This window comes from Triticum aestivum, chromosome 3D (assembly GCF_018294505.1).
Source record: "Triticum aestivum cultivar Chinese Spring chromosome 3D, IWGSC CS RefSeq v2.1, whole genome shotgun sequence".
NCBI lineage: Eukaryota > Viridiplantae > Streptophyta > Magnoliopsida > Poales > Poaceae > Triticum > Triticum aestivum.
Window position 1 is genome coordinate 387,486,171 of NC_057802.1, and position 72,089 is coordinate 387,558,259.

Sequence of the window (72,089 nt, forward strand, 5' to 3'; positions counted from 1 at the left end):
AGAAGCCCAAGTCTGTACCTAGCCTGAGACTAAGTGCTTCTACTGCAAAGGGACTGGTCACTGGAGGCGGAACTGCCCCAAGTATTTGATGGATAAGAAGGATGGCAAAGTGAACAAAGGTATATTGGATATACATGTTATTGATGTGTACTTACTAGTGTTTATAGCAACCCCTCGGTATTTGATACTGGTTTAGTTGCTAAGAGTAGTAACTCGAAACGGGAGTTGCAGAATAAACAGAGACTAGTAAAAGGCGAGGTGACGATGTGTGTTGGAAGTAGTTCCAAGATTGATATGATCATCATCGCACACTCCCTATACTTTCGGGATTGGTGTTGAAACTAAATAAGTGTTATTTGGTGTTTGCGTTGAGCATGAATATGATTTGATCATGTTTATTGCAATACGGTTATTCATTTAAGTTAGAGAACAATTGTTGTTCTGTTTACATGAATAAAAACCTTCTATGGTCATACACACCAACGAAAATGGTTTGTTGGATCTCGATCGTAGTGATACACATAATCATAATATTGAAGCCAAAAGATGCAAAATTAATAATGATAGTGCAACTTATTTGTGGCACTACCGTTTAGGTCATATTGGTGTAAAGCGCATGAAGAAACTCCATACTGATGGGATTTTGGAATCACTTGATTATGAATCACTTGATGCTTGCGAACCGTGCCTCATGGGCAAGATGACTAAAATGTCATTCTCCGGAACTATGGAGAGAGCAACAGATTTGTTGGAAATCATACATACAGATGTATGTGGTCCGATTAATGTTGAGGCTCGTGGCGGATATCGTTATTTTCACACCTTCACAGATGATTTAAGCAGATATGGGTATATCTACTTAATGAAACACAAGTCTGAAACATTTGAAAAGTTCAAAGAATTTCAGAGTGAAGTGGAGAATCATCGTAACAAGAAAATAAAAGTTTCTACGATATGATCGCAGAGGTAAAATATTTGAGTTACGAGTTTGGCCTTCAGTTAAAACAATGTGAAATAATTTCACTACTCACGCCACCTGGAACACCACAGTGTAATGGTGTGTCCGAACATCGTAACCGTACTTTATTAGATATGGTGCGATATATGATGTCTCTTACCGATCTATCACTATCGTTTTTGGGGTTATGCATTAGAGACAGTTACATTCACGTTAAATAGGGCACCATCAAAATCCGATGAGACGACGCCTTATGGTTTGGCAAGAAACCAAAGTTGTCATTTCTTAAAGTTTGGGGTTGCGATGCTTATGTGAAAAAGTTTCATCCTGATAAGTTCATAACCAAATCAGAGAAATGTGTCTTCATAGGATACCCAAAGGAGACTGTTGGGTATACCTTCTATCACAGATCCGAAGGCAAAACTTTTGTTGCTAAATTCGGAAATTTTCTAGAGAAAGAGTTTCTCTCGAAAGAAGTGAGTGGGGGGAAAGTAGAACTTGATGAGGTAACTGTACCTGCTCCCTTATTGGAAAGTAGTTCATCGCAGAAACCAGTTTCTGTGACGCCTATACCAATTAGTGAGGAAGTTAATGATGATGATCATGGAACTTCAGATCAAGTTATTACTAAACCTCGTAGGTCAACCAGAGTAAGATCCGCACCAGAGTGGTACGGTAATCCTGTTCTGGAGGTTATGTTACTAGACCATGACGAACCTACGAACTATGAAGAAGCGATGGTGAGCCCAGATTCCGCAAAATGGCTTGAGGCCATGAAATCTGAAATGGGATCCATGTATGAGAACAAAGTATGGACTTTGGTTGACTTGCCCGATGATCGGCAAGCCATAGAAAATAAATGGATCTTCAAGAGGAAGACGGACGCTGATAGTAGTGTCACTGTCTACAAAGCTAGAATTGTCGCAAAAAGGTTTTCGACAAGTTCAAGGTGTTGACTACGATGATGAGAGTTTCTCACTCGTATCTATGCTTAAGTCTGTCTGAATCATGTTAGCAATTGCCGCATTTTATGAAATATGGCAAATGGATAAACAAAACTGCATTCCTTAATGGATTTATTAAAGAAGAGTTGTATATGATGCAAGTGCAATATGGATGGTAGATATAGGTTTTTGTAATCTGAAAATATAAAAACAGCAAGGTAAGTAATGATAAAAGTGAGCACAAACGATATTGCAATGCGTTGAAACAAGGCCTAGGGTTCATACTTTCACTAGTGCAAGTTCTCTCAACAATAATTGAAGGAAATATGCCCTAGAGGCAATAATAAAGTTATTATTTATTTCCTTATATCATGATAAATGTTTATTATTCATGCTAGAATTGTATTAACCGGAAACATAATACATGTGTGAATACATAGACAAACAGAGTGTCACTAGTATGCCTCTACTTGACTAGCTCGTTAATCAAAGATGGTTATGTTTCCTAGCCATAGACATGAGTTGTCATTTGATTAACGGGATCACCTCATTAGGAGAATGACGTGATTGACTTGACCCATTCCGTTAGCTTAGCACCCGATCGTTTAGTATGTTGCTATTGCTTTCTTCATGACTTATATATGTTCCTATGACTATGAGATTATGCAACTCCCGTTTACCGGAGGAACACTTTGTGTGCTACCAAACGTCACAACGTAAATGGGTGATTATAAAGGTGCTCTACAGGTGTCTCCAAAGGTACTTGTTGGATTGGCGTATTTCGAGATTAGGATTTGTCACTCCAATTGTCGGAGAGGTATCTCTGGGCCCACTCGGTAATACACATCACTATAAGCCTTGCAAGCATTGTGACTAATGAGTTAGTTGCGGGATGATGTGTTACGGAACGAGTAAAGAGACTTGCCGGTAACGAGATTGAACTAGGTATCGAGATACCGACGATCAAATCTCGGGCAAGTAACATACCGGTGACAAACGGAACAATGTATGTTGTTATGCGGTCTGACCGATAAAGATCTTCGTAGAATATGTGGGAGCCAATATGGGCATCCAGGTCCCGCTATTGGTTATTGACCGGAGACGTGTCTCGGTCATGTCTACATAGTTCTCGAACCCGTAGGGTCCGTACGCTTAACGTTACGATGACAATTTTTTGAGTTTTGATGTACCGAAGGAGTTCGGAGTCCCAGATGAGATCGGGGATATGACGAGGAGTCTCAAAATGGTCGAGACGTAAAAATCGATATATTGGACGACTATATTCGGACTTCGGAAAGGTTCCGAGTGATTCGGGTATTTTTCGGAATACCGGAGAGTTACGGGAATTCGTATTGGGCCTTAATGGGCCATACGGGAAAGGAGAGAAATGCCTCAAAAGGTGGCCGCACCCCTCCCCATGGTCTGGTCCGAATTGGACTAGGGAAGGGGGGCGCACCCTTCCTTCTTTCTCCTTCCCCCTTCCCTTCTCCTACTCCCACAAGGAAAGGAGGAGTCCTACTCCCCTCTCCCCTTGGCCGGCTGCCTCCCCCTTGCTCCTTTATATACGGGGGCAGGGGCACCCCAGAGACACAACAAGTGATCCTTGAGATCTCTTAGCCGTGTGCGGTGCTCCCCTCCACCATATTACACCTCGATAATACCGTTGCGGAGCTTAGGCGAAGCCCTGCGTCGGTGGAACATCATCATCGTCACCACGCCGTCGTGCTGACGAAACTCTCCCTCAACACTCGGCTGGATCGGAGTTCGAGGGACGTCATCGAGCTGAACGTGTGTAGAACTCGGAGGTGCCGTACGTTCGGTACTTGATCGGTCGGATCGTGAAGACTTACGACTACATCAACCGCGTTGTGATAACGCTTCCGCTGTCGGTCTACGAGGGTACGTGGACAACACTCTCCCCTCTCGTTGCTATGCATCACCATGATCTTGTGTGTGCATAGGAATTTTTTTGAAATTACTACGTTCCCCAACAATAATAACATAACTGGATCATATAACTATCCCTCAACATGCAACAAAGAGTCACTCCAAAGTCACTAATAGCGGAGAACAAACGAAGAGATTATGGTAGGGTACGAAACCACCTCAAAGTTATTCTTTCTGCTCAATCTATTCAAGAGTCCGTAGTAAAATAACACGAAGCTATTCTTTTCGTTCGATCTATCATAGAGTTTGTACTAGAATAACACCTTAAGACACAAATCAACCAAAACCCTAATGTCACCTAGATACTCCAATGTCACCTCAAGTATCCGTGGGTATGATTATACGATATGCATCACACAATCTCAGATTCATCTATTCAACCAACACAAAAGTACTTCAAAGAGTGCCCCAAAGTTTCTACCGGAGAGTCAAGACGAAAACGTGTGCCAATCCCTATGCATAGGTTCATGGGCGGAACCCGCAAGTTGATCACCAAAACATACATCAAGTGGATCACGTGATATACCATTGTCACTACAGATACGCACATGCAAGACATACATCAAGTGTTCTCAAAATCCTTAAAGACTCAATCCGATAAGATAACTTCAAAGGGAAAACTCAATCCATTACAAGAGAGTAGAGGGGGAGAAACATCATAAGATCCAACTATAATAGCAAAGCTCGCGATACATCAAGATCGTATCACCTCAAGAACACGAGAGAGAGAGAGAGAGAGATCAAACACATAGCTACTGGTACATACCCTCAGCCCCGAGGGTGAACTACTCCCTCCTCGTCATGGAGAGCGCCGGGATGATGTAGATGGCCACCGGTGAGGGTTCCCCCCTCCGGCAGGGTGCCGGAACAGGGTCCCGATTGGTTTTTGGTGGCTACAGAGGCTTGCGGCGGCGGAACTCCCGATCTCTTCTGTTCCCCGATGGTTTTAGGGTATATGGATTTATATAGGCGAAAGAAGTCGGTCAGGGGAGCCACGAGGGGCCCACGAGGGTGGAGGGCGCGCCTAGGGGGGTGGGCGCGCCCCCTGCCTCGTGCCTTCCTCGTTGCTTCTCTTACATACACTCCAAGTCTCCTGGATTGCTTCTGTTCCAAAAATAACTCTCCCGAAGGTTTCATTCCGTTTGGACTCCGTTTGATATTCCTTTTCTTCGAAACACTGAAACAAGGGAAAAACAGGAACTGGCACTGGGCTCTGGGTTAATAGGTTAGTCCCAAAAATAATATAAAAGTGTTAAATAAAGCCCATAAACATCCAAAACAGATAATATAATAGCATGGAACAGTCAAAAATTATAGATACGTTGGAGACGTATCAGCATCCCCAAGCTTAATTCCTGCTCGTCCTCGAGTAGGTAAATGATAAAAACAGAATTTTTGATGTGGAATGCTACCTAACATAATCATCAATATAATCTTCTTTATTGTGGCAAGAATATTCAGATCCATATGATTCAAGACAACAGTTTAATATTGACATGAAAACAATAATACTTCAAGCATACTAACAAAGCAATCATGTCTTCTCAAAATAACATGGCCAAAGCAAGCTATCCCTACAAAATCATATAGTCTGGCTATGCTCTATCTTCACCACACAAAATATTTAAATCATGCACAACCCCGATGACAAGCCAAGCAATTGTTTCATACTTTTGATGTTCTCAAACTTTCAGTCTTCACGCAATACATGAGCGTGAGCCATGGACATAGCACTATAGGTGGAACAGAATGGTGGTTGTGGAGAAGACAAAAAGGGAGAAGATAGTCTCACATCAACTAGGCGTATCAACGGGTTATGGAGATGCCCATCAATAGATATCAATGTGAGTGAGTAGGGATTGCCATGCAACGGATGCACTAGAGCTATAAGTGTATGAAAGCTCAAAAAGAAACTAAGTGGGTGTGCATCCAACTCGCTTGCTCACGAAGACCTAGGGCATTTTGAGGAAGCCCATCATTAGAATATACAAGCCAAGTTCTATAATGAAAGATTGCCACTAGTATATGAAAGTGACAACATAGGAGACTCTCTATCATGAAGATCATGGTGCTACTTTGAAGCACAAGTGTGGTAAAAAGGATAGTAGCATTGTCCCTTCTCTCTTTTTCTCTCATTTTTTGGGCCTTCTCTTTTTTTTGCCTTTCTCTCTTTTTTTTAAGTCCGGAGTCTCATCCCGACTTGTGGGGGAATCATAGTCTCCATCATCCTTTCCTCACTGGGACAATGCTCTAATAATGATGACCATCACACTTTTATTTACTTACAACTCAAGAATTACAACTCAATATTTAGAACAAGATATGACTCTATATGAATGCCTCCGGCGGTGTACCGGGATGTGCAATGACTCATGAGTGACATGTATGAAAGAATTATGAACGGTGGCTTTGCCACAAATACAATGTCAACTACATGATCATGCAAAGCAATATGACAATGATGAAACGTGTCATAATAAACGGAATGGTGAAAAGTTGCATGGCAATATATCTCGGAATGGCTATGGAAATGCCATGATAGGTAGGTATGGTGTCTGTTTTGAGGAAGGTATATGGTGGGTGTATGATACTGGCGAAAGGTGCGTGGTATTAGAGAGGCTAGCAATGGTGGGAGGATGAGAGTGCGTATAATCCATGGACTCAACATTAGTCATAAAGAACTCATATACTTGTTGCAAAAATCTATTAGTTATCGAAACAAAAGTATTACACGCATGCTCCTAGGGGGATAGATTGGTAGGAAAAGACCATCGCTCGTCCCCGACCGCCACTCATAAGGAGGACAATCAATAAATAAATCATGCTCCGACTTCATCACATAACGGTTCACCATACATGCATGCTACGGGAATCACAAACTTTAGAACAAGTATTTCTCAAATTCACAACTACTCAACTAGCATGACTCTAATATCACCATCTTCATATCTCAAAACAACCATAAGGAATCAAACTTCTCATAGTATTCAATGCACTTTATACGATAGTTTTTATTATATCCCTATTGGATGCCCATCATATTAGGACTAAATTCATAACCAAAGCAAATTGCCATGCTGTTTAAGACTCTCAAAATAATATAAGTGAAGCATGAGAGTTCATCTATTTCTTCAAAATAAAACCACCGTCGTGCTCTAAAAGGATATAAGTGAAGCACTAGAGCAAATGACAAACTACTCCGAAAGATATAAGTGAAGATCGATGAGTAGTCGAATAACTATGTAACTATGTGAAGACTCTCTAAAATTTAAGGATTTCAGATCTTGGTATTTTATTCAAACAGCAAGCAAAGCTAAATAAAATAAAACGACGCTCCAAGCAAAACACATATCATGTGGTGAATAAAAATATAGCTCCAAGTAAAGTTACCGATGAACGAAGACGAAAGAGGGGATGCCTTCCGGGGCATCCCCAAGCTTAGGTGCTTGATTATCCTTGAATATTACCTTGGGGTGCCTTGGGCATCCCCAAGATTAGGCTCTTGCCACTCCTTTTTCCATAGTCCATCAAATCTTTACCCAAAACTTGAAAACTTCACAACACAAAACTTAACAGAAAACTCGTAAGCTCCGTTAGTATAAGAAAATAAATCACCACTTAGGTACTATTGTGGACTCATTCTAAATTCATATTGGTGTAATATCTACTGTATTCCAACTTCTCTATGGTTCATACCCTCCGATACTACTCATAGATTCATCAAAATAAGCAAACAACACATAGAAAACAGAATCTGTCAAAAACAGAACAGTCTATAGTAATCTGTATCAAACGTATACTTCTGGAACTCCAAAAATTCTAAAATAAATTGGTGGAGAATTTGTCTAGTAATCATCTGCAAAAAGAATCAACTAAATAGCATGCTCCAGTAAAAAGTTTTAGCTAATCTCGTGAGCGCTAAAGTTTCTGTTTTTTACAGCATGATCATAAAGACTTCACCCAAGTCTTCCCAAAGGTTATACTTGGCACAAACACTAATTAAAACATAAAACCACATCTAACCAGAGGCTAGATGGATTATTTATTCCTAAACAGAACCAAAAAGCAAGAAACTAAAATAAAATTGGGTTGCCTCCCAACAAGCGCTATCGTTTAACGCCCCTAGCTAGGCATGATGATTTCAATGATGCTCACATAAAACATAAGAAATGAAACATAAAGAGAGCATCATGAAGATGAATAGAACATTTAAGTCTAACCCACTTCCTATGCATAGGGATTTTGTGAGCAAACAACTTATGGGAACAATAATCAACTAGCATAGGAAGGCAAAACAAGCATAACTTCAAAACTTTAAGCACATAGAGAGGAAACTTGATATTATTGCAATTCCTACAAGCATATATTCCTCCCTCATAATAATTTTCAGTAGCATCATGAATGAATTCAACAATATAACCAGAACCTAAAGCATTCTTTTCATGATCTACTTGCATAGAAATTTTACTACTCTCCACATAAGCAAAATTCTTCTCATGAATAATAGTGGGAGCAAACTCAACAAAATAATTATCATGTGAGGCATAATCCAATTGAAAATTAAAATCATGATGAAAAGTTTCATGGATATAATTATTCTTTAGAGCATACGTGTCATCACAATAATCATCATAAATAGGACGCATGCCTTCATCATAATAAATTTGCTCATCAAAACTTGGGGGACTAAACATATCATCTTCATCAAACATAGCATCCCCAAGATTGTGGATTTGTATATCATTAGCATCATGGGTATTCAAAGAATTCATACTAACAACGTTGCAATCATGCTCATCATTCACATATTTTATGCCAAGCATTCTATGTAATTCTTCTTCTAGTACTTGAGCACAATTTTCCTTCCCATCATTTCCACGAAAGACATTAAAAAGATGAAGCATATGAGGCACCCTTAATTCCATTTTTTGTAGGTTTCTTTTATAGACTAAACTAGTGCTAAAACAAGAAAAAAAAAGATTCGATTGCAAGATCTAAAGATATACCTTCAAGCACTCACCTCCCCGGCAACAGTGCCAGAAAAGAGCTTAGTTGACGGGGTGTGAGTGCCGCTTACCTAGACTCCCCGGCAACGGCGCCACAAAAGAGCTTGATGTCTACTACGCAACCTTCTTCTTGTAGACGTTGTTGGGCCTCCAAGTGCAGAGGTTTGTAGGACAGTAGCAAATTTCCCTCAAGTGGATGACCTAAGGTTTATCAATCCGTGGGAGGCGTAGGATGAAGATGGTCTCTCTCAAGCAACCCTGCAACCAAATAACAAAGAGTCTCTTGTGTCCCCAACACACCAATACAATGGTAAATTATATAGGTGCACTAGTTCGGCAAAGAGATGGTGATACAAGTGCAATATGGATGGTAGATATAGGTTTTTGTAATCTGAAAAATATAAAAACAGCAAGGTAACTAATGATAAAAGTGAGCACAAACGATATTGCAATGCACTGAAACAAGGCCTAGGGTTCATACTTTCACTAGTGCAAGTTCTCTCAGCAATAATAACATAACTGGATCATATAACTATCCCTCAACATGCAACAAAGAGTCACTCCAAAGTCACTAATAGCGGAGAACAAACGAAGAGATTATGGTAGGGTACGAAACCACCTCAAAGTTATTCTTTCTGCTCAATCTATTCAAGAGTCCGTAGTAAAATAACACGAAGCTATTCTTTCTGCTCGATCTATCATAGAGTTCGTACTAGAATAACACCTTAAGACACAAATCAACCAAAACCCTAATGTCACCTAGATACTCCAATGTCACCTCAAGTATCCGTGGGTATGATTATACGATATGCATCACACAATCTCAGATTCATCTATTCAACCAACACAAAAGTACTTCAAAGAGTGCCCCAAAGTTTCTATCGGAGAGTCAAGACGAAAACGTGTGCCAATCCCTATGCATAGGTTCATGGGCGGAACCCGCAAGTTGATCACCAAAACATACATCAAGTGGATCACGTGATATCCCATTGTCACCATAGATACGCACATGCAAGACATACATCAAGTGTTCTCAAATCCTTAAAGACTCAATCCAATAAGATAACTTCAAAGGGAAAACTCAATCCATTACAAGAGAGTAGAGGGGGAGAAACATCATAAGATCCAACTATAATAGCAAAGCTCGCGATACATCAAGATCGTATCACCTCAAGAACACGAGAGAGAGAGAGAGAGAGAGAGGGATCAAACACATAGCTACTGGTACATACCCTCAGCCCCGAGGGTGAACTACTCCCTTCTTGTCATGGAGAGCGCCGAGATGATGTAGATGGCCACCGGTGAGGGTTCCCCCCTCCGGCAGGGTGCCGGAACAGGGTCCCGATTGGTTTTTGGTGGCTACAGAGGCTTGCGGCGGCGGAACTCCCGATCTCTTCTATTCCCCGATGGTTTTAGGGTATATGGATATATATAGGCGAAAGAAGTCGGTCAGGGGAGCCATGAGGGGCCCACGAGGGTGGAGGGCGCGCCCAGGGGGTGGGCGCGCCCCCTTGGCTCGTGCCTTCCTCGTTGCTTCCCTTACGTATACTCCAAGTCTCCTGGGTTGCTTCCGTTCCAAAATTAACTCTCCCGAAGGTTTCATTGCGTTTGGACTCCGTTTGATTTTCCTTTTCTTCGAAACACTGAAACAAGGGAAAAAACAGGAACTGGCACTGGGCTCTGGGTTAATAGGTTAGTCCCAAAAATAATATAAAAGTGTTAAATAAAGCCCATAAACATCCAAAACAGATAATATAATAGCATGGAACAATAAAAAATTATAGATACGTTGGAGACGTATCAGCCTCGTTCCGCCGGAGCCAGGGGTGGTGAGCTCAGCTATGGCGCGGGAGGACCGCGAGGCGTGGGAGCGTCTCGAGGCCGAGGCCGCCGCCGAGGCCTACATGCAAGAGCTTTGCAGGTAGCACCGGAGCTCATGGAGGCGGAGCGGGCGATCTTTGCCGGCGCGGAGGGCGGCAAGGTTATCGCACTCTCCTCCGATGACGAGGTCGAAGGCGGCGAGGACGGCGGCGTGGAGGGCGGCGAGGTTATCGTGCTCTCTTCCGATGACGAGGTCGAAGGCGGCGGCGACGGCGGCGCGGAGGGCGTCGAGGTGGGCCCCGAGGACGAGGAGATCAACGTCGACGAGTGGAGGACTGCCTTCCCCAACGAACCCGACGACGGCACCGGCCCAAACCTGGCTCGCGGCACACCGTACATGACGAGGAAGGATTGGCTCGACCTCTACTTCGACCGAAAGTAGTTTAGCTTAGTTTAAATTTATGTTTTATGTTCGGTTATGCAAAACTATCTATGTTTATGTTTGAATGCATGCTACTTTCGGTTGAACCTGCTTTGAACTTGATCAAATTGAAGTTTACAACCTTAAGTTTAGGGGATCGACTAGAAAAGGCCAAAAATTGCTGGAGTATATATATAAATATCCACTAAGGGTTTTAGTCCTTTAACTTTTTAAGGATCGGCTAGAGATGGCCTTATGACTTGTTTATTTCAGTTCTTCACAATGTGATGCTCTATATGTGCAACTATTTGCCGTGCAGTTCAATTTCATCAATAACAGTTTCAACAATACCACTATGAATTACGATATTTGGTTGCTGTTAAGGATATTGCAGTTAACATGCCTTTTCGTTTTTTTAACAATAACTAGTGTACTTTAGACCTGCACAATACCAGTTTGAATGACTATTTGCTTGTTTTTAAATGTTATGCCTGATGTTGTTAACACACCTTTCCACTTCTTGTTTTGCTTAACTAGCGTGCTTAAGCCTGCACACTAAAGCTATCATTTGTAGATTATGTTGTCTACCATGGATATATTTGGTTGATGTTTAGCCCGTTGTGCTTAACATGCCTTTATATGTACTCATGCAGGACAATATTGAGAACAATGTTGTTTTCCATCGAGGTTAGTTTCATCGCATTGCTTATATGTGCTCACTGTTTAGGATATCGGTAGCTGGTACCATATAGCCTGGGGCTGATAAGGGATTAATCGTCGAATCAAACATTTCACTGAATATATCTGTAATCCATTTATCAGTAGGTTAACTAGGGCCATATTTAATATATCTGAGGCTACATAGCAACATGTATTGTACTGAATGACTAAATATGCAATCCCAGGCTACATAACAACAAGGAAGAGTGTTACCTTAATGTTCTGATGATGTATAGATATACATGTAATAAAATCTTATATAATGGGATGGAGGGAGTGTTGTACTACATCATTTTTCAATTTTTATTTAGCTTCTAATATTAACTCGGTTCTTTTAGGTACATATATCATTGCCAAAGATCCACACTTCGACCCTTTCTGCGTATGGGGCAATGAGATATTCATGAACCAGCATCAAGTGAGGAAACTGATAAAGATTGTTATTAAAATGGGTCAAAAGATGTCAATCAAACTATTTGTTTACACTTTATGCAAGACAACAGTGAACTGCAGGATGGTAAGTAAGAACCTTGTAGCCTTCTTTTTACTGCCCATAATGAGTTGTGTTAGATGACAATGCCTGAATCTTTTTTCTTTTGCAGTGGATCCTGAAGCAGTTTACTCAAGATTACCTCTCAAAAGATTGGCGGCCGGCCATCACAAGGGGTTGGACTAGAGTCCTGCATGCCTTGTGCATCCAGGAGAGCACAATAGGGCCATTCCGCTTCACCTTGTTCAGCAATCGGAATGTTTGTCGCCTCTTTCTTTACCATCTGTAATAGTACAAGTATAGAACCCTGGTTCATCATTCTTTTCCTTATGTAATTCTTAAACATATGTACCTGTGAATCGAATAATGCATTGGTTGTTTGAACCTGATGGATATGAATAAAGCTATAGCCTACTTTCAACTTTAAATTAGGTACAATTTTAAATAGCAGCAATTAAATTAGGGCGAAATTATGGTGTGCAGGTCATTACGGCGCACACGGTTAATAAAGCACAACGTGTGTGATATAAATCCACTACTAGGGAAAACCCTAGTAGTAGCACGGGTTTAATGCCCACTAGTAGCGCGGGACACCGCGCTACTAGTAAGGCGCTACAGCTATTCCTTAGCAGTAGCGCGTGCAGCACGCGCTACTGCTAAGACATATAGCCGCAGCGTTTGTTCACTCCCGCGCTACTGCTAATATAGCTAGTAGTAGCGTGTTTACTCTCCATCGCTACTAGTATTCTTTTTCTCATTTTTTAAATTTTTAGTGTATTTATATGCCGTTATACAAATTTTGGTATAATACCAATTATGAGGTTGTTATATCAATATGTCCATAACAGTGTGTCAAATGAAGGTGGATTAGGTTCAAGTGGAGGCAACATGTGGTGCATGTCAAAAGTATACTACTAATCCAAACTTGATCTAGTTTGGACTAGTAGTACTTTTGATGTGCACCACATGTTGCCTCCACTTGAATCTAATCCGCCAACACAAGCTATTTAATCATCATCATAGTCATTACCACCAACAGTAGCTATTTAATCATCATAGTCATAGTGTAGCACACATCATCATCTTCAAACTCATTCTAGCTAGCTAATCACCACCAACACTAGCTGCGGTAGCTATCTAATCACCACCAACACTAGCTAATAATAATCATCATAGTCATTACCACCAACACTAGCTATTTGATCATCATAACTCATTTCTAGCTAGCTAATCACTCCTGCTGCTCTCTCACAGGTAAAATAGCATAAACATGTGTAGCACTCCTGCTTCATCAAGTTGGAGCATGCAGATGAACCTGTCTCCTAATCGTGGGCTGCGCTTCTGATTGCTGCCCCCAGTACTTCTCTGCGATCATTCACAATTTTGCTCCAGTCTTTCACTATTAAGCATTCCTCGCTATTAGAAATCCTGAATGCACTAAAGTGCATTGTAGGATATCTTGGCCGTAAGCTAACAATTCTCATGCGACCTTTAGTCTCGATCCAATGAGGCACAACATTCATCGGGAGTCCCTGTTGAAGAACATTGTATAGTAACATACTTAGCAATGAAGTTTAGCTTAAAAAATAATGTATGCAAAAGATGCACTGAGGACAAATAGTAAAAATCTTACCATCTTTCCTAAATAGATGTTACCGTAGTTCAGTACGAACACTATTGGTCGCACGTTTTGAGTACTAAGATTTTTAAGTCCAGGAAAATAATTTGTCTTGACAGTATGAAGATCCTCAAGCCATGAAACATAATGACCTATCTCCTCGCAGTTTAGTTTAGCCCTGGGACAGTGGACGGTCATGTCTACCAACCGTCGGACATGTTTGCTTGAATGGAAATAAGCTATCAATAGAAATTAGTTGTCAACTATTTTTGAATAAACAATATCGAAGACATAAATATGGTTGAGAAACTCACATAATGGTATAACTGGAGGTGTCTGCACATCCACCCAGATGTCTCTATTACCTTCAATATCATCTTCGGGATGAATATCAAAGGTGATAAACATATCAGGCTCAAATGCATAAGCCTTGCATAGTGCTTGCCAAGTTTTGCATTCAAAATAGCTGTAGGTGTCTGCGTTGTATAATTTTGCGTGGAAAGTATAACCATGCTCGGTCTTCAAGTAAACTCTCTTTACCTCCATAGTAGTTTTCATAGGACTGAAACCTATCTTATCCAAGACAAAAACTCTTGCATGGCAGGGGATGCGCTAGTAGAATAGTAAAAGATTTAAATTATAAGTTGAAGCAAATGAAGCAGATGTCATGCTTAATTACAAAAAAAGACTTGTCATTGTGACTTACTGTATCCACTTCGAAGTTCTCGTCCAGCTTGATGCTGAAGCGCCTATCATCATCTAGGAAGATTCTATCGCACAGGCATCGCTCGTCTTCGCAGTATTCACAAATATCGAAATCCTTTTCGTCATCAGACATTTCCTATGTTCATAGTTGAAACATTAATTGAAAATCGATCGAAGGCAACTACCAGGATACTCAACACAAAAATCTGAGGCACTCGATATTTCCTACATGTTCTGGCACAAGTCATGCCAAAATTCACGGTAAATTTCCGGCATGACCTTTGCTAAAATAGGACATATCGAGCGCCTGAAATTTGCCGGAACGGAAATGAATCAACACTCCGGCAAAACATAGGCCACTGGGAGGTATAACCTGCAAACAGGACCGGCCACTTGGGCAAGAACATATCCTATTTGAGCAACACAAGATATACATTTCAAAATATCTTATAGGACTCATATTGACATGAGCATTCAATAAGCAAACCCAAATTGTAAAATAAATAAGTATTCAAATTAGCATGCATTCAATAAGCAAAAGTAAATCATCTCATGCGTCTGTACATCGTCGAATATTATCACTAATACATTCCGAATAGTATCATACATATAACATCACTAATACAACTAAAATCCTAGCGCACGACAGGTATCGGCGCGTGTGGTGGACACCCAAAGAGAAGGAACCATCACAGGATCATAGCTCTAGTGAGATCCCTGGAGAACCTGCCAGGTATTGGATAACCTGTGCTCCAACGCAAACAAGTAGCGACGGACGTGCGCGTCCTCCTCCCTGACACGGTGACGTACCACCTCCGCGGGGTCCTCGAGCCTCTGGACCGTCACTGGCCCACGCGACCGCCACCAAAGAAGGTTCGGGTCAATGACGGGATGACTCCTCACCAAGCTGAGCCCCCGGTAGGTAGCGCCTCCTAGTACCAGCCCGGTGGAGCCCAGTCCCGGACATGGCCCATCTGGTCAAGCAGGTGTCCTCCGCCGAGTCGACGACAACGAGGATGCGGGATAGGCATCGTCGACGTCGATGCGGGAATAATTGCTTTAACTAAAAAATAACAACAAATGTGACATGTTCAACTAGTTCTATTAATTCAACTAGTTCTTACTAAAAATAAACTTATTATAAATAAAAATAAACTAGTAGCTAATTAGTACCTAGTTCTTACTAACTAATTAGTACCTAGGAACTACAGCCCTGATTACCATCTAGATTCGTTTCCACGCCTAGATGAACCCTAACTAATTTGATGCAATTAAAATTTGAAGAACCCTAGGCAGAGGTAGGGGAGAGGGAGGAGCAGGCGTGCTCACCTCGGGTGCCTGTGGCGAGGGAGGGGCAGGCGGCGTCGAGGTCGGGGTCGGGGCTCGGGCGCGCGGCGGAGGGCGGCGTCGAGGTCGGGGTCGGGGGCGGCGTCGAGGTCGGGGTCGGGGGCGGCGTCGAATCCGGGGTCGGGGCGGCGTCGAGGGTGTGCGGAGAGCGACGGGAGAGCGCGCGGCGGCCGACGGGCGACGGCGGCGGCGACAGCGGAGGAGTTTGGATTTGGGGGAAGTGGCCGGGGGAGGAACGAACGGTGCGATTAAGTCAAAAGTAGCAGTAGCGCGTTCCGGGAAGTGCGCTACTACTAAGTTAGCTATAGCGCGTTTCCGGATATGCGCTACTGCTATTCCTTTCTCTTTTTTCCCTTTTTTCATTTATTTTTATTTACATTTTATTCTTTTCCTTTCTCCTTTTTCTATTTCTTTCATTTTCATTTACTTTTCTATTTGCTTTCCATTTAATTTTATTTCCTTTACCAGTAGCGCCTTTCTGCGTAAACACGCTGCTACAAACCAACTAGCAGTAGCGCTGTTCGCAGTAGATCGCTACTACTATGTGTAGCCTATCGGCTTAGCAGTGGGAATTTTAGTAGTAGCACGTTTATCTTCAGGCGCGCTACTGCTACAATTGTATCTATAGCGCGGTTTACGCCAATGCGCTACTGCTACTTAGCACTAGCGTGCTTTTTTAACATGTGCTACTGCTAAAGTTCTGTGTATAAGATTTTCCCTAGTAGTGATCATAATCCGACACGGTTCACGGAGAGGAAACGTGTGTAACAATGCACGTAGTTGCCGTTTGCAAAGCGTGTGTGATGTCAGACAGTATCACATACGGTGCGGAAAAACTAAATGTGTGTGATTGTCTACCTACAGTACACGGTTTATAATCATGAACTATTTGTGATGTGCCAGGCATCGTAAAACTCCCGTGCCTGGAATCTACCTGCAAAGCTCCCGTGCCTAGAATCTGCCTGGTTTTAGGTAAAACCACAAAACTCCTACTGCGATGGCAATGCGAGCACAAACGAGTATCAAGGATGAAGCGTTTGGGATATTCGAGATATCAGAAATGGTTATATAGGGACAACTGTATGCATCAAGGCTCCCTATCCCCGACGGTTTCTGGGTCGTGTGGGAAAGACCCCCTTATCGCCGTCACTCACTAAGCGACGGTTCCAAATGCCGTCATGGAAAGGGGTTAAAAACCGTTTGTATAGCACCGACGTGTACCAGTGATGGCAAAGTGAACAGAGGTATATTTGATATACATGTTATTGATGTGTACCTTACTAATGCTCGTAGTAGCGCCTGGGTATTTGATACTGGTTCGGTTGCTCATATTTGTAACTCGAAACAGGAGCTACGGATTAAACGAAGATTGGCAAAGGATGAGGTGACAATGCGCGTCGGGAATGGTTCCAAGGTCGATGTGATCGCCGTTGGCACGCTACCTCTACATCTACCTTCGGGATTAGTTTTAGACCTGAATAATTGTTATTTGGTGCCAGCGTTGAGCATGAACATTATATCTGGATCTTGTTTAGTGCGAGACGGATATTCATTTAAATCAGAGAATAATGGTTGTCCTATTTATATGAGTAATATCTTTTATGGTCATGCATCCTTAGAGTGGTCTATTTTTGTTCAATCTCGATTGTGGCGATACACATATTCATAATATTGATGCCAAAAGATGCAAAGTTGATAATGATAGTGCAACATATTTGTGGTGCTGCCGTTTAGGTCATATTAGTGTAAAGCGCATGAAGAAACTCCATGCGGATGGACTTTTGGAATCACTTGATTATGAATCATTTGATACTTGCGAACCATGCCTCATGGGCAAGATGACTAAAACTCCGTTCTCCGAAACAATGGAGCGAGCCAATGACTTATCGGAAATAATACATACCGATGTATGCGGTCCGATGAGTGTTGAGGCTCGCGGCGGGTATCGTTATTTTCTGACCTTCACAGATGATTTGAGCAGATATGGGTATATCTACTTAATGAAACACAAGTCTGAAACATTTGAAAAGTTCAACGAATTTCAGAGTGAAGTAGAGAATCATCGTAACAAGAAAATAAAGTTTCCACGATCTGATCGCGGAGGCGAATATTTGAGTTATGAGTTTGGCCTTCATTTAAAACAATGTGGAATAGTTTCACAACTCACGCCACCTGGAACACCAGAACGTAATCGTCATAGCTGCACTTTATTAGATATGGTGCGATATATGATGTCTCTTACCAATTTACCACTATCATTTTGGGGTTATGCATTAGAGATAGCCGCATTCACGTTAAATAAGGCATCGTCTAAATCCGTTGAGACGACACCGTATGAACTATGGTTTGGCAAGAAACCTAAGTTGTCGTTTCTTAAAATTTGGGGTTGCGACACTTATGTCAAAAGGCTTCAGCCTGATAAGCTCGAACCCAAATTGGAGAAGTGCGTCTTCATAGGATACCCTAAGGAAACAATTGGGTACACCTTCTACCACATATCCGAAGGCAAGATATTTTTTGCAAGAATGGAGCATTTCTAGAGAAGGAGTTTCTCTCGAAAGAAGTGAGTGGGAGGAAAGTAGAACTTGATGAGGTAATTGTACCTTCTCTCGAATAGGAAAATAGCTCATCACGGAAAACTATTCCAGTGATGCCTACACCAACTAGAGAGGAAGCTAATGATGATGATTATGAAACTTCAGATCAAGTTACTACTGAACCTCATAGGTCAACCAGAGCACGATCCGCACCAGAGTGGTACGGTAATCCTGTTCTGGAAGTCGTGTTACTAGACCCATGACGAACCTACGAACTATGAAGCTATGATGAGCCCAGATTCTGATAAATGGCTTGGGGGCATGAAATCTGAGATAGGATCCATGTATGAGAACAAAGTGTGGACTTTGGTGGACTTGCCCGATGATCGGCGAGCCATAGAGAATAAATGGATCTTCAAGAAGAAGGCTGACGCTGATGGTAATGTTACCGTCTACAAAGCTCGACTTGTCGCGAAAGGTTTTCAACAAGTTCAAGGAGATGACTACGATGAGACTTTCTCACCCGTAGCGATGCTTAAGTCTGTCCGAATCATGTTAGCAATTGCCGCTTTTTATGACTAAATCTGGCAAATGGACGTCAAACCTGCATTCCTTAATGGATTTCTTAAAGAAGAGTTGTATATGATGCAACCAGAAGGTTTTGTCGATCCTAAAGGTGCTAACAAGGTGTGCAAGCTCCAGCGATCCATCTATAGACTGGTGCAAGCATCTCGGAGTTGGAATATATGCTTTGATGATGTGATCAAAGCATATGGTTTTATACAAACTTTTGGAGAAGCCCGTATTTACAAGAAAGTGAGCGGGAGCTCTATAGCATTTCTAATATTATATGTGGATGACATATTGTTGATTGGAAATGATGTAGAATTTCTGGATAGCATAAAAGGATACTTGAATACGAGTTTTTCAATGAAAGACCTCGGTGAAGCTGCTTATATATTGGGCATCAAGATCTATAGAGATAGAACAAGACGCTTAATAGGACTTTCACAAAGCACCTACCTTGATAAAGTTTTGAAGAAGTTCAAAATGGATCACTCAAAGAAAGGGTTCTTGCCTGTGTTACAAGGTGTGAAATTGAGTCAGACTCAATGCCCGACCACTGCAGAAGATAGAGAGAAAATGGAAGTCATTCCCTATGCCTTAGCCATAGGTTCTATCATGTATGCTATGTTGTGTACCAGATCTGTTGTGTGTCTTTGCCATAAGTCTGGCAGGGAGGTACCAAAGTAATCCAGTAGTGGATCACTGCACAACAGTCAAGAACATCCTAAGTACCTGAAAAGGACCAAGGATATGTTTCTCGTTTATGGAGGTGACAAAGAGCTCGTCGTAAATGGTTACGTCGATGCTAGCTTTGACACTGATCCGGATGACTCAAAGTCACAAACCGGATACGTATTTATTTTGAATGGTGGAGCTGTCAGTTGGTGCAGTTCCAAGTAGAGCGTCGTGGCGGGATCTACGTGTGAAACGGAGTACATAGCTGCTTCGGAAGCAGCAAATGAAGGAGTCTGGATGAAGGAGTTCATATCCGATCTAGGTGTAATACCTAGTGCATCGGGTCCAATGAAAATATTTTGTGACAATGCTGGAGCAATTGCCTTAGCGAAGGAATCCAGATTTCACAAAAGAACCAAACACATCAAGAGACGCTTCAACTCCATCCGTGATCAAGTCAAGGAGGGATACATAGAGATTTGCAAAATACATACGGATCTGATGTAGCAGATCCGTTGACTAAGCCTCTTCCACGAGCAAAACATGATCAGCACCAAGACTCCATGGGTGTTAGAGTCAGTACAATGTAATCTAGATTATTGACTCTGGTGCAAGTGGGAGACTGAAGGAAATATGCCCTAGAGGCAATAATAAAGTTGTTATTTTATATTTCCTTATTCATGATAAATGTTTATTATTCATGCTAGAATTTTATTGATCGGAAACCTAAATACATGTGTGAATACATAGACAAACACTACGTCCCTAGTGAGCCTCTACTTGACTAGCTCGCTGATCAAAGATTGTTAAGGTTTCCTGACCATAGAGATGAGTTGCCATTTGATAATGAGATCACATCATTAGGAGAATGATGTGATGGACGCGACCCATTCGTTAGCTTAGCATTATGATCGTTCAGTTTTATTGCTATTGCTTTCTTCATGTCAAATACATATTCCTTCGACTATGAGATTATGCAACTCCCGGATACCGGAGGAATGCCTTGTGTGCTATCAAACGTCACAACGTAACTGGGTGATTATAAAGATGCTCTATAGGTATCTCCGAAGGTGTTTGTTGGGTTGGCATAGATTGAGATTAGGATTTGTCACTCCGAGTATCGGAGAGGTATCTCCGGGTCCTCTCGGTAATACACATCATAAGAAGCCTTGCAAGCAAAGTGACTAATGAGTTAGTTACAGGATGATGTATTACGAAACAAGTAAAGAGACTTGTCGGTAACGAGATTGAACTAGGTATGAAGAGACCGACGATCGAATCTCGGGCAAGTAACATACCCATAGACAAAGGGAATAACGTATGTTGTCATAACAGTTCGACCGATAAAGATCTTCGTAGAATATGTAGGAGCCAATATGAGCATCCAGGTTCCGCTATTGGTTATTGACCGGAGAGGTGTCTCGGTCATGTCTACATAGTTCTCGAACCCGTAGGGTCCGCACACTTAACGTTCGATGACGCTTTAGTATTATATGAGTTGTGTGATTTGGTGACCGGATGTTGTTCGGAGTCCCGGATGAGATCACGGACATGACGAGGAGTCTCGAAATGGTTGAGAGTAAAGATTGATATATAGGACGATGGTATTCGGACACCGGAAGTGTTCCGGAGGGTACTGGGTACATATCGGGTCACCGGAAGGGGTTCCGGGCACCCCCGGCAAAAGATATGGGCCTTATGGGACAAGAGGGGAAAGACAGGAGCCACCAGGGGCTGCTGCACCCCCCATATAGGCCACACCAGAGGAAAAGGAAAGAGGGGAAGGGAGAAGGAAAGGGGGGATTCGCCCCCCCCTTCCTTCCCTCCTCCCTCCTCTTTCCTTCCCCCTTCCGATAAATAAGGAAGGGGGGGCGCCGGCCATAGGAAGGCCCCAAGTAGGATTCGGCCTACTTGGGCGCCCCTTGGCTGCCCCCCTCTCCCCCCACCTATATATATGTGGGGGGACGCCTCTAGCACACCTCAGCCTATTGCATAGCCGTGTGCGGCGTCCTCCTCCGCCGTTTACTCCCACGATCATATCTTCGTAGTGCTTAGGCGAAGCCCTGCGTGGATCACTTCACCATCACCGTCACCACGCCTTTGTGTTGACGAAACTCATCTACTACCTCGATATCTTGCTGGATTAAGATGATGAGGGACGTCATCGAGCTGAACGTGTGCAGAACTCGGAGGAGTCGTATGTTCGGTACTTGATCGGTCGGAGCTAGAAGAAGTTCGACTACATCAACCGCGTTGTCAAACGCTTCCGCTTACGGTCTACGAGGGTACATAGACACACTCTCCCCTCTCGTTGCTATGCATCTCCTAGATAGATCTTGCGTGAGCGTAGATTTTTTTTAAAATTGCATGCTACATTTCCCAACACATGATGGGGCTATAAATCCTACTGGAGGGCATCCATAGCTCCTTCGATAAGGATCTCGCTAGATTTTTCTGGCAGGCCGCGAACGGCAGCCTGAAGTATCATATGGTCAAATGGGCGGACATATGTTTGCCCAAGGATCGGGGGGACTAGATATTATGGCCTCCAGACGCATGAACGTCCCCATCATGCTGCAATGGGTGTGACGGATCTTGCGAGGCGAGGGCGGCTTGTGGCTGCAACTGCTTCATGCAAAAAACCTAAGGGGTGAGCCTCTCCTAGCTTGCTCTCGCTCGGGGGGTTCCCAGTCTTGGAGATTCATCCAACGGATCAAGGAGGATTTCGTCTAGGGGTCTCCTTCACTAGAGGAAATGGGGAAGGAACCCAATTCTGGCTGGATCCTTGGGTGCGCGGCGAGCCATTTTGGGTGAGCTTCCTTGGTCTCTTCGCTATCTGCGTGGACCCGATGCTCCTGGTCTCCGCGGCATCTCATGATTGGTAGTGGAACATCCCGTTCTGTTGCACATTTGGGCAGGTGGAAACTAAGGGATGGGCTAGATTGCAGGTTGTCCTCCCGCCGATGTTGCTGGATTATCCAGACACTGTTTCATGGAGCCTCACTCCTTCGGGTGAGTTCTCGGTGAGCTCGGCTTACCAGGCACTATGCCGGTCGCCCATCATCCCCTGGCTTTCCCCTATGTGGAAGGCACCACTGCCCTTGAAGATTAAGTTTTTTGTGTGGCGACTACTACGAGACTGCATTCCCTCGGGGACTGAGGTGCTTAAGTGGCATGGCCCGGGTGATGGCTTGTGCCCCCTCTGTGCAGTCCCGAAACGGGGACTCACATCCTATTCTCATGCACGGCAGCATGGGTTCTCTGGACTTTTGTCCGCGAGGCTCTGGGGCCCCACTGGGAGGCCCTGGACTTTGCGGAGTTCCTTCAGGACAGAGCTACATAGCCCGAGCGGCGTCGCCGCTTATTCTGGCTAATCTTTGCAGCGATGTCCTGGACGTCGTGGACGACACGTAATAAAATGGTGATTGAGCGGGTCTTTCTGCGGCAGGCCTCTGACTCCTTGAAATTCCTTGCTTTTTTTTGCAGCACTGGCAGCCAATCTCTAGACATCGTCTCGGGCTCATGCTGGATACGCTTCTGACTACCGCGTGTCGCCTATCCTCTTCGTAGGGCCCCTGTAGGGCGCCACTCGATGTTTTTTTCTTCTTATTTCTCTTTTGCTTTTTTGGGCGTGATTATGTTGTTTGCCCGGTCGTATTTGCTATGACGTTTCGATGTTGGTTGTATGGATGGTTGATTTATTTATAAAGCGGGGTGAAAACCTATTTTGAGAGAGAGGGATACTCAGTCGTTTACTCTAAATTCTGGGGATCAACTAGAAATGCCCTAAGGGATTTTTTTTTTCTGTATATGAATCCTACCCTATAAAATTTCTTCAAATCAAATCAAACCAAATCAAAGGAGGCCACGTTGAGTGGACAGAGGCAAGAAGGTGCGCATAAATTGGACAGGCGCCACGCCAGGCAGGGGGACGCATTACTGCGTTTTTGAGGGGGCGATTGAAGCGGCAGCATATCAGTCGGAGGTTATTTCTCGGGATTTCTCCGACTTTTCGAAAAATCTCGTTTTCCCCTTCGTCTCCTCCTTTCCTGCACCCGCCGCACCGCACTCTCCCCTCGTATGGAATAAAACCCTCCTCCGCCCGTTTTCCACCGCCCGCCCGCCGCCGCCCGGCGGCACCAACCATGCCGAACGGCCCGATAATCATCGACCGGGCCCAAATGCCCCTCGACTCGCCGCCGGCGGAGGTCGAGATCATCGCCTCCTCCTCTCCGCGTGTGACGCCGCAGCCCCCTGCGGCGAGCGATGGCGCTTCCGACGGTGGTGAGGGGGATCCGGATGAGTTCAAGAGATTCACTGATGAAAAACTGGAGGAAAGGATCAAGCACTGGAGCGGTAACCCGACCCTATCCGTACCTGACGGCGGCGAGAAGATGCGTAAGTTCCTCTGCAGGATGAAGAAAGAGCTTGATCGCCGCCGCGCTGCCGGGCCGAGGAAGGTGAGTATAATGTGGGCTCTGCATAATCGTTTCACGGGGATTTTCTCCAAACCGCGTGCTTTTGCCCCAATCTGAATTCGTGTATGTGAGGATTATCGATGGTTGTGTTGCAAAGGTGAAATCGCGGGTGACCAAAGGGGGTGTGTTATCAGCTGATCTGCGTTTCTACCTCTTCGTGACAGGAAGTTTGTTTTGTTTCAGTAATTAAATTCTAAATGCTGGCTAGTAGTTTAGCCTTGGGTGATGTCCAATTTATAATGTTAGGTAGCGATTCAGGTGCCTATTGTCAGTCAAGTAATTTCTTGTCAGAGATAGCTATGTATTCAGTGTGATGAGTGATATTAGGATTGGTAATTTCATAGAAGTCGTCAAATTTGGGTTTGTAGTTTACTACTTGATGCCCCACTTTCAATAGCCTCATTCTCTTGATTAACTGCAGATTTGTGCTCTTCCCTTTTGTATTCAGTTAAGGAAAGTATATGTTTTCTTGTTTGTGAAAGTGGGATGCTGGAAGTTCTAACCCATGGTTGCAGACTTGTGCAATTAAGTTGGCACATAAGCAGCTTCTGCCAAACATTGTTTTTGATGGAAAGAAAAATGAGACCATAGGGGGAAGGACCCCTCGGCCTTTGATTATAGAAGCAAGAATATTGGTTGAAATATTAGCTCCCTGCGCGGGATCGAACCCGGCTGGCTTGGAATGCTTGACAGTGCCCCTACCACTGAGCTAGTGCTCAGTTCACTGTGCCAAACGTCTTCTGTTCCACGATGTATCATTTTTATCTTGAATGTGTTCGAAACATCACTTCTTTGGTGTTATGGGCATGTGAATGAGATATTGTGTCTTCACAATCAGGGCAACTAACAAGGAATTTAATAATATTTCTGAACAATTTACTTTTGCTATGTTCTATGGTGGTATTATTGGGCCGTCCTAATATATTCCTATTTGTGAGCATACTTTTATTGAATGATTTGTCAGCATATTTCATCCATGCCCTTACTTTGTGGTTTTCATTAATTATTGTAGGTTGACACGGGTCGGAGACAGTCAGCGCAGACACCCAGTGGGGATGATCCCTACACCTTCAGTAAGCTTTATTATTTCTGTTTAGTTGTTTATGCAATGCACGTCGGTAGAATATCAGGGAAAAAAGTTGAGTGTACGCCTAGGCGCGCTTAAGCTCTGAGTGGAGGCCTACCGCTTCGCTTTTGGGGTAAGCGCTGAAAAAAGCGCTCGGACGCCTAGGGTTAGATGAAGGAGAACCGAGTGAGACAAACAGAGGAGAGCAAGGCGACATTGCGCCGCCAGATCTGGGGCTTTCTTCCCCGACCTCACCACCCATCTTCCCCAACCTAGTGCCGCTGGACCTTGAGCTCCCCTTCCCCGACCTCGCCACCAGTCCTTCCCCCTCTCCCCCGATCACGGACTCCTCCTCGTCTAGGCTGGAGCCTGGTGGCTTCTCTTCCCCAACCTCGAGTTACTCCTCGTCTCTTCTTTCCCAACATAATTGCTATTTTACATTTATACTCCCTCCGTTCCCAAATATAAGTCTTTCTAGAGATTTCAACAGGTGACTACATACGGAGCAAAATGAGTGAATCTACACACTAAAATATGTCTACATGCATCCGTATATTATATTCCATTTGAAATGTCTACAAAGACTTATATTTAGGAACGGAGGGAGTACATGCCTTGCATGCTTTGAAAAATGATTTTTTTGTGTGCCCTTGTTCCTGTCCATATGACATCCATACAGAACGGTTAAGCACGCCTAGGCGCTGCTTAAGCTGTTATTGCACTATAAGCGGAGGCAAAACGCTCTCTCAGCGCCTAGCGCTTAAAAAACCCTCAAGTAATATCAGATACATATGCTGTTTTGTTTTCTTGTACCCATCTGATGGCCACCTGAAACCCATAGGGATAACTGCCATGTAGAAGAAGGCCAGATGGCATGGTTTGAAGGTGATTTGGGCATTGGAGGGGGGTGTTAAACTATTGGCTAATTCAATATTCTTGTTTTAATGAACACATGCTATCCCAATCTCTCAAACAGAATACATAAACAGTACCGAGACTTGGTTATCGTTCATGGTTTCTGATGCTAGATGTTGTTAAGACTTAAGAGGAAGTAGCTACTAGCTAGCATATAGCTGAATTTAGATTTGGACTTTCTAGGAAGTTCTTATAATGGATAGTGGTGGTCAACTGATTTCATTATGTTGTATACTGCTCGACAAGATATGGATGTTTCCTTACATGGGAGGGAGCATAGATGCTTCAGGCTCTAGACAGTCTGTTTACAAGGTCAACAAACACCTATGGTACCATGTTTCCAGCATAATCATATTTTGTTGATATAAAAAATGCACGTCCCTTTTGGATATTTCAATGGCATAATGCACCTGATCAGTAAGCATTAGGATTCATTTATTAGGTCTTCCTTTTGGTGGTTGGTCGATCTAAGACCTTCCTTTTTCCTGCCTTCAACTGTCTGATGGGTGCCACTTATGTTTTATCAGTCATCAATGTACCTTTGCCATTTCTTTTGCAGAGGAAAGTGACCATATCAACTGCAGCAGGTTTTCTGATAAATGGCATTGCCATGGCAAGGTATGCATTTTAGTGTCCTCACTCCTAGTTTTGTATGTCACGATACTATTGTGGTTAGTATTTACAAACGTTTTGACAGCTTTCCTGGTTATATGTAGGGCGAAGCAGCATTCGCTGATGAGCTAGGCCATTTTAACACAAGCAAACGTGCTTCCCAAGTGAAAGATCGGAAAAGAGCAACGAACACAGTGAATCATCAACCAAAAAGGCGTAGAGTTTCTCAAAATATTGCTGACAAGAAACATTTAGATACAAATGGTAGGAAGTTAGGTATGAAGATCTGTACAGAAGATCAACAGAAAAATAACTCTGTTGAGCCAAAGGGCATGTCCACTAAACTACGCACAGAAGATCGCACTTCTGGGAGTTCGACCAAGAGGTATTCACTCCTGTTTGCTGATCCAATTCATCTGTTCTTTTACCTTTATTAGTTGTATGAGCTATATTATCTCTTCTTTAGTTGTCGTCTATTTTGCTTATGCGTCTGAGACTTTTCACTTTGTTCTTGTTGTACAACATTTATGACTTGTCATTTTGCTTGTGCGTGTCTTCATTTGTTGATTTATTTCTCTTTCTATTGCCACTCTGTCAGCTACACTATCTTGTGTTCCATTTATAAATAAACTTCAATATAAATAATCCTGGTGTCTTTCTGATTTCATAGACACTGGTATCTTTGTTTTGTTTGTGTCTCCGGAGGGCTGTTATCATTATTAGAGACTTTAAAGATTATGTCCTGTCATTGCAGCAATTGGCATGCTAAGCACATCTATCTTCAATGCTATATCTTCTTTGTGTAGTCCATAACGTCACCATTAGCTGTTGGTGGAAGGTAGTGAAATAATGAAACAGTGGTCTTATAACATGCATATACGACTCTGGAGCCCTCATAGCCAGCTATTTGGATTAACCTGATGGAGTCGCCATGTGGGAATAAGTTTGCCTTATCTTTTCTAATTTATAAGAGGAACATAGTTGCATCTGAATAATTCTTATAAGTAACATCCGTCTTTAAAACCACTATATGTGGTATAAACCCCGGATCGTGACTGTAGATTGTAGTTGTGCTGGATGGGAGGCCAGGGTTTGTAGCCATGGTGTACCACAGCTCTTGGGTGAGGGCTTGGGCTCCTGTTGGTATGTGGTACCCCACATAACATTTTGTTTCTCTGATAAATTATTCTGATGTGCAGGTGGGACCATTCCAAGAATCATACCTACCAATACCGGAGGTTAAATAGAAGAAACGAAAAGAAGGTGAGTATGCTGCCAGCTGTTTCACCTTTTTCTTTGACTGTTCTGTGGTATTGTTTTTTCCATTCCCTCCTTATGAAAATGAAATTCATTATCAGAACTAAAATTGCTATCCGCATCTAGCGTTATAGTACTTATCATGGTGTAACATTATGAGTACAAATGCAAAGGTTGTTCCTGTTATTTCATCCAACATGTTTTCTGAATAATAAATCTTTTTTAGCATAAACAGTAGAGAAGGCCACCACTATAAATAATAAATCTATCGAGTTAAAACCTAGATCTGCCAAATACAAATACTGGTCATCAAATCATTTACAGTGTTTGGATTTGATTCACTGAGAAGATCGTCATTGATGCTTGAATACTTCATCATTATCATTAATTTCATTAATCTTAGCTGCAAATGTTTGACATGAATTAAGACTTCTACATATGTATTCCAATCATGCTCTTATCTTTGTCAGGAAGTAGTTCTCTTGGATGACGAGGATACAGAACTCTTGGATGACGAGGATACAGAACCTTCTAAATCAGTTGATGTCGAGATTGTTAATATATGGTAAATTGGTAACACAATAAGTGATAATGTTTCTGCCTGTTAACATTTCATCACTATGACCATTTATATGCTTAATTAATCAAATTGGATTTCTGTAGGGACAAATCACAGATCTACTATCCGTCGAGGTAAGAATCATGTATTGTTAGAGGTATTGACAGAGGGATTCTCCGCCCATACTAATGTCTACTACTGTCTACAGGACTGATCCGGAAACTGTCGAGCTGACATATTCTGACATAAAATGTCTTGACCCCGAAGTTTTTTTAAAATCACCTGTCATAAACTTTTACATCCAGTAAGTAATATATTCATTCTCTTTTCTGCTTGTGACATTATCTTCCTCTTTCTTCTGTTAGTAAGTTCAACGTCCAAGTGCTCACATGCAGCTGTTGGAAAGTTTGCATGGGTATGACTGAACTGCATTTATTTATAGATGTCTTTTTTCTTTTCTTATTATATGCAGTTCTTACCTTAGATGCCACTTAAGGACTATCAAATGTTATGTAGAATTAGAAAAGTACGTTATGTGATGTACTCACTCTATCACTGAGCTACTACAGGGAATTATCAGTACCAACAGACTAGTTAATGAATGCGTGGTTGAAAGACATATTTGATGTGTATAAAGGACTAAAAGTGCAAAAGTGTATCCGGTCAAATGATTCATGACGTGTCAACATCTCACATTTACTGTGATGTGTTCCCTTCAAGATCGAATGTCGGCGTTGTATTTGTTTTTCTAGTTTGGATGGTTTAGCTGAATAAGCATAAAAAATTCGATCATATGCTTTCTAGTCCCTCCGTCCCATAATATAAGAGCGTTTTTGACACTACACGGAGGGAGTAATTTTTAATACATGTTTTCTGTCCATACCGACTATGGCAATGTCAGGTACCTAAGAAAATCCAGGCCTTGTGACGACTTGTACATCTTCAATACATATTTCTATAGCAAACTTGAAGAAGCGTTATCCAGGACGGTATGCTCTTTGATCTTATTGTGTTGTATTTAGTTATTTATGATGTTCAACACTACATGTCCTTGCAAATCGATGGGTTAAAGTTACGTTCTAGGTGGTGCATGAGCTGGCCTGAAGTGGAAGCTTCATTGTTCCCATACAGCGATGCACACATAAACATGACTTTCTGCTGTAGTGCACTGCATTCTCTCATTGCAAAGTTAACACCCTGGTGTCATTCAATTCACATTATTTTTTCATATACTAATTTGTCCATGTTCTATTGATTTTCCAAAGCTTATTTTAAATTATATCACCTTACTGATAAGGTTAGTAAAATATGGGGCTGACATGTGCATATGTAAATATAACAATCATATTACTTTGTACTTTTTCTTGAGACAGTTTTTCGAATTGCGAAGTTTTATTCCCAGTTTACGTTCCAAGAAATTGTATAAAACCATGGCAGTCATTTGAATATTTAATGTGTAAATTGCAATATGCATGGGTTTTTTTGTTTTCAACATGATATGTTCCAGAAAGCCGGTTCATATATGTTTTTCTCTGGAAAATATCGTACTTCCCATTACTTCATTTTGTAAATCTCTGTTTATTTATTTCCTTTTGCATGTTGGGATCACCTCTTCTTCACCCCCTCGAAGCTAGCGTTTTAAAATGCTGACTGACTTGTGCATTTGTTCTAGGGTGAGTGTGGCTCGCAGTTTAGCAAGTTAAGGCGATGGTGGAGAAGTGTAGATATTTTTAAGACACCATACCTCCTTTTGCCAATTCATGGACAGTAAGTTTCTTATTCTCAGGATAATACTGCAAGATGAAACCAGATGTGCTTATCTGCTACTCCCAAGCACATATTATTTGTTTGGTTGATATTTGACATGAGGGTGTGTTTGTTGGTCAATGGATAACATTCTAGTGTATCTAGTTATCATATACTACCTCCATTCCAAAATATAAGACATTTTGGTACCTACCAAAACGTCTTATATTTGTACCTACCAAAACGTCTTATATTTTGGAATGGAGGTAGTACTTATAAGATGGCGATTATCTTATGTTCTGTAAATTAGGGTGCATTGGAGCTTGGTCATTATCTTCATGCCCGCAAAAGAGATAAAATCTGGGCCAAGGGTGTTTCACTTGGACTCTCTAGGACTACATTCCAGTGACAAGGTTTTTGGCGTGATTGAGAGGTATGTTTCATGATACTATGTGAGAAAATGGTCTTGATCCCAACCATTTACTATTCAGGACTGGAGGGTGCTGTAGTGCTGTGTACCCTCCCTATAGGGGAACCTGCCATTCTAAAGATTCCTAATTTTAATGTCTTGTCCATGCTTTTGAAATTGTATGTTTTCACAGCTATCTCATAGAAGAATGGCGCCATCTACAGAAGGATTCTTCTTATGATATTCCTTTTTCAGACACAATATGGAGACATCTTTCAAGAAATATACATAAGGAAAAAATCGAGGTAAGAACCATAGTGTTTTTAATGATGTTCTCAAGGAGCTGATTACTTGAGAATGTGAACTTATGATCGTCGTGAATTGAGTTACAATGAACTTGCTGGCTTTACAGTACCTATTCCTTCACTGTGCTTTTTTGTGCCAGTTTTCTAAAGCTGCCTTTCATTTCCACTTGCAAGGTGCCCCAGCAGCAAAATGACTTTGATTGCGGTGTCTTTATGCTTTACTACATCGATAAGTTTATTCAAGAGGCACCAGATGATTTGACAGGAGTGCGGCCTTGCAAGGTGTAAATTAAACTGCTTCATTATTTGTATTCAGTATAAATATCAGGAGTCCTGACTTTTGTGCTCTTGCTGGTTTTTAGTTTGGACGCAAGTGGTTCAGCCCTGTAGAAGCTTCGGGGCTGCGGAAGCGAATACGAGTTCTGCTGATCGATATATTTCAGAACGCTCCACCTAGTGATAGAAATTTAGTGTCACATGCCGATGATGACTCGGAAGATGAAGAAGATAAGGGCAAGGACACAATCGTGATCGTGTGAATGCAACGACGAATGAATGAAGTCAAGCAATGCAAAGATCATGGTGCAGTTTTGCATGAGAACACCGTCTGGCTGCATATTGGCTGTAGGTGCGATGATACAGCCAAGGTCACAATAGTCGTGACATTTCATATGTGGACCAGTGTATATGTTGTTTTGCGGACAAAGTTCCAAAGATATAACAATACAGCAAAGCAGACACACATATATCATATGCTGCTTCCATTACTAAATACTCCCTTGTCCGAAAATACTTGTCAAAGAAATGGATGTATCTAGACATAATTTAGTTCTAGATACATCCATTTTTATTCATTTCTATGACGAGTATTTCCGGACGGAAGGAGTACAAGTCTTTGTAGAGATTCCACTATGAACCACATACGGATGTATATAGATGCATTTTAGAGTGTAGATTCACTCATTTTGCTCTCTGTGTGTAGTCCATAGTGAAATCTCTACAAAGATTTATATTTAGGAATGAAGGGAGTATTTGGGTATGCACCAAATGTTGCTTTGACCTGCCCATGGAAATTACTCTCTTCATTCTAAAATACTCCCAAGTTGAGTCACTTATTTTGGGACGGAGGAGTAATTGATAACTTTTTCTTAAGTCAACTCAAGTTTGACCAAGTCTCTAGAAAAAACATATCAATATACCAAATATGTTTCAGTGGATTCTTTATAAAACGTATTTCCATACCATATATATTTGATAGTGTAGATCTTGGTACATTTTTCTGTAGACTTGGCAAACTTAAAAAGGTTTGCTTCCGTGGGGAAATATTAATTTGGAACTTGAATTTGTATTTGAGTTATGATGAGTGAGGTAGAGTCGCATTGTTGAAGAAAGCGAAAAAAAAGGATGCTGATGTGGCTTGCTTGTGGCTCTTTCTTCTATTGGCTAGTCTCAGGCATGATTGTTTCAATTTCTTTTGAAAAGCAAGTGCGGCTCAGTCATAAGTGTTAGTAATAGCATGAAGTAAGTTGTCGGTTCCAAGAGAGCATAAAAAGATCCGGTCGCAAGAAAAGTCTCATAATCAAAAACTTTGTATCAAGTACACAAAAAGTTACGGAAATAATAAAAGAGCAAACCCGAATAAGTAAGATAACCTTTTGACTTATACCCATGTTATGATGGAAATAGAAAAACTTGTCTTGGAACTTTAAAATATATGATACCATAAGTTTATCCAGCTTTTGTATACAATTCAAATTGTCCATTAGTTTTATTTTCTGAAGATGTGTCACAAATCAAACTCAGCCTTGTAAACATTGCCACAATTAAAAATGCTATTTTTATAAGTGAAAGAGTAAATTCCCCCTGGTTTTGCGGTATTTCAAGATTTAATTCACCATCAGTTAGACTAAACATATGAGCCATGTGATGTAGACAGTTATATCATTGTGAACTTTTTTTGAATATAAATTCAATGGCATAAATTTTTATGGCATGTAACCCGCATTTCATTGATCTTGAACCCTGAAACGTGTGGGCAGACTAGACACAGATTTCTTAATACAAAAATATTGAATTTGAAATAAAGGCAATCTCTAGCCTATAGTATTCGGCACTGACTGTGATCGGCATATCCACTGAAAATCAAATCAGTCAGTGTACGCTGAAAGAGAGTCCATATTCATGCAAATGATTTGGTGTATCACTTTCCATTGAGCTATGTAACTGCCGTTATGAATTGAGTATGTTTAGGATTCCATGATGCATTCAGGGCGAAGAATCATAAAATGCATCAGATAAACAAAAACTGGTATCATGAAACAAGGTTACTTAAAAGTTGCCATGAATATCATCACAGGGCAATAAGATGACTGGCACACCATGTCATCATAAGTTTTAAGCGGTGAGACTACAGATTCCATCAGCAAAAATCCAATGGTATAGTCCACAAGGCATGTAGCTAGTGTTATTGGAATCTGCCAGGGGAAGGCTAAACTGAAGACTCTTGTATGGTGACTGGAGCACCATTCTTGTTATAGAGGCGTTGCAAAACCTGAAGTTGCAAATGAGTGGGAAAAAAAGGGTCAGAACAAGAACACTACAAAAAAAACAAAGAGAACGTGTGGAAGTACCACTATCACATTACAGAAGGCCAACTACCAAAGTACAGTGGTTAAGGATGGCTTTTAGTGAAAGGCATTGGCAGGTGTACAAGCAACATAAAATTCATGAATCTTTCATCAGCAGAGATAGTATCAAGATGCTCCATACAATATCAAGTATCAATACAATATGACAGGCTTAATTACCAGTGTAGCATATCCATTTTGTAAGTTAAGAAATTCATCAAGTGATCAGGTGAACCAAAATAAGCAAGATGGAGCATTACTGACAGTCTATAACAACTTAATGGTTATTTTGGTATAAGGATTGCATACACCTTGGCTTCAACCTTTGGTTCTACATGCCATTGCCGTCTTTCGGGATGTCAGTTCTTATACAGTATATGCCCTATAACTATGTGCCTTGTCCTGGTATTGTAAAGAACATTAATAGATGATCAAGCTATTTGACCTGATCATTTAAAAAAAGATGAAATCAACCAAGCAAGAGGCATAAATGAGAGAATACATAACATTTTTCCAAAAGGAGAAAGCAGTTAACAAAATGCTTACAAACAGAAAATTGACAGGCCATACGCTAAGAGGAAGTAGCTCGACTAAAGAACATAACAATTACTTCCTCCGTTCCTAAATATAGGCCTTTTAAGAGATTTCATTATGGACTACATATGGATGTATATAGACGTAGTTTAGAGTGTAGATTCACTCATTTTGCTCCGTATGTAGTCCATACTAGAATCTCTAAAGACTTATATTTAGGAATGGAGTAGATAATTTCAAGGTTTGTACTCCCTCTGTAAACAATAAAATTCAGTTGAAGGTACATACTACATAGGGGCATGCATTTGGAGCAAGCCAGCAACAACGATAAAGTAGTGAATGCCATCCATTAACCCCAAAACAAGGACACACCAAGCGATATTAGATTAAAACTCAGGCACACACTGGCCACTCGCTTCCCACAACAACCATTCTACCTCAGGCATTGCTATGTTCATATTTGAAGTGCACCTTATTTCTGCCTGGCCATGAATAGCCGCCATCTCAATCATGGGAATGCAGATATATCAAAAAGTTCAAAACTAACGAAGCACTATTATGTTTAAAAGATACATCAAACTTCAAACCTAATAGTAGAAGGGAGAACAAAATCTAATTCTGACATAATTCGCTAGATGACTGTAGTTCGTTTTCTGAACTTTTAACATTTCCACGCCTCATCCAAGTCAAGGAGATCCAGCAAGACAAATTAAGTCATTTTACCTTCGGAGAGCCAACCCCAAGACCCGGGCTTAAGCCCGAGCATGGAGGTGAGCAGCGCCGATGCTGTCGCGCTGTGCAGCGGCATCAGCCCCTGCGCGCCGCCCAGCGCCGCCACCGGCACCCTGCACAACGAAGTCCGCGCCAAATCTGAGCAAACCATACTGTCCAAGCACGACCAATCCGAGGAAAAGAAACACAGAGGTACCTACCTCGAGATCGCGAGGCGCCGGCGCGGGGCGCGCGGCAGAGCGGAGGCTGCCAGCTCCGGGGACTGGGCAACTGCCGGCCTGGAAAACGTTCTGGACAGAGTAGATGGGGAAGGGGAGCGCAGCCCCGCGAGGGCTCGCCGCGCGCCGCCAGCCGCCGTCGCCATGGCTGGTGTGGATGGGCTCTAAAACCCTCGTCGTTGCCCTCTTTGGGCTTCTTTCACCGTTTGGACGCTGATGGCCTGTGAGACCTGAGTGACACTACAGGTGGACGCGGTCTATACGAGTGAGCTATGCCCAAATGTGGCCAAATGGGCTGGTGCTGGCCCGATAACCCACGTGCCCGTCACATGGTGAGCCTGGCCCGGCACATTATAATCAGGTCGTGCCGGCATGTGGCCCACCTAGGGCCATGCCTGGGCCGCGAGGCTGGGCACAAATGTCGGCACAACACGGTCGCTTACTTTTTATTTATTTCAGATTTTTTTTTCAATATATATTAGCCCCTCAAAACAGCTAGGCCCAAAACTGCCCAAAATTAAGCGGCCTGGTGGGCTAAACGTGCCGATGGGTTGGCCCGTTTCTTGTTGTGATGTGCTTGGGCCAACGAGTACGGCGCGAGTGCCTGCCCGACACGACCTGCGTATTAGGCGTGCCTGGGTGGGTCGCGTCGTGTCTGGCCCGTTTAGGCCAGGCTGGGCCGTGGCGGACCATCTGGCCAGGTCATGTGCCACATTCAGTGGACCAGGTCTATAGAATTATCAAAAGTGTCAGATTTTTTTCTCGACACGGACATCCTAGCAACTGTTGGATGCACTTCGTCAATCTTGACGTGCGATCTCATTGACACGTCAGATGCAACAAAGTGTTCGCTCCCGCGTGGTCAAGCGCAAACGCGTGCATTGCACTGGTTCTACCTTATCCATTCACTCATCTTCTCTCCCCCTTCTGACGAGAGGTAAGCTGCCGATTTCGGTGTCGACGCAGGCCACGGAGGAGACGAGACGAGCGGCGATAGAGACGAGGCTTGAAGCGGTGGAGATGATGTCCAGGCGGGTTGCGGCGGCATCACCGACTAGCACGGGTTGGAGGTGGTCTGGGAGCCACCGAAGGATCTCGATGGTGATGCATACCGCGATGTGTGTGTAGTTCCCTTAGTTCTCGGGGATATGGATGAACCTTGCTGTGTATAGAAGATAAACTGTTAATAAAGATATGCGATTCTCTGTTGAATGTTTGGTAATACCCTTCGTGAATGTCGTGAAGGGGCCCCACTCGGCATGTCCGCCGCAAAACCATGAAGCATATTGTCATAGTTGCAAACGCTAAGATGTTGAGGTAATTCAAGGTGACAGTAAAAACCTCTCTACGTCACATTTGCAATTGATAGGGGAATAACGGAGAACCCTTGGCGATGTTGCGTCCACGGGGAAACCCTTAGATACCATAGTGATAACCGAGCGGGGAAACTACAGTAGTGGCATGCATGGTATGAAGTCTACCCCGAGTAGAACGTATTCTGTACTAGGATCCGCTGTAAGGGCATATTTCTTCCTAAGTGGTTTTGGTGATTGATGACAATGCTTTTGCTGACTAATCGTGTGCATTGAGCATTTCAGATACCTCATGTATAGGCACAAGACGATTCGGTGCCCCTCGGAGCTTCTCGAGGACGGCATTTCTCTATGTTTCTTTTCGGTGGAATTGAGTCGTAGGAAAGCCGTACTATTAAGAGGGGGTCCGCTTCGGAAAGGTTAGGGTGGAAAGGAATCAACACGTACACATCTGTACCTTGCACCACCTTTCCTTACTTCATTAGAGCACCGGTTGTTCCCCTTGTCATTGCGAAGATGATGGCCTCCCAGTGCTATTGGTCTGTGGCTTGCGGTAGTATTGCTCAAGGGAGCAGTAGTACGCAGCTGGCCACGGTACTACTGCCCAGGGCAGCAGTAGTACCGTAAGTGCGGTAGTACCGCTCCTGGATCGCGGTAGTACCGTGGCCTCTGGCCCAGTACTGTGGCATGAGCGGATGTAGGGGCGGAAGTAATTTTTTCCTTCCGCACCCTACGCGGTAGTACCGCTCCCTGTGAGCGGTAGTACCATGCCGGATTTTTGCACTGACCGATACTTAGCGGAAGTAGCCACGGATGTAATTTTATTAGTCCGTACCTTCCCAGCCCAGGATGAGCCCCGCTGTAGGATCGAGAGATTATCTAGAGGGGGGTGATTAGACTACTTGACCAAATAAAAATCTAGCCTTTTCCCAATTTTAGTTCTTGGCAGATTTTAACAACTTAGCACAAGTCAAGCAATCAACCTACACCTGCAATTATAAGAGTGTAGCAGCGGAATGTAAAACAATTGCATATGAAGGTAAAGGGAGGAGTTTGAGGGAGCAAACGCAATGTTGACACGGAGATTTTTTATCCGTGGTTCCGATAGGTGGTGCTATCGTACATCCACGTTGATGGAGACTTCAACCCACAAAGGGTAACGGTTGCGCGAGTCCACGGAGGGCTCCACCCACGAAGGGTCCACGAAGAAGCAACCTTGTCTATCCCACCATGGCTGTCGCCCACGAAGGACTTGCCTCACTCGGGTAGATCTTCACGAAGTAGGCGATCTCCTTGCCCTTACAAACTCCTTGGTTCAACTCCACAATCTTGACGGAGGCTCCCAAGTGACACCTAGCCAATCTAGAAGACACCACTCTCCAAGAAGTAACAAATGGTGTGTTGATGATGAACTCCTTGCTCTTGTGCTTCAAATGATAGTCTCCCCAACACTCAACTCTCTCTCACGGGATTTGGATTTGGTGGAAAGAAGATTTGAGTGGAAAGCAACTTGGGGAAGGCTAGAGATCAAGATTTATGTGGTTGGAATGGGATATCTTGACCTCAACACAAGTGTAGGTGGTTCTCTCTCAGAAAATATGTATTGAAAGTGTAGGCATGTTCTGATGGCTCTCCCCACGAGTGAAGAGTGGGTGGAGGGGTATATATAGCCTCCACACAAAATCTAACCGTTACACACAAATCACCAAACTCGGTGGGACCGAATAGTTAAACTCGGTCAGACCGATTTAGTTCATAATGTGACCGTTAGGATTTTTGGTGGGACCGACATGTCAACTCGGCGAGACCGATTTCATTAGGGTTAGGGCATAACGTAATCTCGGTGAGACCGATTACACAAACTCGGTGAGACCGATTTTGGTAACAGACTAACAGAGAGTTGGTCAGGCAAACTTGGTGGGACCGATTCGCTCATCTCGGTTGGACCGAAACGTTACAAAAGGGAAACAGAGAGTTTGCATTGCAATCTCGGTGGGACCGATCGCTCATCTCGGTTTGACCAAAACGTTACGAAGGGAAATAGAGAGATTACAATCCCATCTCGATGAGACCGAGATCCCTATCGGTGAGACCGAAAAGACTAGGGTTTCTGGCAGTGGCTATGTCAACTGAACTCGGTGGCTCCGGATATGAAATTTCGGTGGGGCCGAGTAGGACTTTTTGGTTTGGGACATATGTGGATATGAGAAAGTAGTGGAGGGTTTATGGAGCATATCACTAAGCATTTTGAGCAAGAACCTCATTAAGCAACACCTCATCCCTTCTTAATAGTATTGGCTTTTCCTATAGACTCAATGTGATCTTGGATCACTAAAATAGAAAATGTAGAGTCTTGTGCTCTGAGCTTGAGCCAATCTTTTGTCCTTAGCATTTTGAAGGGTCCACTTTCTAATCCATGCCATGCCAATCATTGAGCTTTCCTGAAATATTTATCTTGAAATAGCATTAGCTCAATGAGCTATATGTTGTTAGGAATTACCAAAACCACCCAGGGATAGTTGCACTTTCAATCTCCCCCTTTTTGGTAATTGATGACAACATATAGATCAAAGCTTCGACAAATGATGAATAAGATTGAAAAACATCGTCGCTTTGAGAAGTATGTGATAAGCAAGAGCTCCCCCTAAATTTGTGCATTATTTAAGATTTGCTTTTGAATTCAAATGCACAATCGATTAGGATCATGGGTTACTCTTCCATGTCACATACATCTTGGTGGAGCGCTCAAAATGATAGGAATTAAAAACATGCACTCATCACCAAGCAAAGTGAATGATCATAAGAGGATATAAGATACAATATCATCCAACAAGCATTAAGGTTAGCATATGATCAAACACATGATCAACAAGTATCTCACAAGGACATAAAGTATATCACACAAGCACACAAATAAAGAAGTTTCAACCAAAGAAGCAAGAGAGATAAAAAGCAACACTCTCTCTCGAAGCCTATGATCTATACATTTTTCTCCCCCTTTGGCAACAAGTTACCAAAAAGTTCAAAAATGCATAGTGCTAAACGACTCTCAGGCTTGATCTTCGGGAGGCGGTGTAGAGAGAACTCCAAGGACGAAAGCTTCCGATGAAGTAGCTGGAGCTGGTGGAGTAGCTACTGGAGGTGGAACTGGAGCTGTAGCTGCTGGTGCTGATGTTGTAGCTCGAGTATCTGTCACGGGCACTGCAGCAGATCTTTGTCCTCTGGGCACTCTAGCAAAAGCATCTATGGTAGACTTGCCCTTCTTCTCCTCTGCCTCCTCCTGGAGCTGCTCAACTGCAGTTTGGATCTCAGTGACCTTCAGATCAAGATCATAGAACTTTGTCTCAATAATCCTTTCTAGGCTCTCCTGGTTCTGAGTCAGGGTGGCCAAGCCCTTCTCAATCCTCAGTGTGGACTGGATCAGATAAGCAAGTTGATCTTGCTTGCTCTTCATGAACACTTGAGATGCCTCTTCTGTGCTTGGCATCTTGGCAGCTTTCTCAGCTTTAGCTTTCTCTCTCTTCTCATGTGCTTGCACTGATGTGGGGTCTTCCTCATTCATTACCACAGTGTTGTTTTCAAATTCAGGGTATATGGCCAGATGTTCCTTATCCAATAGATAAGTCCCAGTGCCCATTTTAGAATTGATGAGCTCCTGAATTTTTTGGGCATACCCATAGCTTCTCTTCTGGTCAGCAACAGTCCTCTTGATTGTCTCAACAATCAAACTCATGACCTTGAACTTCTGTGGGACATCAAATATATGCAGCAAGTTTATAGCATGTCCTCTGATCATCTTGTGATCACCTGACTTGGGTAGCGGTGTGTGCCTTAGAATCCAGTTTATGGTAGGCAGACCAGACAACAAGAAGCGGACAGATCCAAACCTATGAGTCTCCAAAGCATCATCTGGGATCTCTCTGTACATGTGTGCCATGTTGTTGTGGTCTTTCTTCCTCTCAGCATAAACATCCAAGTCATCCTCATGTTCCCCGGGGGCATTGATAAGCTTGGCCCACTCATCAACTGTAGACTGGTACCCAGTACCCTCAGACATCCATACTATCCTTCCATCTGGATAGAATGAGCAGTGGAGTAAAACTGCATGATCAACTCATCATTCCATTTAGTGAGCTTCTGGGCAACAAAAGTGTCAACTCCACATGCCTTGAAGCTATCATACACACCAGGGAAGTGATCCTCATTCTCCTTGATGAACTCCCAGCCAACCCATCTCATGTCACACACTATGTGCTTCTTATCAAGCAGAATTGTCTCATAGAAGTCCTGCTGTTCCTTAGTGTGAAACCTGTAGTCCACAACAGTTCTTCTCCTGATAGCATATGGATCAGACTATCTCCATACGTCAGTCCTGCATCCCTCCTGATTTTCATGTTTTCTGCAACTGGATGTGCATCATTGTGGTCTGGGATCTTGGGCTTCAGCTTCCTTAGCACTTGAGCTTCATCTTCTTCAACAGCTTCAGGCACTGGGGCCTTGTTCTTCTCTGCAGCTGGAATGTTTCTAGTGCTTCTCTTGGGCTTCTGAGCTGGAGCAGCTGCCTTGGGAGCAGCTTTGGGCTTAAATGGAGCAGCCCCTATTCTAATTGCATCCCCCATAAGCTTTTGTGCTTTGGGTGCTGGTGCAGCATCCTCTTCCTCTTCTTCTTCTGAATCTCTCCTCATTGAGGGCTTGCCAAGAACTTTGGCAGTTGTGGTTCTTGCCCTTTTCTTCTTCTTATCCTCACCAGCTGCTTCTTCTTCAGATTCAATGGTGAACTTCATGGTTTCACCTGTGGCAACTTTTCTTGGCTTTGACATGGGCTGTCTTCTTGCTGGAGCCTTTGTTTTCAGTCCTGGCTTAGTTGCAGCAGCTATGCCATATTCCATTTTCAGTACCTTTTTCTTTGAAGTGGATTCATCTTCAACAGCCACATAATCCTCATCTTCTGAATTAGAAGTTCTCTTCTTCCTTGTCCTGGTAGCAGCCTTTGGCAAGTTGCTTGGTGTGCTCCTGCTGCCCTCATCATAGCTGCTGGAGGGATCTGAACCCTCACTCATCTGCACCTGCTGCTCAGACCTGTTCTGACTATCACTTTGATCAGACATCTCTGCAAATACTCTGACAGCAGACCCTGTGAATAGGTTATAGATGAGGTAGAGTAGATGAGCATCACAAAGTACAGGAGTTTTGCAAAACAGATGACTTAAAAACTTAGTTTTAGTTCTTCACAGAAAGCATTTCGGAGCTACCGATTTGTAAACTCGGTGATACCGAAGCAGCTTTTGGAACCTAAACTAGTGAACTCGGTCAGACCGAGTCACAGTTAGGTGGTACCGAGACTGCTAGGGTTTCACAGACAAATCGAACTCGGTCGCACCGATTTGCAATTTTCGGTAAGACCGAAAACACATGTGCCCTGGCCTAAGCCAAATCGGTGAAACCGATTTCTACAACTCGGTCGGTCCGAGATGAATTCGGCGGAGACCTAACCCTAAATTTTCAAATCAAAACTAATCTACTGGACGTTTTCGCTGGAAAGGATGATTTCAATCGTGGCAAGAATCATGGCAAAGCAATGTGCTAAGAATCAGAGTTATGGATTAGCACAAAGATCAAGTTCGTACCCTAGTTCGGCAGCGAACTTGCTACGGCGACAACGGCGGGGCAGATTGCCGTTGACGGCGGCGGAGGCCAGCGGCGGGAGGTCGCTGGCGACGAGAGGACGATCCGGAGACCCGAGGAGGCAAAGCAGGTTACGCGCGGGTGAAGAGGTTCAGAAAAATTTCCAAAATTTGGCCCGTCAGTATATATAACCTGACACTGTCGGTGTGACCGAGTGGAACGACTCGGTGGCACCGAGATACAAAACTGCAAGCAGTTACTGCAACTCGGTGTGACCGAAAGGTTCTAATCAGTTGCACCGAGATTGAAAACCTAGATCAACTAAGTGATCTCGGTAGGACCGAAAGGGATGAATCGGTCAGACCGAAATGCACAAAGAGGTTTTGTAAGTTTAAGTCTATGACGAATCGGGGACTCCGAGTGCTCCTCACACAGAGTGGTTCGAATCTGACTTGATCAAACTTTGTGATGTAGCATGAATAGAGTTTGAGACGAGGAAAGCATAGATAGCTAGAGGGAGTTCTTAGGCATTCTTGTCCATCCATTTGGCAAAAGAGAAAGAGCCAAACAATCAAAACAACAAATGGATGTCCTCGAATAAGTAAAATATGCAACCAACATGCTCACACAATAAAATGGCAAATGAAATATGTGACAAAGCATGCACAATCACTCTAGCATCTATCAAGCAATTTGGCGATGACTAGGTCATCTATATATGAGTATATTGACTTAGGAGTCAAACGAGAACATTTAATCATAGGTCATACTCATCGTTTAAGCACAAGTGGGGTTACCACTTTTACATAAAGCATTGTTGTGTTCACACCATTAGAGTTGCTTTAGCTCAATTGATTAGAGTAAAGCTCCCCCTAGATGTGATATCCCCCCTAAGAGGGATGAACTAACCTTGGGTTTTGTCGATGATGACTTCATGTAGGTGTTGAAGATGTGGATGCTCAATGTTGATGTAGATCACTCGGAGCAATCCATTGGAGTGAGTTGCACTTTCAATACCTACACAGGTTAGTCCCACAAGGAACAAACAAGGATATCCATAGACATAGAGTGATGTATACACAAGATATTGTCCATGAAAGCATTAGGTTACCTTGTCCCTTGTCTTACCAACAAGAGGGTTTGTGACTCCTTGAACTAGTGCAAGATATGGAAGTTGTTTGCACTTGTCCTCGCCAAAATGATAAGAGTGAAGTATGTTGGCGGAGTCACCCTCAAGAACTCTCTAGTTCTTCTTCTTCGGGATCCACACCATATTGATGGGAATCCTTGGAGTTGTAGTAGTACTTGATGAAGTAGAACTTGATGTAGTCTTGGGAACCCACTTGACCAAGGCCTTAGGTGCTTCTTCAAATGCATCAATTTCCTCTTGAAGCTTATCCTTGCCTTTTTTGCTTGTGGTCTTGTGGTGGAAGATCATCTTGAGCTTCTTCAAATGTATCACTCATCTCGGTTTGACCAAAACGTTACGAAGGGAACCAGAGAGATTACAATCCCATCTCGGTGAGACCGAGATCCCTATCGGTGAGACCGAAAAGACTAGGGTTTCTGGTGGTGGCTATGTCAACTGAACTCGGTGGCTCCGGATATGAAATTTCGGTGGGGCCGAGTTGGACTTTTTGGTTTGGGACATATGTGGATATGAGAAAGTAGTGGAGGGTTTATGGAGCATATCACTAAGCATTTTGAGCAAGAACCTCATTAAGCAACACCTCATCCCTTCTTAATAGTATTGGCTTTTCCTATAGACTCAATGTGATCTTGGATCACTAAAATAGAAAATGTAGAGTCTTGTGCTTTGAGCTTGAGCCAATCTTTTGTCCTTAGCATTTTGAAGGGTCCACTTTCTAATCCATGCCATGCCAATCATTGAGCTTTCCTGAAATATTTATCTTGAAATAGCATTAGCTCAGTGAGCTATATGTTGTTAGGAATTACCAAAACCACCTAGGGATAGTTGCACTTTCACCCGCCTTGCGATAGTACCGCTCCGGCGGTTCTATCGCTCGTTGCCTTGTGCAACAGGGCCTCACCTTGCCCCTGCCGTGCGAGCGGTAGTACCGCACTAACCAGCGGTAGTACCGCAAGCCAGTGCAGTAGTACCGCGGGTCTGTGTGGTAGTACCTCATGTCGCGGCCTGAGTAGGTGGGGAACGGTTGGATTTGTCCTCACCCTATATAAGGGGGGTCTTCTTCCCCAAGTTCACCACCTCTTCTCTCCCCAAGCTCCATTGCTGCTCAAAGCTCCATTTTCGCCCGATCTCTCTCCCTAGCCAATCAAACTTGTTGATTTTCTAGGGATTGGTTGAGAAGGCCCTGATGTACACTTCCACCAAGAGAAATTTGATTCCCCCCACTAATACCTTGCGAATCTTGTTACTCTTGGGTGTTTGAGCACCCTAGACGGTTGAGGTCACTGCGGAGCCATAGTCCATTGTGGTGAAACTTTGTGGTGTCATTGGGAGCCTCCAATTAAGTTGTGGAGATTGCCCCAACCTTGTTTGTAAAGGTTCGGTCGCCGCCTTCAAGGGCACCAATAGTGGAATCACGGCATCTCGCATTTGTGAGGGCGTGAGGATAATACGGTGGCCCTAGTGGCTTCTTGGGGAGCATTGTGCCTCCACATCGCTCCAACGGAGACATACTTCCTCTCAAAGGGAAGGAACTTCGGTAACACATCCTCGTCTCCACCGGCTCCACTCTTGGTTATCTCTTACCTTTACTTGTGCAAGCTTTTATTGTGTTGCATCCCTTTCTTTCTTGTGTGCTCGTTGTTGTTGCATCATATAGGTTGCTCACCTAGTTGCATATCTAGACAAACTACTTTGATGCAAAGTTTAAATTGGTAAAGATAAGCTAAAAATTGTTAGTTGCCTATTCACCCCCCTCTAGTCAACTATATCGATCCTTCAAATTGGTGTCACAACGTCGTCTCTTTATTAAGGACTTTGCCGTCCGTAGAGTATGGTTGACTCCGTAGACAGTGGGGAGGAGCACTCTGGTATGAATCCGTTCTCGTCTACGGCTGATGGGGGAACCTCGGTCTCCCATGCGGAGTTCAATGTGGCTTTGGACACATTGAAAACCTCCATGAAGACCGAGGTTGAAGGCATGTTCAACAAGTTCTTAGAAGGCCTTAAATTATCTACCGCACCAATGAAAGTGGGTGATCCCGCTAACAAGGTGACAGATGCTAACTCCCACAAGGGGGAAGCTACTAGTGAAAAAGTTCCTTTATCTTGTGGTAGAAATGGAAGTGGCATATTTGCCCATGTTGAACCTCCACTTACTTATGGAGGACCGGTTCCCTCCACTCATTTGAATCATGTTGGTCCTCCTCCTAAGATTGTGAAAAATGAGGATTTTGACTCTTGGGTCTATCGCTTTAAACGTCATTTAAATCATGTTAATACTAATCTTTGGAGAATCATTGAGCAAGGTTTCTATCCGCATGACCCAAGCAACTTCACCCTTAGAGAAGCCGCGGATCATCAATTCAACGAGAATGCTCTCTTCATCATCCAAGATGCAACTCCATCCGAAGATATTGCGCATCTCCGACCTTTCACCGTGGCCAAGGAAGCATGGCAACATGTTGTTTCCATTTACAAGGGGAGCGCAAGCATTCAATGCTCCAACTATGAAGTGGTGCAAGATGGAGCCGATGAGTTTGCAATGAATGAAGATGAAGAACCTCGTGAGCTTTACCGGAGATTAACCACTCTCGTAGTCTCACTCCGAGATCATGGGAGCAAGGATACGGATGACAATTGGATCAAGCACAAGTTTCTCAAGGCCATGATGCCTTACCATAAGGCCACGTCCTCCGTCATCCGTCAGGGGCCGGACTTCCACACCTTGTACTCAAGTGAAGTGTTGGATGAGTTTGTGGCGATGAGGTCTTGGACAAGACCGCCAACAATGTGGTGTTGCATTCTCAAAGAGCAAAGAAGCCCAACCTTGCCTTGAAGGCCAAGGCTAGTGTGGAAGAAGAGGATGAAGAGGAAGAAGAGGAGAGTGTAGGATTGAAAGTATGTCTAGAGGGGGGGGGGTGATTAGACTACTTGACCAAATAAAAATCTAGCCTTTTCCTAATTTTAAGTTTTGGCAGATTTTAGCAACTTAGCACAAGTCAAGTAATCAACCTACACATGCAATTCTATGAGTATAGCAGCGGAATGTAAATCATTGCATATGAAGGTAAAGGGGAGGAGTTTGGAGGGAGCAAACGCAATGTGGACACGGAGATTTTTGGCGTGGTTCCGATAGGTGGTGCTATCGCACATCCAGATTGATGGAGACTTCAACCCACGAAGGGTAACGGCTGCGCGAGTCCACGGAGGGCTCCACCCACGAAGGGTCCACAAAGAAGCAACCTTGTCTATCCCACCATGGCCATTGCCCACGAAGGACTTGCCTCACTAGGGTAGATCTTCACGAAGTAGGCGATCTCCTTGCCCGTACAAACTCCTTGGTTCAACTCCACAATCTTGACGGAGGCTCCCAAGTGACACCTAACCAATCTAGGAGACACCACTCTCCAAAAGGTAATAGATGGTGTGTTGATGATGAACTCCTTGCTCTTGTGCTTCAAATGATAGTCTCCCCAACACTCAACTCTCTCTCACAGATTTGGATTTTGTGGAAAGATGATTTGAGTGGAAAGCAACTTGGGGAAGGCTAGAGATCAAGATTCTTCTGTTTGGATTGGAATATATTGGTCTCAACACATGAGTAGGTGGTTCTCTCTCAGAAAATGAATGGTAGAAGTGTAGGCACGTTCTGATCGCTCTCTCCATGAATGAAGAGTGGGTGGAGGGGTATATATAGCCTCCACACAAAATCTAACTGTTACACACAATTTACCAAACTCGGTGGAACCGAATTATAAAACTTGGTCAGACCGATTTAGTTCAAAATGTGAACGTTGGGCTTTTCGGTGGGACCGACATGTCAACTCGGTGGGACCGATTTCATTAGGGTTAGGGCATAACGTAATCTCGGTGAGACCGATCACATAAACTCGGTAAGACCGATTTCTGTAATAGGCAAACAGAGAGTTGGTCAGGCAAACTCAATGGGACCGAATCGCTCATTTCGGTGAGACCAAAATGTTACGAAAAGGAAATAGAGAGTTTGCATTGCAAACTCGGTGGGACCGATTGCTCATCTCGGTTAGACCGAAATGTTACGAAGGGAAACAAAGAGTTTGCAATCCCATCTCGGTGAGACCGAGATCCCTATTGGTGAGACCGAACTGACTAGGGTTTCTCGCAATGGCTATGTCAAATGAACTCGGTGGCGCCAGATAGATCAAATCGGTGGGGCCGAGTTTGACTTTTGGTTTGGGACATATGTGGATATGAGAAAGTGGTTGAGGGCTTTTGGAGCATATCACTAAGCATTTTGAGCAAGCAAGCCATTAAGCAACACCTCATCCCCTTTTAATAGTATTGGCTTTTCCTATGGACTTAATGTGATCTTGGATCACTAAAATGAAAATGTAGAGTCTTGAGCTTGAGCCAATATGTGTCCTTAGCATTTTGAGGGGTCCACATTCCTAGTCCATGCCATGCCAATCATTGAACTTTCTGAAATGATCATCTTGAAAGAGCATTAGTTCAATGGGCTATATGTTGTTAGGAATTACCAAAACCACCCAGGGATAGTTGCACTTTCAATCTCCCCCTTTTGGTAATTGATGACAACATATAGATCAAAGCTTCGACAAATGATAATAAGATTGAAAAGCATCATCTCTTTGAGAAGTATGTGATAAGTACGGGCCCCCCTAAATTTGTGCATTATTAAAAATTTGCTTTTGAATGCAAATGCACAATCGATTAGGATCATGGGTCTTGGCGGAGCGCTCAAAATGATAGAAGGTAAAATATGCACTCATCACCAAGGCAAAGTGAATGATCGTATAGGATAGATAAGAGATAACATCATTCAAGCATAAGCATTAACGTATGATATGATCAACCACATGATCAAACAAGCATCTCACACACATATAAGGTAGCAAGCAAGCACACAAATAAGTATCAACCAAATAGCAAAAGAGACGAAAGAAGCAAAAACACTAGCAAAAGAGAGAAAAGAAGCAAAAACACTCTCTCCCGAAGCCTATGATCTATACATCCCCCCTTTGGCAACAAGTTACCAAAAAGTTTGAAAATGCATAGTGCTATGCCTCTCTCTAGGCTTGATCTTCGGGAGGTGGTGTTGAGAGGACTCCAAGGACGAATGCATCTGTAGAAGTTGTTGGAGCTGGTGGAGTGGCAACTGGAGGTGGCACTGATGCTGTGGCTGCAGGTGCTGATGAAGTTGCTCTTGTGTCAGCCATGGGCACTGCAGCAGATCTCTAACCTCTTGGCACTCTTTGAAAGGCATCTGTGGTAGCCTGCCCTTTCTTCTCCTCAGCTTTTTCCTAGAGCTGCTCAACTGCCGTTTGCATCTCTGGCACTTTTAGATCAAGTTCATAGAACTCAGTCTCAATGATCCTTTCCAGGTTCTCTTGGTTCTGAGTCAGGGTGGCCAATCCTTTCTCAATCCTCAAGGTTGCTTGAATCAGATATGCAAGTTGATCTTGTTTAGTCTTGAGATACACTTGAGATGCCTCTTCAGCACTTGGCATCTTTGCTGCTTTCTCAACTTTAGCTTTCTGTCTTTTCTCTTGTGCCTGTGCAGATGTAGGATCTTCTTCAGTCATGACAACAATGTTGTCCTCAAAATCTGGTCTCAAGGGTAGATGCTCCTTATCTAACAAGTAGGTGCCTGTGCCCATCTTGGAGTTGATGAGCATTTGAATATGTGGAGCATACCCACATGACCTCTACTGATCTGCAGCTATCTCTTGATTATTTCCGCAATCAGGCTCATGACTTTGAATTTTTGGGGCACATCAAACAATTTCAGCAAGTTGATGGAATGGCTTCTGATCATCTTGTGATCTCCAGATTTGGGCAACAAGGTGTGCCTCAAGATGGTGTTAATTGTGGCCAAACCAGATAACAGTTAATGAACAAAGCCTAGCTTATGAGCGTCCAAGGCTTTGTCAGGAATTTCTTTGTACATGTTGGCCATTGAGTTGTGGTCTTTCTTCTTCTTGGCATAGACATCCAAGTCATCCTCATGCTCTTCAGGGGCTTTGATCAATTTGGCCCACTCAGCAACTGTTGATTGGTACATAGTACCTTCAGACATCCAAACAATTCTGCCATCAGGATAGAATGAGATGTAGAATAGAATTGCATAATGAGCTTTCCACCTGGTCAACTTCTGGCCCACAAACTTGTCCACTCCACATAGCCTAAAGCACTCATGCACAACTGGAAAATGATCTTCATTCTCATCAATGTATTTCCAATCTGCCCACTTCATATCACAGACAATGGGCTTCTTATCAAGCAAGATGGTCTCATAGAAATCCTGTTGTTCTTTGGTGTGGAACCTGTAATCCACAATAGTCCTTCTCCTCACAGCATATGGATCAGTTTGTCTCCACAATCTGAGACCTGCATCCTTCCTGATGTTCATGTCTTCTGCCACTGGATGACTATCATCATGGTCAGGGATCTTGGGCTTGAGCTTCCTAAGCACTTGGGCTTCAACATCTTCTTCATCAATCTCAGGCACTGGGGCCTTGTTCTTTTCAGCAGCTAGAATATTTCTTGTGCTCCTCTTTGGTGCAGTCTTTGGAGCTGGAGCAGAAGCTTTGGGGGCAGTCTTGGGCTTTGAAGGGGCAACCCCAGACTTGATGGCATCCCCCATCAGCTTTTGAGACTTGGGTGCTGGTGCAGCATCCTCTTCTTCTTCCTCTTCATCCTCAGTTGGATCTCTCATCATAGAGGATCTCCCAATGACTCTGGCAATGGTCTTCTTGACCCTCTCTTTTCTTTTCTTGCCCTCACCAGCCTCTTTTGGTTCAAGAGTGGACTCAATTGTATCCTGAGTTGAGGCTCTGGCCTTTGACATCGGCACTCTCTTTGCTGGTGTCTTCTTGTGCTGACCTGGCTTAGTTGCAGCAGCATATTACTTTTTCAGCACCTTCTTCTTGGAGATGACCTCCTCCTCAGCAGCAACATAATCCTCATCCTCTGAGTCAGAATTTCTCTTCCTCCTTTGCCTAGTAGCAGCCTTAGGCAAGTTGCTTGGAGTACTCCTACTGCCTTCATCATAACTGCTAGAGGGACTAGTGCCCTCACTCAGGTTGACCTGCTCCTCAGACTTATTCTGGCTGTCACTCTGATCAGACATACTGGCACTGTAAACTGACAGCTAACCCTATGAATTGTTATAGATGAGATAGAGTGGATGAGCATCAAAGTGCAGAGATTTTGCAAAACAAATGCGTCAAAAACTTAGTTTTAGTTTTCCACCGAAAGCTTTTCGGAGCTACCGATTTGTTAAACTCGGTGACACCGAAGCAACTTTTGGAATCTAAACTAGTGAAATCGATCAGACCGAGACATAGTTCGGTGACTCCGAGATTTCTAGGGTTTCACAGAGAGTTGAACTCGGTCACACCGATTTGCAAGTTTCGGTCAGACCGAAAATTACAAGTGCAATGGCCTAAGCCAAATCGGTGAGACCGATTTCCACAACTCGATCGGTCTGAGATGAGTTCGGCGGAAACCTAACCCTAAATTTTCGAATCAAATCTAATCTAAAGGATGTTCTTGTTGGACAGGATGATCTCATACGTGGTAAAGAACATGGCATTTGATTTGTGCTAAGAATCGGAGTAAGGAACATCACAAAGATTCGAACTCATACCCTAGTTCAGTGATGAGCTTGCTACGGCGACAACGGCGGGGTTGAATTCCGTTGACGGCGACGGAGACCAGCGGTGGGAGGTCGCTGGCGACGAGAGGACGATCTGGAGTCCCGAGGCGGCAGAGCAGGACACGCGCGGGCGAAAGGTTTTGGAGAAATTTCCAAATTTTGACCCGTCGGTATATATATCCTGACCCTGTCGGTGTGACCGAGTGGAACAACTCGGTGGCACCGAGATGCAGAATCGCAAGCGGTTACTGCAACTCGGTGTGACCGAAGAGTTCTAATCGGTTGCACCGAGATTGAAAACCTATATCAACTCAGTGAACTCGGTCAGACCGAAAAGGATGAATCAGTCGGACCGAAATGCACAGAGAGGTTTTGGAAGTTTAAGTCTAGGATGAATCGGTGACTCCGAGTGCTCTTCACACAGAGGGTTCGAATCTAACTTGATCAAACTTTGTGATGTAGCATGAATAGAGTTTGAGACGAGAAAAGCATAGATAGCTAGAGGAAGTTCTTAGGCATTCTTGTCCATCCATTTGGCAAAAGAAAAAGAGCCAAGCAATCAAAGCAACAAATGGATGTCCTCGAATGAGTAAAATATGCAACCAACATGCTCACACAATAAGATAGCAAATGAAATATGTGACAAAGCATGCACAAACACTCTAGCATCTATCAAACAAATTGGCGATGACTAGGTCATCTATATATGAGTATATTGACTTAGGAGTCAAATGAGAACATTTGATCATAGGTCATACTCATTGTTTAAGCATAAGTGGGGTTACTGTCGGTGTCAAAACCGGCCGATCTCGGGTAGGGGGTCCCGAACTGTGCGTCTGAGGATCGAAGGTCACAGGAGGTAGGGGACACGATGTTTACCCAGGTTCGGGCCATCTTAATGGAGGTAATACCCTACTTCCTGCTTGATTGACTTTTATGTGTATAGGGGTTACAAGAGTCGATCTACCTCAAGATCGTAATGGCTAAACCCTAGATGTCTAGCCTGTATGATTTGTCTTAGCCTCTATGGACTAAACCCTTCCGGTTTATATAGACACCGGAGGGGCCAAGGGTTATACAGAGTCGGTTTACAGAGAAAGGAAACTTCACATCCGGACGCCAAGCTTGCCATCCACGCAAAGGAGAGTCCCATCCGGACATGGGGGAAGGTCTTCTGTCTCGTATCTTCATGACCCATCAGGCCGGCCCATGTAGTATAGGTTGGCTCCTCGAGGACCCCATAATCCAGGACTCCCTCAGTAGCCCCTGAACCAGGCTTCAATGACGATGTATCAGGCGCACAAATTGTCTTCGGCATTGCAAGGCGGGTTCCTCCTCCGAATACACCAAAGCAGTTGAACAAGGGAACTATATCCGGCTTTGTTAAAATAGTCAAAGCCCTAAACCACAAGGGCAAAAATACTTGAACAAAATAAATCATGTCCACTGACAGCTTTTTCGGCGAGACGTTGCATCCGGCCTTATCATGATATCGAACCGTTTTTGGCCTCCCACCCCGGATTTCGAGGCATGTCCTCTATTGACACGTCTTGTCAAAGCAGAGATCATGTCCCCTTATTGCGGGATTCTCATCAATACGGGCTTGGGTAACCCAACCGTGACATTCGCGCGACCCCTTGGTAACAGGCGAGTTTTAATACTTGAGGGGGGGGGGGGCGCTTGATATTCACGGCCTATATAAACGGATAAAGATCCAACCTTTCACCCCACGCCCTCTTCCTTCTTTTGCCTTCCCATCCTCGAGCTCTAGCGCCCAAGCTTCAACCTTGCCCATCGCCACCAACCCTTCCAGCAATGTCCAGATCCGATGCTCAAGGTAAGTGGATGGCCTCCTCCGTGACGGAGGAGAACGTCAAAGAGCTCAGGGAGGCGAGGTACCTGACTGCGAAGATCAGACAGAAGCTCCCTGCAAAAGGGCAAGTCATCCCCACACCAGAGCCCAGTGAGAGGGTCGTGTTCATCCCTCATTTCCTCCGCAGGCTAAGGTTTAGCCTTCATCCCTTTGTTCGCGGCCTTATGTTTTATTACGGGCTAGATTTTCACGATCTAGCCCCGAACTCCTTCCTTCATATCTCGGCGTTCATCGTTGTGTGCGAGGCATTTCTCCGCATCCCCCCACACTTCGGCCTGTGGCTCAAGGTCTTCAATGTGAAGCCGAAGGTGGTCGAGGGGCAGCACGCGGATTGCGGCAGTGCCATGGTGAGCAAGCTCCCCAAGGTCACCTGGCCTAAAGGGGCCTTCGTGGAGACTGTCAAGACATGGCAGCAGGAGTGGTTCTACATCACCGAACCACGTGGCACCAAGTGGGCGGACGCTCCCGCATTCAGATCTGGACCACCGCTGCGGCTTGCATCATGGACCAACAAAGGTCTGGACTGGGGGTCGTCTGCCGAGGTGCTGATGCTGCAGAAGCGCGTCAAGAGTATCGTAGAAAAGAACACAAGCCTTACTGATGTGATCCAGGTGATGCTAGTCCGCCGAACCCTTCCGTGCCAGCGACGGCCTCTCCGCATGTGGGTGTTTAATCCGGAAGGGCCGCTGACCTTGTAGCATTTATTCGGCACAACGCACAAAGAGATCTGGAAATTGCTCTTCAAGACTCAAAAGTCATGGCCGGAGACGTCCGAGGACATTGGCCTCGACCGCAATCATCCGGCCACCCCGGTAAGTATTAAATTTCCGAACATAGCTTTAGTTCATCAAAAGAAAGAAAAGGGGGGAATGCTGATGAATCCCTCCTCCAAACAGGGTTGGACGAAAAAGGCGGAGCGGATCAGGTGTCTGGCCCCACTCCCCAAAGACCCAGCCACTCCTCTGTTAATGAAGATGCTGGTCCCGCCGCCATACCAGGCGCCGACGAAGAAGAACAAGAAGAAGAAAGGCCAGGAGGCCGAAAGTGGCCTCCGCCGTAAAGGTACTCCGGACGCCGTGTCCGGAGGGACCGAGGATCCCTCCTCCCATGAGGGGGACGAAGACGAGGACGAAGAGGAGGAGGAAGAAGATAACCCTCCTCCCAAAGGGAAAAAGAGGGCGGCCTCCGTAGACCCGAAGGCGGAGGTGTCCAAGAGGGGAAAATATCCTTGTCCGATGACTCGGATACGGACGACGAAGCCGCCCCAAGCATCGCCCCAGGGTCAAGCCCCTAGCCAAGTCGTAAGTATACAAAGATGCTCTACACACATCTGGTTTTTTCCAAATCATGGGAATCATATTAAATCATGTGCTGCAGTCCGGCCCGCGATCTTCCCCAACTATCTTCGTCATCGGGGAATTCTCTGGCATCGGAGATGATGGAGAGCGAATCGCCTCCGCGAACCTCCCCGCCACCTACTACGGATGAAGCCGAGGTATTATCCCAAAGGACCTCTCTAGTTCGTGGAGAGGCCCGGGGACCGCCAAGATGGCGCCAGAGGGTAATGCCTCGGCTGCCGAGAACATGGGGGATGGAATCCCCATGGAGACTTACGTGCAGGGCCTCGACCAATCCGGCCCCCAGCCGGACACCACTCTGGAAACCCAAGTGGCACCAGAGCCGAATAAGCGACCCCCTTCGAAGGAGGGGGAGCGTCAACTTCAGCGGTGACCTCCGATAATCCAAAGGCGCCGAACACACTGATGGAGATGCTTCAACGTGCTTCCATCATGGAGGAGCACCGTACCCTAATGAGTGCGGTGGTTGAAAAGGTTCAGTCCGCTAAGAGCGGGCTGAACGAAGCCTTCACCAACCTGTTAACGGGTTTCGAGGTATGCGATGTAAGAACTTTTAGCCACTGTTCATACAAAAAAATATGCCTGTCTATAGACAGTAGCCCCTGAGACTCTGTTTGGTTTGTGGAAAAGCGACCGAACAGAGGATCGATAGTATTCGCCGGACATAATGTACTTGTCTACTTTGAAAAAGCAGGCATCACTGTTGGCGGCAGCCGCCCAGGCCGCTGAAGTATCCGAGCTCAAGCGGAAGCTGGGGCTGGCTGACGAGGATCTCGTCTGCATCAACAAGAGGTTTGATGAAGCACGTGGTATGTTTGCGAGAAAAAGAAAAATGTTTATACACTCGAAATGTGTAACCATGCGGAGTCTAAGCTCCTTTTTATTTGCAGGAAGTGCAGCCGCGGTCGTGGCCCTGAAGGGTAACCTCGCCTAGGCCAAGGAGCAGGCGCGGATAAGCCAAGCAGCTGCTGACAAAGCGGGCACTGATTTAAAGGCCGAACAGGCTGCCCGCCGCCGGTACGAGGAGCGAGTGAACGAAGTAGAGCAGGCACTCAAGGACACCACCAATAAGTGCGAGTCCTTGGAAGAGAAAAATAAAGCCCAGGAGGCCAAACTGGCCAAGGCTCTCCAGGGAGCCGAGGAGGCGCGGAACGAGTCCTGTGCGGCACGCGAGGAGATCAAGCAGGCCAAGCAGATAGCAGCTGGTAAGCGCTTCCTTTTAGAGAGTAAATTCGGCAGTTAGAAGTATGCCCTGCTCACTCGACTGTGGAGTTCTCCAGAAGCATTTGTGGATCTTCCAAAGAGTGCTGCCGACGCCTTACAGTTCTTCCGGGCCCAGGAGGGGCATACGACGGAGGAGCTATTCTGGTCGCAATGCGCGGCGCAAGAGCGCTCGTCGTTGTTGAACGATCAGATGGCGCAATGGGCCGAGCTGCGTAGGGTGTCCGGTTTGGCCATGAGAGATGTTATAGTCCAGCTATGGCCGACCGAATCCGTTCCGAGCAGCTACTTCAGCTTAGTCCAGCGACTCGGCGATGCGCTTCCCCGAATTGATGCGATCAAGCGGTCGGCATGCATAGAAGGTGCGCAGATGGCCTTCGCCCGTGTCAAGATGCACTGGGCGAAAATGAAGGCCGCCGTTGTGGCAGTTGAGGGCCCGCCTGGAGGCAAGGACCACCGCACACCGGAGCGCTATTTTGGAGACGTCCTGGAGGGTGCCCGTTTGATAGAGGGTCAATGCTAAAAGGATCTACAGCCTCCACACAAAATCTAACCGTTACACACAATTTACCAAACTCGGTGGGACCGAATTATAAAACTCGGTCAGACCGATTTAGTTCAAAATGTGAACGTTGGGCTTTTTGGTGGGACCGACATGTCAACTCAGTGGGACCGATTTCATTAGGGTTAGGGCATAACGTAATCTCGGTGACACTGATCACATAAACTCGGTAAGAACGATTTCTGTAATAGGCAAACAGAGAGTTGGCTAGGCAAACTCAGCGGGACCGAATCGCTCATTTGGGTGAGACCGAAACGTTACGAAAAGGAAACAGAGAGTTTGCATTGCGAACCCGGTGGGACCGATCGCTCATCTCGGTTAGACCAAAATGTTACGGGAAATAGAGAGTTTGTAATCCCATCTCGGTGAGACCGAGATCCCTATTGGTGAGATCGAACTGACTAGGGTTTCTGGCAGTGGCTATGTCAAATGAACTCGGTGGCGCCGGATAGATCAAATCGGTGGGGCCGAGTTTGACTTTTGGTTTGGGACATATGTGGATATGAGAAAGTGGTTGAGGGCTTTTGGAGCATATCACTAAGCATTTTGAGCAAGCAAGCCATTAAGCAACACCTCATCCCCTTTTAATAGTATTGGCTTTTCCTATGGACTCAATGTGATCTTGGATCACTAAAATGAAAATGTAGAGTCTTGAGCTTGAGCCAATATGTGTCCTTAGCATTTTGAGGGGTCCACATTCCTAGTCCATGCCATGCCAATCATTGAACTTTCTGAAATGATCATCTTGAAAGAGCATTAGTTCAATGAGCTATATGTTGTTAGGAATTACCAAAACCACCCAGGGATAGTTGCACTTTAGAGAGTAACCCCTAAGATACAAAATATGCTTATCATGAGCACATGGCTCTCGCTTCAAGGCAATTTTGGAGCAAGAAGAACTCAAGGCCCAACTTCAACAAGAACAACTCAAGTGGCACCAAGGGCAAGCAACGTGTGAGGACTTGCTATAATTGTGGCAATGTGAGCCATTTTGTTGCGGAGTGCCTATATGAGAAGAGAGACAATGGTGGCAAGCTCATCCGAAAAGACAAGGCCAAGTCCTTCCCCAACAAGAACAAATTCACCAAGAAGACTCCTCGCAAGGGGTTGGTGGCACAACAAGAGTACAATGAGGATGAGGATGATGATGAAGACGGTGAGTCGGTTGCCATGGCATCCGTTGCCATTGTGACAACTCCACGGGTGTCCCTCTTCGACTCACCCAATGAGAACATCACCGCCAAGTGCCTCATGGCTAAAGCCACCAATAAGGTAACCCCCAACATCAAAACTACCATCATTACTAATCCTTCTTTGACGGATTGCATTGATGAAAGTGAGGGGTCTAATGAGGAGGAAAATGAATTTGAGTCTTTTATGAGTAAGCTCAAGGGTAAATCCAAGAAGCACTTTGTTGCTCTCTTGGAACAACTTGGTGAAGCCAATGACATGATCGAGGCTCACGAAGAAACCATATCTAAGATTGAGGGGCATGGTCGTGACTATGCGGATGAGATATCAGATCTCTCTAATGCGCTTGAGGAGGAGCGTGGTCATCGTTTGGCTCTTGAGGAGTCACACAACGATGATCATGCTAAATTAAAGAAAGATCTTGATCATGCTCTTGTTGTATCTCGTGTGCCAAATTCCGAGAAGGCCAAACTTGGGGTTGATCTTGCTAGACTCAAGGAGGAGTTTGATATACTTGACAAGGCGCACAAGGCCTTGAAGGGTACTCATGCTAGCCTTAAAGAGTCTCGTGATCAACTCCAAGTGAAGCTAACCAAGGAGAAAGCCACTTTTCCTCGTATGGTTTTAATTGATAATGCAAATGCTACTAACCCATGTTGTGAGCATGTGCATCTTGTGGAGGAGAATGCAAAGTTAAAAGAGCAACTTGAGAAAGGCCTTGTGTCTTGCATACAAGGTGAGAAGAACCTCAACGACCTTTTGAGCAATCAAAAGGAAGTTGTGGCCAAGGAGGGAATTGGGTTCGCACCCAAGTCCAAGAACAAGAAGAAGAAAGACAAGGCCAAACGACATCCTCCTCTCAAGCAAACTTTATTGAAGGAGGGAGAGGGTGCTTCTAAGGAGAAGGCGAATAATGAGAAGGGTGGTGGTGTCAAGAAGGGCAACGCCACCCCTTCCAACAAAGCCGGCAATTTTAATCCTTCTTATGTGTTATGCCGTGCTAGTGATGGGCATGTTTATGCTAAATTTGTTGGTTCTCCTTATGAGTACATTGGACGGTCTATTTGGGTTCCTAAGACCCTTGTTACTAACATCAAAGGACCCATTACAAAATGGGTACCTAAAACCAAGCATTGATCTCTTGTAGGTGTTTGCTTCCGGTGGGGGATCATGGTTGCTCGATAGTGGAGCCACAAATCATATGACCGGAAGCAAGGACTTGGTGGTGGACGTGCACAAGATCCCATCTATGCCCACCAATGTTGAGTGGGGTGATGCCTCGTCTTCTAAGGTATTGGGACTTGGCAAGGTTGTCATTTCTCATGATCTCACGATCGAGAAGGTCATGCTTGTTGAGTCCCTTGCATACAATTTACTTTCCGTTCGTCAACTTGCACTCATGGGCTTTGCCACTTTCTTTGATATTGATACCGTGGCTCTCTTGTGGATCAAGACTCTTAAAGTAGCCTTTGTTGGGCATGTCAAGAACGGTCTCTATGTGATTAACTTTTCAGAGCGACCCACTAAGACCGCGACATGCCTAATGGCTAAAGTTGACGTGGGATGGCTTTGGCATCGATGTTTAGCCCATGTCAATATGAGATCTTTGCAAAGTCTTCTCAAGGGGGACCATGTCCGTGGACTAACAACTGTTAGTTTTGCCAAAGATCGTGCTTGCAGTGCTTGTATCGAAGGAAAGCTACATGGGAAGGCTCACCCTCCCACGACTATCATTTACTCCAAGAGGCCTTTGGAGCTCCTTCACTTGGACCTCTTTGGGCCTCCATCCTTTGATAGTCTTGGGGGTAGAAAGTATTGCTTGGTGACTGTGGATGATTATTCAAGATATACTGGGGTATACTTCTTCAAGAGGAAGTGTGAGACCCAACAAACCGTCATTGACTTTGCAAATGAAGCTCAACACCAACACAATGCAAAGATCTTGACGATAAGAAGTGACAACGGCACCGAGTTCAAGAACTACACCTTGGATGAGTTTCTTAGTGATGAGGGGATCAAGCATCAATATTCGCACCATACACCCCTCAACAAAATGGTGTAGCGGAGAGGAAGAACCGGACGTTGATGGATGCGGCAAGGACCATGATGGCGGAGTCCAAGTCTCCATACAACTTTTGGGCCGAAGCCATCAACACCGCTTGTCATGCATCCAATCAGCTCTATCTCCGCAAAGGCTTGAACAAGACTCCATATGAGATACTCACCGGTAACAAGCCCAACCTCAAGTACTTCCGGGTGTTCGGGTGTAAGTGTTTCATTCTCAAGAAAGGTGTTCGTTTGTCTAAATTTGAGGCTAGAGCTCATGAGGGCATATTTGTTGGTTATGCTACAAACTCCCATGCTTATCGTGTCCTCAATAAGTCCATGAGACTTATTGGGGAGACATGTAACATGGAGATTGATGAGAATAACGGCTCCCAAGTGGAGCAAAGTGGTACTTGTGATGTAGGTGATGAAATTCCTCTCCAAGCCATAAGAAGAATGGGTGTTGGTCATATCCTACCCATTGAGGAACCCCTTGTGGCCGAAGGAGAAGGACAATGTTCCACTCAAGTGGAACCATCACCAACCCAAGACCCACACGCTTCCAAAGAACAAAGTGAAGGACCTCAACCAAATGAACAAGATCAACCTCAAGATGGTGGTGAACCACCAAGTGATGCCCAAGGTCAAGTTCTCACTCCCGAGCAAGTTCAAGATCAAGAACAAGCTCAAGACGACGCTCAAGATGATCAAGTTTCCGCTCCTCAACTCACTCCTGAGGAGGAATTGGAGCGTCGTGCCGCTAAGATTGCATCTAAGCTCTCTACCAAAGATCATATCATGATGAATGTGCTTGGAAGCTTAAGAAAGGGGGTAAGCACTCGTAGACAATTAGCAAACTATTGTGAACATCACGAGTTTGTTTCTTGTGTTGAATCCCAAAAGGTCTATGAGGCGCTCGAGGATCCGGATTGGCTTAATGCCATGCATGAAGAACTCAACAACTTCGAGCACAACAAGGTGTGGAGATTGGTGCCAAGGCCAACGGGGAACCATAAAGTCATTGGAACCAAGTGGATATTCAAGAACAAGATGCTCATGGAATTATCGTTCACAACAAGGCTCGTTTGGTAGCACATGGCTACTCCCAAGTTGAGGGTATCGACTACGGCGAAACCTTCGCTCCCGTTGCTCGCCTTGAATCTATTGGTTTGTTGATTGCTTATGCTTCTCATCATAACTTCAAGTTGCAACAAATGGATGTGAAGAGTGCTTTTCTTAATGGTCCTATTAATGAGTTGGTGTATGTCAAACAACCCCCCGGGTTCGAGGATCCCTATTTCCCGATCATGTGTACCAACTCGATAAGGCACTTTATGGCCTTAAACAAGCCCCACGTGCATGGTATGACCACCTTACCGAGTTGTTGCAAGATTGTGGGTTTGAAATTGGGAAAATCGACCCCACTCTTTTTACTAAGAAGGTCAAAGGGGAGTTGTTTGTGTGCCAACTATATGTTGATGATATTATCTTTGGTTCCCCTAACAAAGCTTTCAATGAGGAATTTGCTGCTCTCATGACCTCAAAGTTCAAGATGTCCATGATGGGAGAGTTGAAGTTCTTTCTCGGGTTCGAAGTCAAGCAAAGAAGAGAAGGAACCTTCATCAACCAAGCCAAATACACTCAAGACATGCTCAAGAGATTCAAGTTAAGTGATGTCAAGCCGGCTTCCACTCCAATGCCCGTCAAATGCCAACTTGACATAGATCCCAATGGTAAAGCGGTGGATCAAAAGGTATATCGCTCCATGATTGGCTCCTTTCTTTACCTTTGTGCATCTAGACCGGATATCATGTTGAGTGTGGGAATTTGTGCACTGTTTCAAGCCGCACCTAAGGAAAGCCACTTTGTGGTGGTCAAGCGAATCTTCCGATATTTGGCTCATACCCCAAACTTTGGCTTATGGTACCCAAGAGGAGCGAACTTCAACCTTGTGGGCTTTTCGGACTCGGATTGGGCGGGAGACAAAGTGGATAGGAAGCCAACTTCCGGAGGGTGCCAATTCCTTGGTTGCTCTTTAGAGAGTTGGTCTTCTAAGAAGCAAAGTTGTGTGTGTCTCTCTCGTCCGCCAAAGTGGAGTATGTGGCCGCCGGTAGTTGTTGTGCACAACTTATATGGATGAGGCAAACTTTAAAGGATTACGGTGTCATTTGTGACAGAGTGCTTCTTTGGTGTGACAATGAAAGTGCCATCAAGATTTCTCTCAACCCGGTACAACACTTCAAGACGAAGCATATTGAGATTTGACATCACTTCATCTGGGATCACATTAGGCGAGGGAAGATCAAGCTCAACTATGTCAACACTCATGATAACCTTGCAGATATCTTCACGAAGCCCTTGGATGAAGCAAGATTTCGCGAGTTAAGGCAGGAGCTAAATATCATTGATTTGAGCAATGTGGCTTGAACCCTTGCACACCCCACCATACTCATCTTGATGTCTTGTTTAGGTGTAGGCATGGACATAGGGGTAGTGTTGTTCTCTCAATGAACTCTCCCTCCCCCCATTATGCATAAATTGATCAACTCTTTCACATTAGCCATTTTTAATGGTACTTGTGCTTCAAAGACGAGTTTTGGTCATGGGCCCAAGGATAATTCTTCGCGGTGCCATACCAATTGACTCAAACATAGGTGGCTCCAGCCACCGCCCTCTCGTTGGAGAGGTTGTGTTTCGCGTTTGGCCCTTGTTGCCTTTTGCCTTTTTCCTTGAGTCGAGCTTGTGTTTGAGTTGCCTCGTGTGTTCGCTCTTTTGTGTATTCAGTTGCTTGAAGGTTGCATTGCAAAGGTCGTGTTATTTTCTGCTTGTCGAAACTTGCACTTTCTTGGGTTTGCGATACTACGGTGGCAAGCCATGGTACTGCCGCTGGAGATGGGTTGCTCTGTGCGTGCACAACGGCATCCCCGGCATGGTACTACCACTTCCATCGCGGCAGTAATTTTTTACTGCCGCTGGAAGAGCGATACTACCGCCCTGCGAGCGGTACTTCTGCCCGGGCGGTACTACCGCAAGGACCTGCGGTACTACCACGCCGTCGCGAGTGGGTGGGGGTTAAGAGCGGGGCAATGGGAATTCCAACTCCCCCATACCCATTCATCTCTTTTCCCCACCCCGTCTCTCTCTCTCCTACCCAAGAACGGTGCCGGAGGACCGCGCCAGATCTCCATCTCCGGCCGCTCTCCTCGCATTCCGACCGGTGGGATCGTTCCCCACCTCGCCCTCTTGCCATGGACCCCGGTATTTCCCCAAGTACTTCCTTTTTTGATCCGTTCTTGTGCTTCTAGGTATTGGGGAGATGCATGTGTTGTTCGTGTGATTTTTGGCTAAATCTTTGTAAGAGGGGATTGTAGGAGAGTGCTAGTGCAGTAGGCATGCTATTTGGAGTGATACAACCATATAATTTGATCAACGGTAGTACCGATCTATTGTTGCGGATGTTTCTAGATCCGGATATGATGTTCGTGGGGATTTCGAATCCGAGCGGTACTACCGCTCCTCCTGGAGCGGTACTACCGCATGCTCGCCCACGAACTGTCCTCGTGCGGTACTACCGCTCCGTTGGAGCGGTACTACCGCCCGGGGCACGGAAGTAAAAAATTACTTCCGCTCCAAGCACGGTACTACCGTGCCACCCCGGCACAGTACTACCGCGGCTAGAGCGGATGTAATTTTTTACAACCGTAAGCAGGTCCGGTACTACCGTAGAGTTGCAAACTATGTTGTTTTGTCCTTCCAAATCTCATGCTTGCTTGTTTCATTTGGTTTTCGCCCTCATATTTGCAATAATCCTTCTCGGTGTTCTCGTGTTTGTTTTGTGTGTCATAGGTGGTGGCTACGTTTCCAATGTCCAGCGCTCCAATCCCAGCCGCGACACGAGCTCCAAGCGGCTTCGCAATCAAGAGGCACCAGAGGGCTCTAGTGCCCAACAACGCAATGTTAAGACCACCGCCAGCAAGTTCAAGGAGCCATCTTTGGGCATGGACGAGATAGCACTAGCCGAGTTTGTCACTCGCAGGAAGCTCAACCCCTATGTGAAGCCCCGTGATAATTTCAGAGGAAATCATCTGTTTTGGACCAAGCAACAGAATCTCATCTTCCTGGATGTGATCAAGTCTAAGCAAAACATCTACGTGGATGTGCACTGGATTGACATGGTTCATGTGAGGAAGGATAGTAACATGGCATATTTTGGTGAGACTCTGGACCTGCTGGAGCAGTTTGGCATTGAAGACCTTATCACGTTCCACATGGATTTTGACCCAGAAGTCGTGGCATAGTTCTTTGCTTTCGTACACTTCCACGCTGATGAGGAGCGGACCATGACGTGGATGACCAATGGGAGGAGGATGACTGCTAAGTGGAAGGAGTTCATGGCGATGCTAAACGTTCGTGATGAGGGGCTCAATGTGCCCGTTGGTGTCCGCCCTCATGGCAACCCCGAGTTGGCCAACAAGAACAAGCTTCAGCCCTATCTTGTTGAGAAGAAGCTTGCCACTGGCAAGAAGACCTGGGTGTTGAATCCATTCCTTGACATTATGCACAGGATCTTACGCAACACATTTTTTCCTCGCATTGGTGACAAGGATAAGGTGCATGCTTATCTGATGGATATGATGCTCATCTGTGAGCAGGCGCGTCTCCAACAGTCGGAACCACTTGATGTATCTCATATCATGTGGTGTGAGCTGCGGTTTGCGGTGTTCAACCGTAAGATACCCATCTATGGACCTTACCTGTTTCTTTTGATCTCGAAGACTTGGGAGCAGCTCTTTCCCAATGAAGAGTTTGAGGCTCCCAACTGGATTCGCCATGAGCCTATCAAGCTACGCATCAAGACCAAGTGGGCTAACACCACTACCCGGGCTGAGGCTGAGGCTGCAAGGATGAACATGGATGAGGATGAGCTTGAGGAGGAGGAAGCGGCTGAGGAAAGTTCTGAGGGATACACTCCTTCTTCTGAGCCCACTTGGGCTAAGCGGCTGAAGAACAAGATGAAGGCTCTGTTCTGCATGCAGGCCAAGGGACAGTACAAGTCCCATGTTGCTCAGAAGGAGAGTCGCCAGTGCGTCAAGAGGATCTTGAGGACGTTCGACGAGCACGTATCGAGCGGGTCCAAGAGGAACATCACTCCTGAGGCTGACTGGATGGTGAAGCAGGGCTACCAGTGGACTGAGTCAGAGGAGGAGACCATTCCCGCTGCCGAGACCGATGAGGAGCGTGATGGGTGATCACTGCAGCATGAGCTACCACCTGTGTGGTAGGTGCCCTCTCTGCCTTTTTGGTGTCTCGATGCCAAAGGGGGAGAGAGTGTAGGGATTTGCGAGTCTTGAGTCGTGTTTCGTTTCGTTTTGTCGCTTTGCTTTCTTTCGGTTGAACCTCGTTTGCGTTGGCTTGTTGGTTTGTGGTGTAAGACACATGCCCTCAGCTTATCATACTATCTTATCCTTATATCTAGTTTAATTAGTAGTTTGTGAGCTTATTATGCCATGTGCCCTTTTCACTTCATGCTCAATTCTATACCTTGCCTCCATGCTCATTGTCATTCATATTGTTGCAAGGATTTCCTTGTTTATAAAATATAGGGGGAGTGTTGATCCTAGTATGTGTGCCGTGCAGTCCAAAGCACTTCTCTAGAGTGCACACATCTAGGGGGAGCCTGTCTATATTTTATAGATGTTGGGTTTGCTTATGTGTCATTTTATATCCCTATTTGCAAATCTCGTATTGTCATCAATCCACCAAAAAGGGGGAGATTGTAAGGGCATATTTGTCCCTAAGTGGTTTTGGTGATTGATGACAATGCTTTTGCGGACTAATCGTGTGCATTAAGCATTTCAGATATCTCATGTATAGGCACACGAAGATTCGGTGCCCCTCGGAGCTTCTCGAAGACGGCGTTTCTCTATGTTTCTTTTCGGTGGAATTGAGTTGTAGGAAAGCCATACTATTAAGAGAGGCCCGCTTCAGAAAGGTTAGGGTGGAATCAACACGTACACATCTGTCCCTTGCACCACCTTTCCTTACTTCATTGGAGCACCGGTTGTTCCCCTTGTCATTGCGAAGATGATGGCCTCCCAGTGCTACTAGTATGTGGCTTGCGGTAGTACTGCTCAAGAGAGCAGTAGTACCGTAGCTGGCCACGGTAGTTCTGCCTAGGGAAGCAGTAGTACCGTAAGTGCGGTAGTAACGCTCCTGGATCGCGGTAGTACCGTGGCCTCTGGCCAGTACTGTGGCATGAGCGGATGTAGGGGCGGAAGTAATTTTTTACTTCCGCACCCTACGCGATAGTACTGTTCCCTGTGAGCGGTAGTACCGTGCTGGATTTTTGCACTGACCGATACTCAGCGGAAGTAGCCATGGATGTAATTTTATTAGTCCGTGCCTTCCCAGCCCAGGATGAGCGGATGTAGGGGCGGAAGTAATTTTTTACTTCTGCACCCTGCGCGGTAGTACTGCTCCCTATGCGCGGTAGTACCGTGCCGGATTTTTGCACTGACCGATACTCAGCGGAAGTAGCCACGGATGTAATTTTATTAGTCTGTGCCCTCCCAGCCCAGGATGAGCCATGCCTTGCGGTAGTACCGCAACGGCGTGCGGTAGTACCGCTCCAGCGGTTCTACCGCTTGTTGCCTTGTGCAACAGGGCCTCACCTGGCCCCGGCCGCACGAGCGGTAGTACCGCAAGCCAGCGCGGTAGTACCGTGGGTCTGTTCGGTAGTACCGCATGTCGCGGGCTGAGTAGGTGGGCAACGGTTGGATTTGTCCTCACCCTATATAAGGGGGGTCTTCTTCCCCAAGTTGACCACCTCTTCTCTCCCCAAGCTCCATTTTCGCCCGATCTCTCTCCCTAGTCAACCAAACTTTTTGATTTTCTAGGGATTGGTTGAGAAGGCCCCGATCTACACTTCCACCAAGAGAAATTTGATTCCCCCCACTAATCCCTTGCGGATCTTGTTACTCTTGGGTGTTTGAGCACCATAGACGGTTGAGGTCACCGCTAAGCCATAGTCCATTGTGGTGAAGCTTTGTGGTGTCATTGGGAGCCTCCAATTAAGTTGTGGAGATTGCCCCAACCTTGTTTGTAAAGGTTCGGTCGCCGCCTTCAAGGGCACCAATAGTGGAATCAAGGCATCTCGCATTGTGTGAGGGCGTGAGGATAATACGGTGGCCCTAGTGGCTTCTTGGGGAGGATTGTGCCTCCACACCGCTCCAACGGAGACGTACTTCCTCTCAAAGGGAAGGAACTTCGGTAACACATCCTCATCTCCACCAACTCCACTCTTGGTTATCTTTTACCTTTACTTGTGCAAGCTTTTATTGTGTTGCATCCCTTGCTTGCTTGTGTGCTCGTTGTTGTTGCATCATATAGGTTGCTCACCTGGTTGCATATCTAGACAACCTACTTTGATGCAAAGTTTAAATTGGTAAAGATAAGCTAAAAATTGTTAGTTGCCTATTCACCCCCCTCTAGTCAACTATATCGATCCTTTTATCCGCCCAATCACAAATATCAAGAGTGACTTGAGGAATTCTTGACTCAAGTATCCTGCTTAGAACTATGCAGTAGCATATGTTGAAGGAAATATGCCCTATAGGCGATAATAAAGTTGTTATTTATATTTCCTTATATCATGATAAATGTTTATTATCTATGCTAGAATTGTATTAACCGAAAACTTGATACATGTGTGGATACATAGACAAAACACCATGTCCCTAGTATGCCTCTACTTGACTAGCTCGTTGATCAAAGATGGTTAAGTTTCCTGACCATAGACATGTGTTGTCATTTGATGAACGGGATCACATCATTAGAGAATGATGTGACGGACAAGACCCATCCGTTAGCTTAGCGTAATGATCGTTTAGTTTTATTGCTATTGCTTTCTTCATGACTTATACATGTTCCTCTAACTATGAGATTATGCAACTCCCGAATACCGGAGGAACACCTTGTGTGCTATCAAACGTCACAACATAACTGGGTGATTATATAGATGCTCTACAGGTGTCTTTGAAGGTGTTTGTTGGGTTGGCATAGATCAATATTAGGATTTGTCACTCCGTGTATTGGAGAGGTATCTCTGGGCCCTCCCGGTAATGCACATCACTATAAGCCTTGCAAGCAATGTGACTAATGAGTTAGTTACGGGATGATGTATTACGAACGAGTAAAGAGACTTGCCGGTAACGAAATTGAACTAGGTATGATGATACCGACGATCGAATCTCGGGCAAGTAAGATACCGATGACAAAGGGAATGACGTATGTTGTTATGCGGTTTGACCGATAAAGATCTTCATAGAATATGTAGGAGCCAATATGAGCATCCATGTTACGCTATTGGTTATTGACTGGAGATGTGTCTCGGCCATGTCTACATACACTACAAAAAAAAGACACATCTGTGACATTTTGGGCCGAACGAATTTTTTCTGTCATGCTTATGACACTTCTATGACGATAATTGTGACAAAACCCGATATCATCATAGATGTGGTGGGCTCCTACTTCTATGACAAAAAATCATGACAGAAAATGGGCTTTTCATCCTGGGCGGGCCGGAGACGTAGCTGCATGACATTCTTTGGGCCGTCCATGACGGAGAAAACCGTGGTAGAAGCGAGGGCGAGGAAAATATCGGGGAGTTCCCGGTTACGGTGGGTGGTCGGGGGCCGAGCAATGTGCTTTTCTCTCATACACGTACGTGCATGTGTGCGAGGCGTTGCGCTCTAACTGAACCCAAGCAAGGCATTGGGCTCTAACTGAACCCGAGCGATTGCACTAGCTAGGTTACTGAACCCCGATCGATCCCTTGCTGTTAACTGAACCCGAGTGATTCCTTCGCTACTGCTGCTAACTGAAGCCGATCGAACACTACTGCCTCCTTCCCTTGATGAAAAGTGAGCGTTGTTGGGGGAGGGGTTTGGATGAACAGTTCCCAGTGGGGGTTGGATGAACAGGACCCCGTGGTAGTAGAGGTCGTTGCCACTGGATGAACAGGACCCCGATCGATCGAGCCGGTGGAGGGCTGGATGAACAGGACCCCGTGGAGGGCTGGATGAACAGGACCCCGTTGAGGGCTGGTTGAATAGTAGCCGATGGAGGGCTGGATGAACAGTAGCCTGTGGAGGGGTGGTTGAACAGGACCCCGTGGAGAGGGCTGGTTGAACAGTAGCCGGTGGAGGAGCGCGCGGTGGAGGCTGGATGAACATTCACAGGTGGAGGCTGGAGGAGGTCGACGGTGGATGAACAGTAGCCCGTGGAGGCAGTCGACGGTGGAGATGAACATTATCCCGTGGAGTCCCGTTTTGCGGTACGCCACACCCCTCCTGATGAACATGACCCCCATTTCGACCGTAGCGCTCCAACACAAGTCCGTTTCCTCTGTTTTGCGGTACGCCACACCCCTCCCGATCAACAGGACCCTGTTTCGACCATAGGAGGTCCAAGAGAAGTCCGTTTCCTCTGTTTTGCGGTACGCCAGACCCCTCCCGATGAACAGGATCCCGTTTTGACCGTGGCTGGTCGAACACAAGGTCGTTTCCTCCGTTCTGTCGTACGCCAGGCCTCGTTTCCATCGGCTGTTCCGTCCAAGCCGGTTGGCTCCCGATGAACAGCACGCGTTCCGTTGCCTCCCGATGAACACGATGCATTCCGTTGCCTCCCCATGAACACGACGACGACGCAGTTTCTCCGTTCCGACCCAGCCATGTACACGAGCCCTGGCCGTACGTATGCGTGAGTAGGCGTTCAAGACCCCACCCGTATGTATGTACGTGGCCGTATTTACTTTCTTGCACCCTGGCCGCTGGACGTACGTGTACATGCTACGTGCATGCCTCTACTATGACACGTGCCCTTCCTTACATGGCTGCAGTTCATCGCTGCTGCCTGCAGACAGACCGATCATATGTACGTACACGTTCACGACTAGAATGACAACGCTACGTATGGTTCGACCAGGTGGGTCCCGACTGTCAGGCACTCCCTTGCATGCGAAGATGTAGCTGGTGGGTCCCAGCAGTTAGGGGGGCGAATAAATTTTTTTGCCCATAATATGGACGCACTTCCTTGCGTGCTAAGATGTAGCTGGTGGGTCCCAGCAGTCAGGGGGCGAATCGTTTTTCCACGAAATACGGTGGCCCGTCCGGTGGGTCCCTGCTGTTAGGTGGAGGAATCATTATTTTCCGCGTAATAAGGGGGCACTTCCTTGCTGCGGCCGTGGACCCAGCTGTTAGCCTCTCCATGTACAGTACTCTTCCGATGGAAGTCGTTCCTTGACCACGTTGACCACTCCGCGCCGAGAGCACCAGGGCGGTGGACAACGGCGAGGCCTAGGAAGGGGACGAAGCGGAGCCGGGGAAGACGCGGCAGTGGATGCCCATGCGGAGAGGAGTACGAGGGTTCACTGGTTCGGCTATGGTGTGAGGCTGCCGTCGCCGCAGGGACTGGCCAGTGGTGGGAATAGTAGGGGGCGGTGAGGCCTCTGCGGCAGCACAGCGGGCCACGGGAGGCAGGAGCATGCGTCACGACCGGCGCTGCTTTGGGCGGCTGGAGGAAGAAGACCAGAGGTTGAAGAAGCACTACGGCCGTTGGATGGACATCGTATGGTCACTGGAGCTAGAATCGTTCATATTGACTAAGTTGACAAAGCCCTCCGTCCCCGTCAACTTAGTAGGCCCACAAGTCAGCCTCCCACTATGGTGGGTCCTAGCTAGCAGGGAGAGTATTCATTTTTTTGTGCGTAATAAGGAGGCACTTCCTTGCGTGCGAAGACATAGCTGGTGGGTCCGACCTGTCAGCGGGGGGAACGTTTTTTTCTCGAAATACAGAGGCCCTTCCGGCAGGTCCCAGCTGTTAGGTCGAGGAATCATTATTTTGCACGTAATAAGGAGGCATTTCCTTGCGTGCGGCCGTGGACCCAGCTGTCAGCCTCTCCATGTACAGTCCACTTCCGATGGATGTCGTTCATTGACCCTGTTGACCACGCCGCGCCGAGAGCACCAGGGCAGTGTACGACAGCGAGGCCTAGGAAGGGAACGACACGAAGCCAGGGAAGACTCGCCAGTTGTTTTCCACGCAGAGGGGAGTACGAGGGTTTACTGGTTCGTCTGCCGTCGCCAGAGAATAACAGCAGGTGTGGGTGAGTAGAGGGATGGCTAGGCCAGCGATGGGAGTACGGTGGGGCGCTGAGGCCTGCACGGCAGCATAGCCGGACACGGGAGGAGGGAGTAGGCAGTCCCACTGGCGCTTGTTTGAGCGGCTGGAGCAGGAAGAGCAGAGGGATGGCCCGACTAGCGGTGGGAGTAGTAGGGGACGGTGAGGCTTCCGCGGCAGCACAGCCGGCCACGGGAGGCAGGAGCAGGCATCACGATCGGCACTGCTTTGGGCGGCTGGAGCAAGAAGACCAGAGGTTGAAGAAGTACGACGGTCGTTGGATGGACATCGTATGGTCACTGCAGCTAGAATCGTTTATATTGACTAAGTTGACAAAGCCCTTGGTACGCGTCAACTTAGTAGGCCCACAGGTCAGCCTCCAAAACGGTGCGCCCCAGATGTCAGGGGGAGGAATCATTTTTTGGGCAGCTGAAGCTAGAATATCCGAGATTGAAGAAGCACGACATCCGTTGGATGGACATCCAACGGACACTGCTGCTAGAACCGTGTGTTGACTATAAGTTGACAAAGCCTTGCATACGCGTCAACTTACTTTTTTTAGGGGATGCGTCAACTTAGTAGGCCCACAAGTGTGTGGCAGAGAACTTATAGCCCATTTGCGATTTGTAAGAATGTACATCCCATTTTTGAATTCTAATGGAATTTACTACAACCCATTTACAGTTTGTTAAAAGTACAACCCATTTTCTAGCTAGGACAACGATTAATAATTTCAACCAACCGTTCAAAACATAATTCAATTAAATTTCCCACATTTTGATGGGATCCGAAATATTTTTATCCCGAAATTTCTAGTCAGAGTAAATACAATTTCAATATAAATTTGTATTACGTAAAAATCCAATGAAACATTACGCGCGCAACAATTAATGAAATTAAAATTTTCAAAATCCAAAAGTAATATTTTATAAACTAATTACGTGTTTGGTGCATTTTTATAGTTACTGCCTAGTTTTTATAATTACATCCCATTTATTATTTCTTAAAGCCCATTTTCTTGTTAAGCCTAATGCATCCCTCCTAGGAAAGATTTGCAAACCAGCGGGGCGGAGAATAACAAGTTGACCCGGATTGTGTACAACTGTCGGCGCAGTTGCATTGCTGATGATGAAAAAAAGGCCTGTGTAGTACAGTACAACCTTACATGGCTACTCAGCCCACATTCAGCGATGCCGGAAAGGCCCAAACAAGGCTTCTGTACAACTTTTTGAAGTCACTGAGCTCAATTAATAACTTAAGAAAAAAGTTAGAGTAGAGTGGAACCTAATTAAAGGCTGTCACGACCGAAGAAATAATTCAACGGGTCCCACTTGTGCGTGTGCGTGTGTGTGTGAGAGAGAGACAGCGAGAGAGAGGGAGACCCATCGGTCGATGCTCGTAAATACATCTTTCAGCCATATGCATTGATGATGCTCAGTAAAAACTTATACAATTGACACAATCATATAGAACATCATAGCACACTGAACTTGCATACAAAAATTTCACGCAGGCGGCACAATCAGGGTGGAAGCAGTGGATCGCTACGAGTAGGGCTATGTTGAAACCAACGAACTCATACATAATGGTTCATCGTCTTTATCAATGACGGGGAAATATCTTGAATGTTGTGCAAAGAAAACAGACAGACAACACAATGTATAAGTTCTGCTAGAACATTAAGTTGACGTACAACCC

General features: G+C 45.0%; 2 protein-coding genes across 2 annotated transcripts; one reads left to right on the plus strand and one right to left on the minus strand.

Annotated features, from left to right (window-relative positions):
* The first annotated feature begins 23,732 nt into the window (after positions 1 to 23,732).
* On the plus strand, positions 23,733 to 31,854 carry LOC123079084 (ubiquitin-like-specific protease 1D). Its single transcript, XM_044501760.1, has 14 exons — positions 23,733 to 24,216; positions 25,247 to 25,307; positions 26,775 to 26,833; positions 26,932 to 27,212; positions 28,027 to 28,090; positions 28,555 to 28,649; positions 28,748 to 28,777; positions 28,852 to 28,947; positions 29,545 to 29,632; positions 30,316 to 30,410; positions 30,700 to 30,822; positions 30,992 to 31,103; positions 31,278 to 31,385; positions 31,466 to 31,854. Exons 1-14 carry the CDS (start codon positions 23,902 to 23,904, stop codon positions 31,640 to 31,642), a joined length of 1,704 nt encoding a protein of 567 aa, XP_044357695.1. The 5' UTR covers positions 23,733 to 23,901; the 3' UTR covers positions 31,643 to 31,854.
* Positions 31,855 to 33,409: 1,555 nt separating this feature from the next.
* On the minus strand, positions 33,410 to 35,467 carry LOC123079086 (protein NUCLEAR FUSION DEFECTIVE 6, mitochondrial). Its single transcript, XM_044501761.1, has 3 exons — positions 35,197 to 35,467; positions 34,988 to 35,109; positions 33,410 to 33,654 (listed from the first exon to the last, which is right to left on the minus strand). The coding sequence occupies exons 1-3, from the start codon at positions 35,358 to 35,360 to the stop codon at positions 33,635 to 33,637; spliced, it is 306 nt and encodes a 101-aa protein (XP_044357696.1). The 5' UTR covers positions 35,361 to 35,467; the 3' UTR covers positions 33,410 to 33,634.
* Positions 35,468 to 72,089: the final 36,622 nt, after the last annotated feature.

Excerpts from the sequence above, each read along its gene's own strand:
- LOC123079084 (XM_044501760.1), top strand. The coding sequence starts at position 23,902 with ATGCCGAACGGCCCGATAATCATCGACCGGGCCCAAATGCCCCTCGAC. Across the intron at positions 28,650-28,747 it reads GTCGAGATTGTTAATATATG|GGACAAATCACAGATCTACT; the intron begins GTAAATTGGTAA and ends GGATTTCTGTAG. Across the intron at positions 28,778-28,851 it reads CAGATCTACTATCCGTCGAG|GACTGATCCGGAAACTGTCG; the intron begins GTAAGAATCATG and ends TACTGTCTACAG.
- LOC123079086 (XM_044501761.1), bottom strand. The coding sequence starts at position 35,360 with ATGGCGACGGCGGCTGGCGGCGCGCGGCGAGCCCTCGCGGGGCTGCGC. Across the intron at positions 35,110-35,196 it reads CGGCGCCTCGCGATCTCGAG|GGTGCCGGTGGCGGCGCTGG; the intron begins GTAGGTACCTCT and ends TTCGTTGTGCAG. Across the intron at positions 33,655-34,987 it reads TTGGGGTTGGCTCTCCGAAG|GTTTTGCAACGCCTCTATAA; the intron begins GTAAAATGACTT and ends TTGCAACTTCAG.